At 33.1% G+C, this 71646-nt stretch overlaps 8 protein-coding genes across 9 annotated transcripts; 5 read left to right on the forward strand and 3 right to left on the reverse strand.

Moving 5' to 3' along the window:
* The first annotated feature begins 4108 nt into the window (after positions 1-4108).
* LOC100779710 (ankyrin repeat-containing protein ITN1) lies at positions 4109-7531 on the forward strand. The gene is made up of 3 exons (XM_003553482.4): positions 4109-4697; positions 5646-6055; positions 6517-7531. Exons 1-3 carry the CDS (start codon positions 4193-4195, stop codon positions 7345-7347), a joined length of 1746 nt encoding a protein of 581 aa, XP_003553530.1. The 5' UTR covers positions 4109-4192; the 3' UTR covers positions 7348-7531.
* Positions 7532-9888: 2357 nt separating this feature from the next.
* LOC100787392 (ankyrin repeat-containing protein At5g02620) lies at positions 9889-13696 on the forward strand. Its single transcript, XM_003554290.4, has 4 exons — positions 9889-10366; positions 10588-11132; positions 11536-11945; positions 12577-13696. The coding sequence occupies exons 2-4, from the start codon at positions 10838-10840 to the stop codon at positions 13435-13437; spliced, it is 1566 nt and encodes a 521-aa protein (XP_003554338.1). The 5' UTR covers positions 9889-10366; positions 10588-10837; the 3' UTR covers positions 13438-13696.
* A 7102-nt stretch (positions 13697-20798) lies between these two features.
* Positions 20799-22194, reverse strand: LOC100780248 (probable membrane-associated kinase regulator 3). Its single transcript, XM_003553483.4, has one exon. The coding sequence runs from the start codon at positions 21935-21937 to the stop codon at positions 20858-20860; it is 1080 nt and encodes a 359-aa protein (XP_003553531.1). The 5' UTR covers positions 21938-22194; the 3' UTR covers positions 20799-20857.
* An 11203-nt stretch (positions 22195-33397) lies between these two features.
* Positions 33398-40573, reverse strand: LOC100780784 (phosphatidate phosphatase PAH1). Of its 2 annotated transcripts, none has more exons than XM_006604476.3 (11): positions 40360-40573; positions 38477-40208; positions 37782-38368; positions 37611-37684; positions 36929-37013; positions 35854-35940; positions 35090-35162; positions 34265-34308; positions 34049-34177; positions 33869-33967; positions 33398-33778 (listed from the first exon to the last, which is right to left on the reverse strand). In XM_006604476.3, the coding sequence occupies exons 2-11, from the start codon at positions 39993-39995 to the stop codon at positions 33725-33727; spliced, it is 2751 nt and encodes a 916-aa protein (XP_006604539.1). In that variant the 5' UTR covers positions 39996-40208; positions 40360-40573; the 3' UTR covers positions 33398-33724. The 2 variants fall into 2 exon arrangements, with proteins under 2 accessions (XP_006604539.1, XP_014627511.1); XM_014772025.2 differs by having other exon boundaries at positions 38477-40218.
* Positions 40574-41422: 849 nt separating this feature from the next.
* Positions 41423-43484, forward strand: LOC100787919 (protein CANDIDATE G-PROTEIN COUPLED RECEPTOR 7). Its single transcript, XM_003554292.5, has 2 exons — positions 41423-42936; positions 43235-43484. The coding sequence occupies exon 1, from the start codon at positions 41465-41467 to the stop codon at positions 42791-42793; it is 1329 nt and encodes a 442-aa protein (XP_003554340.1). The 5' UTR covers positions 41423-41464; the 3' UTR covers positions 42794-42936; positions 43235-43484.
* Positions 43485-48962: 5478 nt separating this feature from the next.
* On the reverse strand, positions 48963-49765 carry LOC100527315 (uncharacterized). Its single transcript, NM_001251125.3, has one exon. The coding sequence runs from the start codon at positions 49557-49559 to the stop codon at positions 49110-49112; it is 450 nt and encodes a 149-aa protein (NP_001238054.2). The 5' UTR covers positions 49560-49765; the 3' UTR covers positions 48963-49109.
* A 9149-nt stretch (positions 49766-58914) lies between these two features.
* LOC100788807 (calcium-transporting ATPase 4, endoplasmic reticulum-type) lies at positions 58915-65443 on the forward strand. The gene is made up of 8 exons (XM_003554293.5): positions 58915-60745; positions 60979-61051; positions 61444-61565; positions 62269-62550; positions 62652-63029; positions 63299-63408; positions 64125-64353; positions 64494-65443. Exons 1-8 carry the CDS (start codon positions 59333-59335, stop codon positions 65067-65069), a joined length of 3183 nt encoding a protein of 1060 aa, XP_003554341.1. The 5' UTR covers positions 58915-59332; the 3' UTR covers positions 65070-65443.
* Positions 65444-68639: 3196 nt separating this feature from the next.
* LOC100781319 (ABC transporter G family member 20) lies at positions 68640-71566 on the forward strand. Its single transcript, XM_003553485.5, has one exon. It carries the CDS (start codon positions 68817-68819, stop codon positions 71025-71027), a length of 2211 nt encoding a protein of 736 aa, XP_003553533.1. The 5' UTR covers positions 68640-68816; the 3' UTR covers positions 71028-71566.
* Positions 71567-71646: the final 80 nt, after the last annotated feature.

Raw genomic sequence — 71646 nt, forward strand, 5'->3', positions numbered from 1 at the left:
ATTGCGATTGCCATTTAAAGAGGAAAAAAAAAAAAGACGTAGTGATTTGAAATAAAGGACAAACAGAATGGGCATTCTGTGAACGGGCCAGTGAAGTTCATATGTAATTTTTTAAAAATAAAATAAAATAAGAGAATAAAAAGGCCAGTGAAGTTCATATGTAATTTTTTAAAAATTTTATTTTATATATTTTCATTCATTTTTTATCTTTATTTTTAAAGAACTTTGAGCGATGATAAGTTGAGCGCTTGTCTCTTATTTAAGAGATTACAAATAAATAAAAATAAAATCATTTTAATTTTCACCTAATTTCAATTAACAACAAGTTCTTTAGTGTTATATGGTATATTCAGAATCGCATCCCACTAAAATTATATGAACATATTGGTAGAATTATACATACATTTTAAAAGAGTAAAAAATAAAATATTTGTGGACCCAATCAATGGAGTGTCCTAGAACTTAGTCTCAAAATAACAACTACATGGGATATTGCACCCCACTGGACGTAGGCCGATCGAGCCTTGGATTAATGTCAGAGGGTATATTATGTAACTTCCCACAATGCACACCCTAAAATCTCGAGTGAGTCTACCCAATCAATGCAATTAAAGGTATATAATCTGACAATTAATCCTAGATTGAGCAAATTACACTTCTCGAGTAAGTCTCCTATTCCATTAGGCATGATTCAGCTACAATAACAATTCGTTTTATTTTTATAATAACCACTATACGTGTAAAATTATAGGTGTTGAAATAATTTGTTCAAACTTATACTTCTTAAAGATATTTCGTCCACATCTAGATATCTGTATAATAAATGCATATTGTGGGACAAACGATCAAAAGGGTATTTTTTTTTCCTTCAAATTTAGCAAATGAGGGTAAAATTTAAATTAATATCGATACGTCATAAAAAGTCATAAACTGTTTTACGATCTTTTTTTATTAAAGTTATAAAAAAATTTATATTTTTTATTTTTTATTTTTTAAACAAAACTTTAAAGTTATAAGAGTTTTTTTTTCCGCATGACTTTTATTTTATTTTCTTTTATTGAAGTTGTAAATTATTTTATAACTTCATTTTTTTGCGCATAAGGTATTTTTTTTAAAATCATAAGTAGTTTTTTATTTTAATTATTTAATGAATTAATATATGTTTTATTTTTTAGTTTTATTTAATATTTTTTATATTTTTCTAGTATTAAAAATTATTATTTGTCTTGTAAATTAGAAAAAATAATGTAAAAGACTTAAATTTAAATAAAAATATTAAAATGTTTTGTTATTAATATTAACAAATAATATTAACTTATAATTTATCAAATAATATTAATTTTTGATGTATATAACTAGTACTTGGGATTCCCGTTATCTCTCATGGCTTCAAATGATTAAACATAAAATATGAACTAAATATTGAGGTTATTTATCTTCGCTTTTAAGAAAATGAAACAGACATGAATATACTTTATAAATATTTTTCAACTTGTATATAGGATCAACAAAGTCATTTCAATTTAAACTACAAGAAACACATGTTGCAATTGCATGCGAGTAAGAATCTGAAGTGCTTAAAATTCTCTACAATGCATTTGTTAAATTTGATAGTTCATGTTATTGCTCGTTGCCCAAGTTACATATTTGCAATTTCTTGAATCTCAAATATTAATTTTTTTATAAAAATTAATATTATTTGATAAACTATAAGTTACTATTATTTGTTAATATTAATAACAAAATATTTTAATATTTTTGTTAGAAAAAATACATTTTAGTATTTTTATTTAAATTTAAGCTTTTTATTTTTATTTTTTATTTATAAAATAAATAATAATCCTTAACATTAATAAAAAATATAGAAAATATATTAAATAAAAAATATAGAAAATATTAAATAAAAATAAAAAATATACATTAATTTATTAAATAATTAAAATAAAAAACTTTATATGATTTTAAAAAAAACATCTTACGTGCCAAAAAAATTGAAGTCGTAAGACTTCAATGAAAAAAATTCAATACAGTTTTAAAGTCATGTGGAAAAAAAATTCTTATTACTTTAAAGTCTTCTTTAAAAATAAATAAAAATTGAAGTCCTAAATTTTTTATGACTTGAATAGAAAAAATCCTAAAATAACTTTAAACTAAGAAGTAGTAAAGTAGTAAATTATCCTTTCACTTATCCATCCGGAATATTAATTTAGTAGATTTGAAAGAAGAAAAAAACGCTCGTTTGGGCGCATATTGTCCGCACAATCGGGAAGAGTATTTCCCTTGAAACTAATGACTTGATAATTTTATATTTAGAATGTTGATCTATCTCAAATTCTCAGCACCGGGTCGTTTCCAATTACAATTTCAGCCTTTCGGGGTGCAATTATTCCTGCCGTCATATCTTGTGCTTAATTCTTAAGCTTGCTTTTAAACTTCTACAATCGCCGACCGCCGAAGTAGTAATTAGTTTTGGAATTTCGAATGTGCCCCATATTGAAATTAATTCACATGATTGTTACATGATAAAAACATGCTTCTAAATTTTCAGTTTGCTTGAATATCACATATAGTTGAATTATTTTTTATTTTATTATAAGAGATATTCCATTCAATTTTTTTGAGCCGTCAAACTTATTTTTCAACTATGCACCTAAATTCAAACTTCAAAATCATTGTACCCAAATATAAGGGGTTTAAATAATAAGATATTTCTAGATGAATTAGGCTTGATAGTTCAACATGATTAGTATAAATACTACGTATAAAATAGAAAAAAAATTTATACAAGGTTGGAAACTTTTGTTGCCTTCCTACATTTTAAGGAAGTACTTTTCACACGTGTGTAAAACAAAACGATAAAAAATAAAATAGAGATCATGTGATAGAGTAAAAAAATCATATAATTGAACTGTGTAAAATATAAGATTTTTCAATATCTTTTGAGGGTATACTTTTGCAGGAAAGAGAGGCATAAAAAAATCAGAAAAAGAAAGATGATATAAAAAAAGAAAAAGATTAAAAAAAGAAAAAATAGTTTATATACAAAATGTAAATATAAATAATTATCCAATCACAAGTTATCATACAGTGAGTTAACTTGTTGCTTTTTATACCAACTATCTTAAACAACAATAATTTTTTATTGATTAATAGTATAAAAGTTTTTGAGTTCAATAGTTATATACTGATTTGCATGTAAAAAAGTTTTAGATTATCCATTAATCACAAATTATTATTGGTATCTTTTAAAGTAATTATTATAAAACTCTTAATAAAATTATTATATATAATAAATTGAAATTATTATATATAATAAATTGTGATTGTATGATAAGTAGAAAATTATTTTAAACTGTGAATAACTTATTTTTTTAAAGAGAATTATACTATTATTAGTATATATAATCATTAAGCTCTTTAAAAAAATTATAAAGTATAAAATTTATGCTTTAAAATTAAGATTGTTTTGATGTTTTAGGCCCTTGAAATTTAGTTGCCCGTGTATGGGCTTTCTTATTACTCTGGGCCAGTCTGTGGATTAAAATGTTCTTTTTTTTTCCCTTATACATAACTGAGCGTAATAGGTTAAATCCAAATCCATCAAATGCTGACTTATGCCCCGTCCACACCACTCTCCCATTTGATGTAACGTTGAATTTGAATCCATAGTGACCCTAGAGAGTCCAGTGTCCAGTAACATTGGAAGGGGAGGATAAAATTTTATGTGTAACTTACACTAATTATTAACAATTCAATAACTTTTAATTAAATCATTTATCCTCAAAACACATTGCTGGATTGGAAACTCTTTTAATCAGATCATATATACAGTAAATTATATTAATATAAAATTATTTAATATTTCATATACTTCAAAATTGAAGTAATATACTTTTAAAATTTATACAGATATGAATTTAATTAACCAAAACACGATTATTATTGAAAATAAAATAATGAGTATATTTGTTCACAAAATTACTAGCATTAAAAAGAATAATGTGATTCTCATTTAAAATTTTGACAATAAATTACAGGATTAATATTAGAAAGTGAAATATTGGATAGATTTGTTAGGGGGTGTGGAAAGAGAGGAAGGAGGGGCAAGGCAAGGATATTAGTGAAGGGAGTCTCCGCTTATGGTGCAACGACGACGCGGTGTTGAGAAGATTGTGCAATGGGGTAGGCGATCATGGATCATAACCACCATCATCGTCATCACAATCACAATCATGCTCTTCACACCACCCCTCTCTCCGAGCCCACCACCCCCACCACCCCTCGCCCCACCCTCTTCCTCTCCACCTCCGGCAAGGCCCTCCTCCTCTCCAACTCCAACAAGCGCCTCGACACCCCCAGGAAGAAATATGTCAAGCAGGTCACCGGCCGCCACAACGACACCGAGCTCCACCTCGCCTCGCAGCGCGGCGACGTGGACTCTGTCCGCCACGTCCTCGCCGAGATCGACTCCATCATGATGGGGAGCTTGGAGTTCGATGCGGAGTTGGCGGACATCAGGTCCGCCATCTTCAACGAGGTGAATGATCTGGGAGAAACCGCCCTCTTCACCGCCGCGGAAAAGGGCCACCTCGACGTCGTCCGGGAGCTCCTCCCTTACACCACCGATGATGCGCTTTCCTCCAAAAACCGCTCCGGCTTTGACACCTTGCACATCGCCGCTAGCAATGGTCATCTTGGTACGTACAATTAACGTAACTCTAAAATAACATGCATTTTCCAACATGCTCTAACTCTCGCACCACCCCTTTATTTCAAGGTTTTTGGTATCCTTTTTACTTAACATATGAAATTGTGAAATGCATTACCTCCTCGTTACCCAAATAATAATGATAGGAGAGTTATTATTATGGTACCCTTTTACAAATATAAGAGTTTTGGTATTGGCTCAATAGTTCAATGAATTTTACATCCAGGCCGGAGACGTACAAGAAGAAATTATTGCATGATTGAGGATTACCATGTCCTCATTATCTCAATCAATTTTTAGGTGTAATTAAGATTTTCAATTTGCAAGAAATAGTTAATATGATTTAGTTATGTAAATTGATCAAAAAGACCTAAGTGACTATAGATTATGTAATATGTACTTTTCAGGAGATTTTTTTTCCCAATAACTGTACTAAAATTCTTAAATTTTTAGAAGGTACTATAGAATTCTCTCACCACGGTATAACTTTCAAGCACTTTAACTAGAGTGTGATGTTATATATATATATATATATATATATATATATATATATATATATATATATATATATATATATATATATATGCGAATTTTATATTACAAAATTCTATTCTTAGTTGAACAAAGATGAAGCAATGTCATGTAAAAGAAAACTATGCAAACAATTAGACTTTGGTACTGAAGTACAAGTTTTTTTAAAGAAAATATTAAGACGACTCAATGGACTAGATATGATGTAAAGCATACTGATTACAATTTCATCAAGTGTAAAAGTGCACCAAAATCTTATGAAACTAGGAGGTATAAGAGAAATCACCTTTATTTATAGTATTAATTAAAGTTTATTTAAGAGTGATGAATAATGAAATGTGTCGCTGCTAGTATTTGAGGGGAATGTCTACGCAACATTACAAGTGTGTATATTTTATTGTGGCAGCCATTGTGCAGGCGCTACTAGACCATGACCCCGGTTTGATTAAGACGTTTGCGCAGTCAAATGCAACTCCTCTAATCTCTGCAGCTACACGAGGGCATGCAGATGTTGTTGAAGAGTTGTTGTCTCGAGATCCTACTCAGTTGGAGATGACTAGGTCCAACGGAAAAAATGCTCTCCATTTAGCTGCACGCCAGGGACATGTAAGTGTTGTAAAGATACTGCTGCGGAAGGATCCACAACTTGCTCGAAGGACTGATAAGAAAGGACAAACTGCACTACACATGGCTGTCAAAGGCGTTAGTTGTGAAGTGGTGAAGCTGATTCTTGCTGCGGATACAGCCATTGTCATGCTTCCTGACAAGTTTGGTAATACTGCATTGCATGTAGCCACAAGGAAAAAGAGGACAGAGGTACCATAATGGCTGAACTTTAAATAATGATAAGTTTGATAATAGCAAAATCATGAGGTGTGTTATTTTCATGTCCTATGGTTTTGAGGAATGCTAACAACATTTTTTTTCTTCAATATTTTTCAATTCATATTATTTTTTGGGCTATTATCCTATTCTATTCTAATTAGGATCTTTGATTCTAGTCGGATCCGGACGTATCTCTATAAACTTCATATCCTCACAAATTTTAGTCTTTTGGACTAGCTGAAATTAATCTTCGATTTGGAGTTTAGACATACTTAAACTCTTTCAAGACTTATGCACAATTAACATTTTTTTCCTTATTGTTTAGTAAGACTTAATAAATTAATTAATTGAGGAAAATATGTTTGAAAGAGTTATGGTTTTCTATATTTTTTATTTTTGTTTGTGAACAAGAGATATATGTTTGTGGTTATGACTTGCAAAAATTCATGCAGATAGTGCATGAGCTGTTGCTTCTACCTGACACCAATGTGAATACATTGACAAGAGATCACAAGACAGCTCTTGACCTTGCGGAGGGGCTTCCGATATCTGAGGAAATTCTTGAGATCAAAGAGTGTCTGATTCGTTATGGTGCAGTTAAAGCCAATGATCTCAACCAACCAAGGGACGAGCTAAGGAAAACCATGACACAAATCAAGAAAGATGTGTATTTTCAGCTGGAACAGGCTCGAAAAACAAACAAGAACGTGAGTGGGATTGCTAATGAGCTACGCAAGCTGCACAGAGCTGGAATCAACAATGCCGCAAACTCAGTAACGGTGGTTGCTGTGTTATTTGCAGCGGTTGCATTTGCAGCAATGTTCACAGTTCCTGGTGGGGACAATGATCATGGGGTGGCAGTGATGGTACAAACTGCGTCTTTCAAGGCCTTCTTCATATCCAATGCCATTGCACTCTTCACATCATTAAGTGTGGTGGTGGTTCAAATCACAATTGTTAGAGGGGAGATAAAGGCTGAAAGAAGGGTTGTGGAGGTGATCAACAAGATGATGTGGTTAGCCTCTGTCTGCACCTCTGTTTCGTTCATTTCAGCATCTTATATAGTAGTTGGTCGACGCAGCCAGTGGGCTGCAATACTTGTTACCATTGTAGGGGCCATTGTAATGGGTGGTGTTCTTGGTACCATGACATACTATGTGGTGAAATCCAAACGCTCCCGAAGGATGAGGAGGAAGAAAGGGAAGTTCTCTAAGACAGGAACACACTCGTGGCGCCTTTCGAGTTCGGATGATTCGGAAATAAATCCAATCTATGCCATTTGATGTTACTTAATTTGGGACTTCAATGTAAGTTTGATGCTTCTGTTCAATGCTTTTGTATTTATTTATTTGTCAAGCATTGAGAAGGACTCTTAGCTTAATTTGGAGGTTTCATTTGTTCATAGAGAGTGGCTTTTATGTAAGTAAAATGGTTCCTTGTTACTGAGTGTTTCAAAGGGAACAATATAAGGAAGCCGAAGTGGTTAGTTACTCTGTTTTCTTATAATGGTTGATTTCACACCACACACCATTTGTGAACATTATTATTGCTGCTTTTGTAAAAGTAATTTTGGCTTAGTTTGAAGTATCGATTGCAATTTTTAAAAAAAGAGATTCAAAAGGCCCATAATCTAACCTCCGAGTAACATTCATGATAAAGGGGATAAAATATATAGTTTGGTTGTTAATAAAATAATTTGTTTTGGGTCTGGTTTTGTAAACAAACGAATTTTTAAAAAAGTCAGCCGTAAGGCTCAAAGTCACTTCACTAACAATAAAGATATGGAGTTTGATTCAAATGAGACAAAAAGTGATAATGAAGAACAATTTAAATTTGATGAAAGAAAGGATGAGAGCAGTGTAACTGGTTATGGGTAACACAAATAATGTGACTTGCTTGGAATCAAGAATTTGAGTTTGCTATCAGGGAAAAAGTTGGATTTTTCTCAAATAAGGTTCATGAGCTGTTGTGTAAGCCCCCGACCATTACTGTGGCCATTAGGCCCCAAAATAGGGCTTCAAGCATGCTTGTATTTGAATAACATTTGTCCTAAAGCCATGATTCCTATAACTTGGATTAACCACAATTTCGAATTGGTACTCCCAGAAAGGTAACCCATCTCCACCATCTTTAATTTATTGACTCTAATATATTTTTTTTCTTTTTGTTTGTTGGGTTTTTTTCTTCTTTTCTTGCGTATGATATTATTGTGGTCCACTAGAATGAATCTACACCGTAATCCTTATCTTTGTGGGCTATGTCAGAAATAGGGCAAGCCCTTGGGCAGTGATTGAAGTTATGACTCTTCACGGTGTCCCATTTGCTGATCACTTCCCCGTATGCCGAACTGAAAACTCAATTTTTTTGTGTGATAAATCATAAATTAATTTAGTTCATCTTTGTTGGGAATCAAATATTCTCTGTCTGCAAATTCATTTTAAGTACGAAGTTAAAAAATCCTCTCTTGAAGACTGCTTACGTTTAAGCTTAACAATTCTAAGTACAAATGTAATTAACAATTCTAACGTAAGCAGTCTTCAAGAGACGATTTTTATACATTTGTAATTAAATAATCGTGTAACGTCTCTTTATACAATTAGTACATAGACTGTTTACTCATAAATTACAAATGTATTCCGCTAGGAATGTTTGACAAATGTTGGTGGGTGACAACTGGGATTGAGATTGAAGCAATGGCGTGGTGGTCTCAAACACTCATACAGCCATACGTGTCTGTGTCACGTAGCACACCAAACCAAAGGACCATAAACCCCTCTAATCAAAATACTTTCTCATCCACATTCTTAACCGCTCCTACTTTAATCATTTCCCTTTCCGTTTCTTTTTTTAACCTTAATTAGAGGCAAAGAATTCAATTAATGCATTTTTAACAATTGAAAAACCTAACTTAAACATTTTAAAATTTAGCAATTAAATTGACATTTTTTAAATAATTTAGGAAATAAATTAATAATTAAATCTTTTTTTAACATCGAATTTTTAATTTGCAACAGGTCCACGGGCAAGTGGGCCAAATTTTTGTACGAAAATCGTATTCACTTACACTCGCAGACAATAAATAGAAAAGTAATACATATTTTAGATTGTCATATATATTTTTGTTAATCCAGTTCTATACTTCTAATGCCATGCACCTTTTTATACATACATAAAAACATGTATTAAAAAATTTAGGAAAATAACAACCAAATTTCTAAGCTTATTGATTAAGAAATTAGAAGAAATATTTTTATTAAAATACTTAAAATTATATTGTTTATAATTTTTTTCCTATAATTTTTACATTAATTTTTTTATTTTCTTAATTAATATCTTAAAGACACTAATTAGTAACACATAAAAATTATCCTGAATAATGTTTTTGACACTCTATCTATATAAATATTTTATTAATACCATATTTATTTATCTTGTTACATTATTATTCTTATTATTTACATTTTTTTCTCTTTTATTAATTTTTTCATGCAATTGTAAATTTTTTGTCTTTATAAATAATTTATCTTACATCACCTCAATTTTAAATAACTCATTCAATTTTTTTAACCAGAGTTTCTATTAACAAATTGCTTAACTCTAAGATATTTTTATCTCTTCACTATTTAATACAAATGTTATATAGTTACTTATATAACTCTAAATTTTAAACAATTGAAAATTATATGTATGATACTAAAATAATATTTATTTAATAAACAACTCTGATTGTAGATACTCCCGGCTATCACGAAACATTTCTGTTTAATTAATTGTGAAAGTTAATGTTATTTTGTATAAACAAACAAGTACGAGCTCAGAGAGAATGGCATATTAGGAAGAAGAAAGAAATGGAAACGTCATGGTGTCCCTGTCGAGTGGAAAATGGCAGTCAACGATTGAACACCATACTGCATGGGACCATTGTATATGCAAAGTTGAAACCAGCAATCTCGACCTAACTCGTGTCGTGCATTTTTTTTTTCGCGTTTGCTCCATTCATTCTTCTTTTTCACCTCTTATCTTAGTTTCTATCTCTTTTTGACGCGCACTTGAAGATTTGAAGTACTTCCACAAAGGGGGTAACCTTTTTCCTCCGTTGAAAACGAGGGGAAGAAGGTTTCTCAACTGCCCTTTTCACACCTCAACTTCCCGCCTTCTTCACTTGCTTCTCGAACTTCTTCCCTTTTGAAGCTATTAATACTAGTTCCTTATTCAGTTTCTAGATATCTTAGGAAGAGGAGCACAGAAAACCACCCCTCTCTCTCTAAGCACAGCCTAAGATGTCTTACTCATGATTTCCTGGTTAGTTGTTGTTTTTCTTTTCCACTTCAATTAATTATTGCTTACCCATTTTTTGAATTGATTTCCATTTTTTGTTTCAAAAGATCAACAACTTCAATTCCCCAATATTCTTGTAGATTTGTTGAATCAATACTGCCTTCCCCTTTTTTTAAAAAAAAAGTTGTTGCTTTGAATTAAATTTTGGTTCCTATTGCTTACCCTTGATTTTTTTTTTTATGTAGCTATCTCAAATTGCTGCTACAAGCAAGAAGAAGTGGAGTCTGATTGAACTCTGAAGTGGGCAGAATGCGTTTTGAAATCAAGTGGACCTTGAGTGCTTACCGTAGTGTACAATTTTGAATTGCTTTGCCAATATTGCTGGGTGAATTGATACAGTGGGAGGCAATCAATAGTTGTAACTTGGATATTCTTAAGGAAATGTAAACTTGATAAGTTGGAGCTCCACCAAAGTAGTAAAGATACATTCCAAAGATGATGAAGAAACAATTGACAGGCATACGGGGTGATTCTCCCCTACAATCGGCAATCCGAGTTGGAAATTTAGAATTGGTTCTGGAAATCATCTCTCAGAGTCCAGAGGACGAATTAAAGGAGTTGCTTTCAAAACAAAACAACTCTTTTGAAACTGCCTTATATGTTGCTGCTGAAAATGGTCATCTTGATATACTGAAGGAATTGATTAGATACCATGATATTGGGTTGGCCAGCTTCAAAGCTAGAAATGGATTCGATCCATTCCATATTGCTGCTAAAAATGGACACTTGGGTAAGTCCCTTAAATGTCCTCAAATGGGTAGGTGTAGGATCCTTGCTAGGTTACTACGTATTGTATATTGGTCCACATGACTTTGCTATACCATGTCATCAGGGTGTTTTGCTAAAGCCATTTGAGCATACCTGTACTTTTGCACTAATTTAGCTTCATCTAGATGAATGTTATGCTACATATCTTAAGAAACTTGGTTATGTTGATTTGATACCCTAAAATATGTATTGTTTCTCTATGATTTAAGTTCTTTTTTTTGTTTTGAATTTGCCAGAATCTTTATGTCTGTTAGTTTTTTAGGTTTCCAATAGACTCTTATTTATTGATAATCTAAATTATAATTTTATTATCAATTTAAATTTTGGAATTTGTCTGAGTGATTTTCACTTTTATTGGTTTGCAGAGATAGTGAAGGTCCTCATGGAGGCCTTTCCTGAAATTTCAATGACTGTTGATCTGTCGAACACTACTGGGTTGCATACTGCTGCAGCACAAGGACACATTGAGGTAGTAAATTTTCTCTTGGAAAAAGGTAGTAGCCTGATAACTATTGCTAAAAGCAATGGGAAAACTGTATTGCATTCTGCTGCAAGAAATGGCTACGTGGAGGTCGTCAAGGCCCTTCTGAGCAAAGAACCTGAAATTGCAATGAGAATTGATAAGAAGGGGCAGACAGCACTCCATATGGCGGTTAAAGGACAGAATCTTGAGTTGGTGGATGAACTCGTGAAACTGAATCCATCTTTGGCAAATATGGTGGATGCCAAGGGAAACACTGCACTGCATATAGCAACCCGGAAAGGTCGTCTACAGGTAAAAGATGCTTTCTTTTTTGTTTTCTTTCTTAAGAAAGTACTGATGATGTATCGTTCTACGTCAACTGAACTTGTTCTTTTCTTGACATTAGATTCTAGAGTTCTTCATCATCCAAGACCATGAACAACAAACTAAGTTTTTTTATTAGCTCAAGAATACTATGTGTCTGTGATAATTCAGAAAGGGTCTGGTTTTACTAACATTGATTAACAGATAGTGTATTTCTATCAGAACTTTATAGTAATTAAACTTTAAATTGGAGATTATTTCAAAGGTAGATGTTTGCTTGTGTTGTGTCCTGGTTAATATAAGAGAAATGAACTTCAAAGTTTAAACCTGCTTATTCAGTGCTTGTGGTGGCTGTGCATTGTGTGACTAGTGTCATAAATGTGAGCATAATTATTGTGATATGGTAAATTGAGTGGGTGAAAATGTAATAACTTGTATAAACTGCTTTTTTTTTTTTGGGGGGGGGGGGGGGGGGGTGTACGTTGTTTGTAAATTTTAATACTCTCAACAATTTGCATTAGTCCTAACTTAGTTTCTTCTGAATTGATTACCTTCAGCAGTTTGATTACATTCTGCAACCATAGTAAGTAAACTTAATACTTTTGCGCTAATCTTGCAGGTTGTTCAGAAGTTACTAGATTGCAGAGAAATAGACACAGATGTTATTAACAAATCTGGAGAAACTGCTTTGGATACTGCTGAGAAAAATGGTCGCCTGGAAATTGCCAACTTTCTGCAACATCGTGGAGCTCAAAGTGCCAAGTCCATCAAGTCACCGACTACAAACACGGCCCTTGAGCTCAAACGAACAGTGAGTGACATAAAAAGTGGGGTTCATAACCAACTGGAACACACAATTAAAACACAAAGACGTATGCAAGGTATAGCGAAGCGAATCAACAAAATGCACACCGAGGGGCTTAACAATGCGATCAACTCCAACACTGTAGTTGCTGTCCTTATTGCAACAGTTGCTTTTGCTGCCATATTTAATGTCCCGGGCCAGTATCCTGAGAAACAAAATGAACTCTCTCCTGGAATGTCTCCTGGGGAAGCATATATTGCTCCGGATATCGGATTCAAGATATTCATAATCTTTGATTCTACTGCTCTCTTCATATCATTGGCTGTTGTGATTGTCCAAACATCAGTGGTTGTTATTGAGAGGAAAGCAAAGAGACAAATGATGGCAGTTATAAATAAGTTGATGTGGGTAGCATGTGTGCTGATTTCTGTGGCATTTATTGCAATGTCATACATAATTGTTGGGGATCATAAAGAGTTGGCTATAGCAGCCACAGTTCTAGGAACAGTGATTATGGCAGCTACGTTGGGAACACTCTGTTATTGGGTGATTACTCACCACCTTGAGGCCTCAAGATTGCGAAGTCTTAGGACAACAATGAGCAGTAGGCAGTCAATGTCTATGTCAATGATGTCAGGATCGGAGAATGAGTATAAGACAGTGTATGCAATCTAACTTTGATTTCTACCATTTCAGAGTTCTCCCTCCTTTTTTGGCCAGTTACACTAACATTGATGTAGGGTTTGTTTCTTAGGAAAACAAACATTAACTAACATGCCTTTGCAGAACACAGGCTAAAGATGTAATCATAGTTTCCTTGATAAGTGAATGTGTCATTCTAAATTGTAAGTATTGGATCATACCTATTTTGAGTATTTTCAAGTTAGCTTCATCAGAAAATAAATAATATACATACTTACTGCCGTTCCCTCTATGTCCTATATTGCAGAATTTTTTTAGATGAATTATCATGGCTTGCAATAACTTTGCTATTAATGAGTAAATAGTATTTCTTATGTAAAGTGATTTTATGAATTTCTGGAATCCACTTCTGTAATAAAGTAGATCCCCCGATATTTTGAGCAGCGGTATAGTAGCAAATCCCAAAGAATTTTTTTAGATGAATTATTATGGCTTGCAATAACTTTGCTATTAATGAGTAACTAGTATTTCCATAACATCAAATAAGAGATCATGACGCCTACCAAAAAAGAAAAAGGAAGAGAGTGAAGTCGATCAATTTCAGATTTTTAGTCCTATCAAATGATATTTTTACTATTATTATTATTATTATTATTATTATTATTATTATTAAGATTACTTACTTTGGAGTTTGGACACCTGGTTTGTGTATATATAATAAACCAAAGAATAAAAAGGAAAAAGCAAACAGAAAGTTTTGCTTGAGTATTACTGGAAAGTACCAACGACTGCCATGTATTCCACTTTACTAAGTTAATGTGTGCTAACTTTGTATGATTTAGGAAATAAAATAATACTGTGACAAGACTTACAATTTTCTAAACCTATTTATGTTAAGTTTTCTTTGCTTCTAAGAATCTTAGGTGAAAATGAGGGAAAACAATTCCAAAACGACCTTCTGGCACATGGTCCATGCAGAAACCAGTGTCATTTCTTGTCGAAAGCTCTGGTCATGCTCTTAAGGCTCTTGATTTATTTATCTAATTTGTTGGAATCTACTATGTGTCAGTTGTAATTAGCAAAGCAATAATGAGAAGGAAAGAGAGGAATAATCCGAAGTTCAAAGTTCGAACATTCGAATGTAAGAACCAAATTATATTTTTGTTCTATTTAACGTCTCCATCGAAGTAAAATCTATGACGACCTTTTGCATTGCGTTGTGTTAAGGAAAAAAGAGACAGCATTCACTATTTCATAGATCAGTGGGCTAAAAACTTAAAAGGATAGAAGCTGATGTGAAGTGTGTTAGCGTCAACTTAATATATGTTGGGGAACAGGTCGTGAAAAGTTACATGGTAAAAAGAAACGTAATTGCTTACTAATTTTTCAACTTGTAAACATTCAAAAGAATAAAGGGAAAAAATATATGACAATATACTAGCAGATTTGAAACCTTGAATATCTGCTGACAGTACTCACGTGTTCCACTTTATCACTGCACCCAACAGTGCCACCTTCCTATTTTTCTTTTGAAAGGGTCAAAAGGATAAGATCAATATTTACTTATTATAGGTGTGTTTATAATATTCTTTATATATATATATATAGTATTATTATTGAACTATACTTGTTGTCGTGTTATGCATACACATTTGACTCCAAATACAATGTTTCCTGTTTTCTATCAATATTTTCATGTTCAAACCATTAAAAATGAGAGCCTATAACAGTGCCGTTTGCTAGCTAGTTGGACACGACATGATCGAAAAATGCAAATGAAAGTGTTAATAATGCATTGCTATTGTCGTGTACGAGGAGCATAACAACTAGAGCATGGGAAGGTTTATATTTGTTAGTTCAAAATTCTCTTGAGTCGGGATTTGTTTAGGGAGAAGCAATATTTTCGAAGGAGCTAGCTAGGGAAACCAATCAACACTAGCAAATGGCTTGACAAATGAAGTGACTAACGCAAGTTGCAACTCTTCGATGATATCAATGAAACCCACAAAGATCTTTTCGGTTAGTGTCTTCTTATTCTAGTTCGTAAGCTGCCGGGAGCGGGACCCCTTGGAATAGAAATGTACAAGATGAAAAGAAAACAACAAATCAATTCTCAGAATATATGTAAATGTCTCTACCAGTTAAGTTACAAAATATCTTTAATGTTTATATATAAAAAAAAATCTAAGGTTGCATGCTTTCTTTGTATGATTATATTTGTTGTTTCTTTTTTTCAGAAAAAAATAATTTTAAGAGGGGAGAAGATATAGAGGAACTTATAAACTTTTTATTATTGGGTTCTGTGTATAAAGTGTAACAGAAAATTCAAATACTAATAACATCTTAATCTTAAAAACAAATTGAAACTATCTTTTGGGTTTAGACGAAAAGAACTGGATTATTATCCATCTTCAAGCTATGTGTACAAATATTTAGACACATTTTTAACAGTCATTCTTGTCTTAATATGTGTTGACACCTAATTTGAATTTTAAGTTCCAAATCTTTCTTTTCATTTTGTTTATAATTATTATCATTATCTTTCTTGGATAGGACTATTTCCAAGTTCCACTTCAGCTTCTCTTTCGTATACAAAATCATTTTCATGAGGTCCATCAAATCTCATGTCTGACCTTTTCAACATCTTGAGCTTTTTCGTCATTGCATTTATTCATTTTTTTGGTCAATTTAAGCTTCTTCATTTCCTATAGGCTCCATGATTGTGACATTGCACCTTTGATAAAGATGTTAGAAAGTGGTCTAATTCCTTTAACCAGTTCTTCAGTCTCCATCTAAACGTCAATTAGTTTTTTCAAAATGTGTGCTTATCTGTGCTCTTCTTTTAATTATGATCTTACTTCTGTCTTCATTTCTAATCTACTTCTCCCTCATAAATCTAAAACAAAACTATTTCCTTTCATATGAACTTTGAATACTTCTATCTTGTATGTATCTTTAAAACATAATTTTTATGTTTGAACAATACCTTATAATATTAGAGATTATTTTCAAACATGCGTGCTTTTAACTGCAATTGTTCTTTTGTCTTTCACTGAAATATGTGTCTCATTTTCAATTCTAACTTTCGACATAGCATTTTTGTTGAGTTCTTTAAGAAATCTCAATCATAAGTCTGGTTTGTACAATCACAATTAATATTTATTAGTTGTATATCAGTACATCATGTGGAAAGAAAAAAAAAAAAGTTAATATTTAGTTCAAATTAAATGATTTGTCTGTGTCCGAATTAGATGAGACGGCGAATCCAAATTCTAATATTGATATGTTTGAACTTTGAACTAATGAGTGGCTTGACTGAAGCAATATGAGTTTTCTTCGAATTCCTTGAATCTGAGGCTCCCCTCCAATGGTGGAGGCGAAGACACTAACATTCAAGTAAGTAAAAACTCCACACAAAGGCTGTGTAGTAAATGCTTATCTTTTGTAATGACATTGGATATATATATATATATATATTTTATTCTTCGTACCCCATTGCCCAGAGGCTCTTCGCTATGCGAAGGTATGGGGGAGGGATATTGTACGCAGCCTTACCCTTGCATATGCAAAGAGGCTGTTTCCGGATTCGAACCCATGACTAACAAGTCACCAAGGCACAACTTTACCGCTGCACCCGGTTATATATATATATATATATATATATATATATATATATAAAAGTGTCAGATTTGGATTGAAATCCTTGGCATGGAATCCAACCCATTATGAACCATTATACATTATTTTGGTGTGTATTTATATGACTTTTAGCATAAATAATCATTTTGATCACTTGTAAATTGATGACACATTTATGAAAGAATGAAAATTTTGATTTAATACTTATGAATCTATAAAGAAATGTGACAATTAAATCTTGATGTACAACCAAATGAAATTGATTCATAAACTATACAACTTCATATCAAATTGTTCTTAAACATTACAATTATGATCAAATTGTTCAATGAAAATTTAATAATTAGATTTAATTGTCACATTTTTTACACATTTAAAAACTAAATCAAAATTTTGGCTCTTTTAAAAAATTACATAGTCATTAGTTTACACATGGACCAAAATTATTATTTATTCTTTTAGCATTGGAATTCCACTTTGGTCAACTTTCCTAGATGCATTTGGGCTCAACAAAGGATTTAGAGTGAATTGGGCTCAAGCCCAATCCGTAACAATATTTGTTAGACATAAGACAGAGTTGAGGGGTTTTACCTTCAACATCGAACACAAAATTATTCACTTGCATTTCTACCGAAGTAATTAATTTAGTTGAATATCTGAGGCTATGTAATATAAGAATGGTTTTTTGTTATGCATACAAACTTTTTACTCATAAGAACGTTTGGTAGGGAGGAAAATATTTTCATGGAATAACCTAATATAATGTTTCCTGTCTTCTATCAATAGTTCCCTGTTCAAATTACGGCCACTAAATGAAAGCTTAAATTGCTATTTGCTAGCTAGTTTGACGCAACAGGATCGATATATAAATGCAAATGAAGGGCTAATAATGCATTCCTATTGTCGTGTGCGAGGAACATAATAACCACCAGAGCAAGGAAACGTTCATTTCTTTGTTCAAAATTCTCAACGCAGGATTTGGTTTATGAGAAGCAATATTTTCCATAGGAGGGACAGCAATGGCTTGAGAATTTGATGTGACTATTGCAAGTTGCAAACTCTTGGATGATATTGATGCCCATGAGACCATGACACCCACGAAGATCTGTTGGGTTGGTGCTTTCTTCTTCTTCTTAAACTGCCGGGACCCTTGGAATATACAACTGTACAAGATGAAAAGAAAACAACAAATCAGTTCTCAGAATATGTAAATGTCTCTAGTACTACTCAATCAAGTTGCAAAACATCTCAATGTTAACCTCTATCTACTGGTTGCATGCTTCCTTATGATTAGTTGATTACATCCATCTCCGGATTGGGTGCAGCCAGTTGAGTGACATAATTCATATTTTGATCCTATATAAGCATATGATATTAATTATACATTTGACACAATGAAAATTTAAAAGGTTTTACCTGAATGGTTTTCATAACCAGTGTTCTCAATTGACACCCTAGGAGTTAAAAGAAAAAATATCTTACTAAAAATCATATGAAAACACATTTAAAAATTAAAAAATGTGCATTTTTACACATCCCTGATAAAAGTTTTTTCCAATTAACATTCTTAATCACAGATTAACATTTATCTTATTGGCACAAAAGTAATGCATATTTGGGGGTACAGTAAGAATCCACTCAGAAGTAGTACGTTAAGTTATTTCTCCAACTCAAAAAATACGTTTGGAATCCTCCTAATCCAAACATAGCTTTATTCATTTGCATTTTTCTTCTGAAGTACACATGAATTTAGTTGAACATCGATGCTGTACAATGTTTAATGTACTTCTGCTTTCTACATTTAATTTAGTAACCATTTACCTTTTGAGACAGTTCCACGTTAACTTATCTTGTCTGGAATCCAAACTAGAATATTGAGTGGCTTTATGTTCGAGTCAGAGATATTAATTCAAATAGTTTAGCATGTTAGAGCTTTAAACAGTTTTAACTTTTCTCTAAGATTCTTTAAATATTAAGTATCATGAAAAAAAAAGAGTACATCAACTTGCACAAGGGAGCAAGAGAGAAAAATACTTAATTTTATCCATTGACCACTAGGACTATGAACAATCAACTCATTGGTGGGGGGAAAATAATTGGTTGTTCTATGCGTTTTGTTCTATGTGTTTGTCTAATCGGTACACTACATTACAACATTCACGCATAGGTGCAACTTCGAATTCTCCGCATGTGATTCAGTTTCATGTTTGCTTAGTTTAATGCTTTAGTCAAAACCAAAGGAAACGAAGAACGGAAGAAGTGCACGCGTAAAGGTTTAATTGTCTGCAGAATAATTGTACACTACGTTATTTATTTTATTAATTTTTTCAATGTGACATCTGCAGAGTACATGCCCCGCAATGGCAACAAGCTGTGATGTGTGTGGTGGGGACTTCATTACCCTTTACAGAATGAAATTGCGAATTCTTTTCTTTTCTTTTGGTCCTAAAATTGAACAAGGTAGACACATCTTGTGATCACAATTTGTCAGTTACTTACTATTATACTTCGGTAATTGCATAAAGGTTATACAATTGCACCATTTTAGCTGTACTCTTCAGTCAACTATGGCTATGCTGCTTGGCTGGGGATTCGTTGTTAGTAATGATGATTTATTTTTTAAAAAGGGATAAGTCGGCGAAGAAAAGGTTTCAGGCACCAAATGTACCATGATTTTCACATCTCACAGATGAGACTACTCTTTGCCACTTTTTATGCTTTTTCTTCGTCCAAAAAGGTGAATGGCTGTTAATAACCTTTTTTGGGTCACTGTTAGGTTATTCTAAATGACCTTCAACTTTTCCCTCCCTTCTTTTCACGTAAAAGCTCAAAACAATTTTAACAAAGTAGGAAAAAGGGATAAAGATATACCCAAAGCCTTTGGCCTAGTTGAAGCTGTAAGGCCTGAGAGTGTGTATAGCATATTTCACAAGGAAGTATCTGATACATGCCCTGAATAAGTGGTTTACCCATGTTATTCTAACTCCCAGAAGTGTGAATTTCTCCTCCACTGTTTTGAGAATAAAAAAAGAAAGATAAAAATATGGCACTCATCATTTTTATACACTACCACACCTATCTGTTATCTCTGTGGACTCTGAAAGAATAATTGCTGGGGAAAGCCTGAAGCAGTCATTGAGAATCTAGTTCTGGGGAAAAGAGTCAAGATTCAGAACATAGACTTTGCAGTAGGTAAAAAATTTATATTTTACAGTGAACCAAACTTAAAAATATGGTTAAAAAAAATTCTGGGGAATTATCTGCATTAGAGTGCAGTTAACTTATCATATGTACAATGTTTAGAGGGGCAGCCTTACTATTTCAAAGGGGTTAATGTTAATATGTTATGTCACAGCATAGGATATTAGGGACAAAAGAACTACAATTAAGTGAGATTTGAAAGTGGGGGCAGTGTTTTAGTGTTAATTGTTGAACAATCAAATCTAAAAAATTCGTGGGGTGGCACAGGAGGGTTAATTGGTGTGGACCAATTTCAAATTTAAAAAGACAACAACACAGTATCATCCTATCATGGCGCTTTGTCATAGAGAAAATCTCATGACGACTTATCATTAGTATGCATTATTTAAAAAAACAAAAGTCACTTTCGCTTGAGTGAATTGCATTCCCCTGGACTAATCATAACAATGGTTACTGCTAAAAGGTTCAATTTTATTCAGTATGCAACATGTACAAGAATTGACAGAGAGAAAGAGAGAATCAAGAGCAAGAGTATCAATTCTAACAAATTAATGTTGCAAAACCAAGCTGTTAACTCTAGCATCATCAAACTCCCTTAACATACAATTGCATTTCAAATGAGAAACTCATCCTTTCTGACCAGGGTCTTCTCCATTATTCCCTTTTTTCCACAAACTGCAGATTGTGAACAAACCTTGTCTGAACCACCCTTTTGTTGGGACTTTTTACAATGAGCAATGGCACTCTCAATTGAATTCTCCAGCTCCGCACTGATACTCCTGTTGAACAATTGCAACTCATAAGACCCAGCTGAACTGAGTGAAAAAGACGAAGACGAAGAAGATGACCCAGAAGAAGATGTAGACAAAGATGAAGCCTTGGAAGCATAATGTCGCTGAATCACCCCAGAGAAAGACCTTCTGCTGCTACTGTCAAAGAAACCATTTTCATGCATGTCACTGTTCTTCACCGCACAGGATCTCTGACTCCTGTGCTTGTTGTCACAAAACAACTCAAATGGGCTTTTGTTTTTGTTTTTGCTTTTCGTAGCATCATCCTTGCATTTTGGTTTCTTCACTTCCCCCACTTTGCTTGCTGCAGCATCACTGGCACAGCTCTTATCAGAGCAACCAGATTTGCTGAACAAGGATTTCAAGTAAATTTTTGAAGCCTTGAACCTTTGAGCCAGCCAGAATTGCTTCTGCTTGGTATGTTTATTTGGAACATGTTGGTGATGATGATGATCACTAACCAACCCTTCTATCTCAGAGGACCAATCAAACTGATACTCAGAAGGGAGTGATTCACAGGAACTAACCCTGCGTGATTCCGAGGGGGAGATGTTGCAGGACTCAAGAGGTGAGGTGGCATTTGTTGAATGCAACCTAAATCTACTGTCTTCCAATGATGACTGTGATCTTGAGAAGCCAAAGGTGGCATCAGCGTTCTCAAGAAGCTTTTCCACCATTTCTAAGCGAGGAGGGAGGTGAAGAGGAAGGAGTTTTCCTTTGTAAAAGAGTTCATCAGCTGGGGAAGTTGTGGACTCTTCCTTGTTTTGGAACTCGAATTCTCTGTTGTTGTTCTGTTGTGGGGTGTCAAGGGAATAAGAGAAGCTGTTGGGGGAAGAAGATCTTAGTTCAATGTCAATGTAGTCTTCGTCTACATGAACCGATGAAACCTTTTTTGTGGCCATTTCATGTGACTCTTTCTGCTGTGGTGATTCCTCTGTTTGTGTGTCACAGAATGGAGATGCCTATGGGAAATTGAGCTTTCTAAAAGGAAAGAGGCAAGGCAAGGTATTTTTTAAGTGAAGAAGGAAGATAGTACCAAAGTTTGTTATATATAAGAAACGTTTTTTTTTTAAAAAAATTATTTATTTATAAAATATAAAAGCAAACTTGTAAGTTGTAAGTATATGTATGGACTAAATTTTCTAAAAAGTTTGAATTAACTTTACATTAAATTATTTTATTGGTCTCTTATTTTTCTTTTAGATTTCATTTGGTATCTTATTTTTTAAAAGTTAATCCTTTATTCATTAAAAGTTATAAAGCGGTCTCTAAAATAAAAATTTTATGACATGTTTATCTAAAAAAAACTGAAATTTTTAAAAAATATGAATCATTTTACAACTTTTAAAAAATAAGGAATCAAAATAAAAATATAAAATAAAGATAAGAGAACAACGAAATAATTTAGCCTTTATTTTATAAATTGAGTTTGAAAAATAAATTTTATTTTTCTTCTATCTCAACCTAACTTTTACTAATAAAAAAATTAATTTTTAAGGAAAAATTGAGACGAAATTTAGTTTATAATCAAACTCTGCTCAAAACAAAACAAAAAGCTTTTTCAATTTTACTTTTTAATATATTTGGAGGTTTCTCAATTAAGAACCAAACATGCTCTAATTTTATAATCTCTCCAATAACATTAATCCTATTTTATCATTTGAATTGCACGTGCATATAGCGTGAGACTACCAGGCCAGTGAATATTGGTCGTATAATCATACATAAATGTCAAAATTATTTTAATTACTTTTAAATTTAACAGTTCATTTAAATTATAGGGCCAAGATTTGTTTTTCTTGCACTCTCACTTTCTTAAATTATATTTACATTTTATAGTCTTGTAAACATCGAAAACAAGTGTTTTCAAAATGCAGTTACTATAAATGTTGATTTTGTTGACTAACAGTTATTGTCTTTTGGATTTTTTATTCCTTATTTTATTCTGTATTTATTGTTCTATTTATTTTATTAATAAATTTTTTGCAGCGTTGACATAAAATTTATAGTTCATATTAATTTTAGTATATATTTTAATAATATTTTTAAGCGTGTATTTGTTTTCTCAACAAAAAATAAAAGTTTGAAAAAGGCAAAAACGTATTCCCATAATAGCATATAAAAAAAATCTGACACGTGAAAAAGATATTCCCATAACAAGAATTATGCAAATAAGAAGAAGAAAAAAAAGGAAGGGGATGCTCTCTTACGAATCTTAGTCTCAAGAGAGTTATAAGGAAATATGCCTTCGCAAAATTCAGTTTGCAAAGTAGTGATGGTGCCACTTTGTTGTAATTCCTTCACTAAATATATTCATACATAAAATGTCAATATTGTTTTAGTTATTTTTTAATTTAAATTATATGGTCAAGAATCAAGATTCGTTTTTTGAACTCTCACTCTCTTAAATTAACATTTACATTTTATAATCTCGTCTGCTAAAAAATCTAAAAAAGTGTTTTCATAATATAGTTATTATAAATTTTTTTCTTCTAATTATGATATTGATATGAAATTACTTCTTACTGCAAGCAGTGACAAATTTGTGAACCTAAATGAATATTTTTCTCCTTATGCTATATTTTATGGTTTCAACTATAAATTCTATTTTATTGACTAGTAGTTGTTGCCTTTGGATTTTGTATTGCTCATTTTTTTGTATTTATTGTTCCGTTTATTAATAATAATTTTTTTTGTCGTGTTAGCGTGAAATTTATATTTGTATTAATTTTAGTATATATTTTAATAATATTTTTAAGCGTGTATTTGTTTTCTCAACAAAAATAAATGTTGAAAAAGGGAAAAAACATATTCCGGCCCACAACGAGAACTTTGCAAATAAGCAAGGGGATGTTCTTTTACTAATCTTAGTTTCAACGGAGTTGTAGGGAAAATTTCCTTTGTATAATTTAGGTTGCAAATTAGTGGTGGCATCACTTTGTTGTAATTCCTTCACTAAATATTGAGTTTTTTTTTTTTTTACTAACATTTATTGCCTCCCCAATATTTTCCCATTTTTCTGTGCATTTATTTTTCCTTCTTATTTTAATATTAACATCAATTTCTCACCGCATTGACGTAAAATTTATAGTTAATATTAATTTTGGTATATATTTGAATAATATTTAATAGTTTGAAATCAATTTTATTAAAAGAAATTCTTTTAATTTTATTTGTATATTTGTTTTCTCAATAATAAAGGTTGGAAAAAGAATAAAACATACTCCCACAATGAAAATTAAGCGAATAAGTGAGAGAATGTTCCCTTACTAATGTTAGTTGTGAGAAAGCCGCAAGAAAACATTTCTTCTTAAAATTCAGGTGATAAATTAGCAACGACATCACTTTGTCAACATTCATTCACTAAATATTACTCAATTCATTCCAAAATAATAGATATTATAGGTTATTTTACAATAATAAATAGATAAAAATAATAATAATTTTATAGAATGAATCTTATATCATCCTTAATTTATTTATAGATTTCATTATTCACCTTTACTATTATAAGTGATATAAGTAAAAAAATATAATTAATGATATATTAGAAAATTAAAATGACAAATAAGTTGGGATAAATTTTTTCTCTTACACGATAATTGTGGATTTTTATCAATTATTGTCTTCCCAATATTTTATTTCTCACTTTTTATGCATTTATTGTCCTGTTTATTTTAACGTCAAAATTTATTGCTCACTGTGTTGGCGTAAAATTTATAATTGATATTAATTTTACTATATATTTTAATACAATAATATTAATAGCTTGAAATTAGCTATATTAAAAGAAACTGCATCACTTTATCGTTATTCCCACACAAAAAGAAATATGTCGACATTCTATTCCAAATCCCTCTATCATAGCATGTAAATATTCTATACAATTCTTCGCTAATAACCGAACCAATCTTTGTTGTGAATTCGTTACTTGATTTTGGTCACTTTCCTCATCAATGACCAATACTATCCTTTTGCTAATCACTTGCAATATTATCACTAAATTTTCTCACTGATCCCCAACAATATGTTGCATTTACCCTTTGGCAATTTGTCACAAATGACCAATGCTGTCACTACATTGCCTCTTTGACATACAATATTTCAATTCGTTTCAAATGAGAAACTTATTCTTTTTGACCAAGCTCTTCTCAACTCTCTCACTCCCCCTCTCAGTGGGTCAACCTAGTTGTTTCTTTATTTCCACAAACCAGAGATTGTGAACAAACGTTGTTTGAACTACCCTGTAGTTGTGACTTTTTACAATGAGAGATGGCACTGTTGATTGAATTTTCTTGCTCTGCCCTGGTACTCTTGTTGAACAATTGCAACTCGTATGACCTAGTTGAATTGGGTGAAAAAGATGAAGATAAAGAAGAGAACCTAGAAGAATTGCTTTAGACCTTTGAGCCAGCCAGAATTGCTTGTTCTGTTTCATTGGAACATGTGATGATCACTAATCAACCCTTCTATTTCAATTGATACTCAAAAGGGAGTGATTCATAAGAACTAACCCTGTGCGAATCTGAGGGAGAGATGTTGCAGGATTCAAGAGGTGTGGTGGCATCGACATTCTCAAGGAGCTTTTCAACTATTTGGACACGAGGAAGAAGGTTAAGAGGAAGGAGTTTTCCTTTGAAAAATAGTTCATCAGTTGGGGATCTTGTTCTCAAGGACACTTTCTTGGTCTGAAACTAAAATTCTTTGTTCTGTGATGGGATGTCAATGTAGTTTTTATCCACATCAAACAAGGAAACCTTTTTTTTTTTTGCCATTTCATGCGACTTTCTTCGTTGTGGTGATCCCTCGATTAGAGTGTTACAAAATGAAGATATATGTATGAGAAATTAAGATTTTTTAATTTATTTATTTTAAAATAAAAAGTAAATTTGTAAGTGCGGTGTTTGAATTAGAATTTATAAATTTATGTTTAAGAAACTACATTTTGCAAATTAAGTTTGTAAAAGTAACTAGCCCTTTTCTTATATTTCATCTATATTTCAAATTGAGTTTTAAGGAAAACCCGAGTCAAAAAAAATTTCATAGTCAAACTCAACTCAAAGCTAAACAATATATTTTTTTTCATTTTACTTTTCCAACGTACCTTGCAAGTCTCCCAACTAAGAACCAAACACGTCCCAAGTTGTAAGCTCACATTGAGCCTCTTTTACCATTTAAATATTGGCATATACAATGAGAATATGAAGGAGATAAATACCGGTCATAAATTAATCATATATGAATGGTCAATAGCATTTTAATTATTTATAATTTTAACCGTTATTTTAAATTATATGGATAAATTTTGTACTTCTTACTCTACTCTCTTAAATTACATTTACATTTTATATTCTCGCAGGCACATAAAAGAAATATATTTAAAATGTAATTACTATAAATATTAAAATTAGTTATAATTTTAACCGTTCTTTATTTTTCTATGCATTTATTGTCTCATTTATTTCAATATTAAAATTAAAATTAATTTCTCGCCGTGTTGATGTAAAATTTCTCGCCGCGTGGACGTAAAGTTTATTATTAATAATAACTCCAATATATATTTTAATAGGTTGAAATTAATTATATTAAAAATAATTCTATTATTTTCAAATGTATTTTTGTTTTCTTAACAAAAAAAGACAAAAACATATTCCCACAACAAAAATTATGTAAATCAATGAGGGAATGTTCCATCACAAATCATAGTTGTCATTGTTGTTCCAATTTTTTATTCCCTAAGTTTCATCGCATTTATCGTCCTATTTATTTTAATGTCAAACTTAATTTCTTGTCCTGGTAACGTAATTGATAATTGATACAGTATATATTTTAATAATATTTAATAGCCTAAAATTAATTATATTAATAGCAACACTATTATTTTTTAAGTGTATATTTGATTTCTCAACAAAATCAGAGGTTGGAAAAAATGCAAAAAATATTTACAGAATTATGTATAACTTTTCACATGTTATTTGAAACTTCCAAAAAGCTCATTTATTTGAAAAATTCTATAAGTAAATTTTTTTTAACTGATGGTTCATCTCGAAATTTTTTTAAGTTAAACACGTTTAATTGTGTATTTGAAATATTATATATTCATCCGCTTTCGTTTAATTTATTCTCAAATCACGAATTATGTATAACTTTTCACATGTTATTTGAAACTTCCCAAAAAGCTCATTTATTTGAAAAATTTTATAAGTCAAAATTTTTTTAACTGATGGTTTATCTTGAAATTTTTTTAAGTCAAACACGTTTAATTGTGTATTTGAAATATTACATATTTACCCGTTTTCATATAGTTCATCTTCAAATTACATCATACTCTAAAAGATGTATTTTACTATTTGTAATGTCCAACTACTTCAACAATTATACATATTTACACATTTAAAAAAAAAAATTAAAATATCACTAATTCTAAAATTGTTTTAAGGCAAACATGTTTAATATTAGATTCTTTTTTAAGTTCCTCGCCACCAAGGTTTACACAATTGCATTTGTGTTAGCCAAAAAAGGCTGACATTTCATAACGTCCAAGTTGATGCTAAAAAAAAAAAAAACAACAAATAATATTGTTTTTTTTGTAATGTTTTGTCCTGGTCATGCCTACCACTTGATGCGCCTAAAATAAATCTGAATGCACTGAGATTGGGTCATCATTGAAGCCATGTCACAACCACTATAACCGTCTTCCTAAAACCAAACCCCCCCTTGTAGCGTGAACACATAAGCAAACAAATCTTATACCAAAGCACGAGCCAAGTCCTTAACTACCATCGCTTCCCATGGATATCCACCATATATGGAACTAAAATATAATCAAAACTTCAGCATTGTCACTTTCTACCTCCCCAATCACTCTCTCCTTTGGTTGTCATCTCTGCCACAAGATGAAGTTCGTTCATCGTGGCCGCCATTGGACTTACAACAAGAGAGATTTAAAAGAGCAACAATCAAGGAATGCCCACCAACAACATGGTCTCAAACCTAATCATAACCTCCCTAACAACGAAGGCAACGAGAAGATGTGTTTGCTGAGGAATACAAAGTTGAACAATGCGCCATGCATCCACCTCGGCAGCGTCATCATAAAATAAAACGACGTTAGTGGTGATGTCAATTGGACAAGGGAGAAACCACGCGTTGAGGACTGTATTTGCTGGGTTAGGATTTTCATTTGGCACTCATAGCGACACTAACAATAATTTACTTTTTGAAAAATACTAATTAGTAGTGTTGGCTTGTCTATTGGTAATATTTTTTTTAAGGACTTAATAATGTGGGTTTGACATCAACTATCGACACTTAAGTAATGTGTGTTCAACTATCATCATTTTATATGAATTTTCCCATTTAATTAATTTTTTTGCACATTTTATTATTATTTTGGTGATTAAACAATGTCATTTCACACAAAATTAATGACAAAACAACATCATTTTTTAGAAACATATCAACACTTTATTACATATTTTAAGAATAGGTTAAAATGCACGAAAATTAAAAAAACATGTAAGTAAAATATAAAAAAAATAAAGTTGAATTATAAAATTCATGAAGTAATAATAAAATATATAATTAAGTCTTCGAAAAAAAAAACTATAATGTCTAGATATATGCAAACATTTTTAAGTATTATTGTTCTTTTGAGTCAAATACTGACTAGATATAAATGTACATGCATCCTGTATCCCCATTCTTCTTTCACATTGGACAGGCACTGCTTTCGTCATTCTTAATTGTTGGTACGGAATCTATGCATCAGAAATCAAGCACAACACCTCTTAACTGCTACTTCTATGATTAATAATAATTCTTCATGTTTTTGAGCGATTTTCTCAGTGAATAAGAGCCACGGTCAACAAATATTTTGTGCAAATTAAGTAAGTTCAACCCAAACTGCATATGGGAGATTCAACCCCGACAAGATATCGTCCGTAATTAGTGGATAACATAATTGACACAATCATGTGTTTCATTCATACATACATACTACCCTTATTTTATTGTCTTGTTCCATTTGAATTTGATATGCGTTAAGTACACACAGGTTGAGAGCCTTCCAACTCAGGACGATGTTGACACTAATGTTGTTTTTTTTATTGAGTTTCAATGAAACTAACACACTCGCCATTCCTGTTCGTACCATGAAAATGATAGTAAGAATGATTCACATATACTAGATCGCAGCCTAGTACCCAAGCTGGTGAATGATACATCTACTTGCGGGAAGGTCTCAATAAGATGAATCTAGTTCCTCTATCTACGCATCCTTATCCACGCGTCTTTGACTAATAATCACTGACGTAATGCCATGCAATAGTAAGGCAGATAGTAGTAGTGTGATGTATGTAAAATAAGCAAGAGTTATAAAATTAAAAGTTAGTGTTAGTTTAAATATTGATAAGGTATCACTAAATATGTGATTAACTGATGTAAGATTGTTTTGATTAGAGATTTTGGTTCATGTATAGTCATATGTTTACTTTGGAGGAGAATATTATTGTCAATAGTTGTTATATTCAACTCAAATTAGGATTATCTTTCATGGAAGATAAATATGATTTATATTAAAAAAATTAAAATATTGACACAGTAAATGAGGTGGGTTTTTTTAATTGTTTGTACACCGACATGCTTCTCTGCCACATCTTGGAAGGGCATCATGAAGACATGTCTCAAGTCAGGAGCTCATTCGGAATGGCGTGTCTGAGCATTAGAAACCCAAACGCAGCAGCTCTCGTGGTGGAAGGTTGTTTTGTCTAGTTTTCCATTTTTCCTTTTGTGCCTACTCTACAACGGACCGATTTTATATAAATTAATGACATGTAGACTCTTTTATATAACAAACACTCTATTGATATTTATTATTATTTTACTTTTCTGCTTTTATCACATCAAATATCATCATTATATATAAATTAGAATAACTATATTAAATGAGAGCATTATTAAAAAAAATAAAATTTACAAGAGTGTTTTTAAGAAATTTTCTTCAGCAAAGGTGTTCTTAAATTTTTTTTTACTTAACTTCTTATCTCTTTTAATCTATTTTTTCTATCTTTATTTTTAAATTTAATTCAATATTTTTATAAAATTATTAATTATTAAAATAACCTTATCACAACATAAATTGTTTATCATAAATCTAAAATATGATTTATATGTTCAAAATATTTATTTATTATGAACTTTAATTATACTATAATTTTATATTCAAAAAATATTTATTTTATATATTTCACAAGTTAAAATATTATTTATCTATTATATTTAATATTTTTTTGTCGTTTTCTCTCTAAATACTCTAAATATTAACTAGCATTCGATGTCAACTAATTTTTCTCCTTCCATATATAATGCATCCTTATGAAGGCTAGATCATAACCCTTTTCATGTATAACAATATATCATGAAAGTACTTTCATTTTATCTTCACATTTTGTCACGATTATTTTACATCCATTAATTATTTTCAAAATTATCTACTAAAATTATCCAAATTAACACTTTTCTCATTTTCTATTTATCTTTCTCTTTTTATTTTATTTTATAAAAAAAAAAGTAGTTTTTCCTTAGCTTTCTAGAAGGGAAATGAAATTTAAAAGAAAGGAAAACGTGTTATGGGAAATCATGCATGGTGAAAATGTCCATTTATTTGACGGAGTCAAATATTGTAACTGTTCTCTTTTTTAGCATTTTGTTTTGTCTGTGTCTTTGGAAATTCTAACTACAGCTTTGACCCCATGAAATGCGAGGCTATAGGGCATTAGAAGCTGATGCAGTTGGTATATGATCACTCGCTCTCCAAAGCCAAGATGGGGTTAGTGTCGGTTTCGAGATTATAAAGAAAGAATGGGGCAACAAACAAAAGCTCGAAAGCAAATGCTTTGTCCTCCTTCACCAAGTTCCTATTCTCCTTTAGATTCCCTATCCAAGTTCAGTAGCGTTAGGAAAGATAAAAGCATGTTTCGTATTTTTAAGGTAAAAATAAAAATTCCGGTTCTAACTTGGCCTGGCTTTAACAATTCCTTAACCCAAAAGTAACATTTGTTATGTTTTTGAGTAAAATCTCATTTGTGTGTATTGTTAATCATATACACCTTTCAAACTTATTATATTATATTTCAATAATATTGAATAATAAAAATCATACTCGGTAATTATACGTTTAAGAATAATTTTTTACTATCAGTAACCAAATAAAATCCAATATGCACAATCACCTTCCAAATAAATATTTCAAGCATAAATATTCAATTCACTCAACTCTATTTTTAACCAAAATTAATTTTTCAAAATTAAATTTATCAAAATCAAGTTTACAAACTCTAATTCAAACACACCCTGTATTGTTTGGAAAATTTCTCTTATATCCTTAGTTGCTCATAGTTTTTCTTTAAACTGGGGTTTTGGGAAAAACAATAATTATCTGTAGCTTATAACAGAAGGTTGTTGAAACTATATTAACATTTTTGGATTTAAATCATCCAAACAAAAATACTGACTTTGTTTGGCCGAGGTGAAAATGAACGCAAAAAAAAAAAAATATGACAATTTAATCTGAGTATAGCCATAAAAGAAAAGAAAGAAAAAAAAAACTCTTTATTTTCTTTCCTCTTATGTTCACTCTATGTTCAATAAAAAAGTTGAGCATTTATAATAGGCATGACAATTAAATCTGAGTTGGCGGGTACTTATCTAACTCCAATTGATTTTGACGAAAAAAAATCTCATTTTATCTAAGGCTGGATTTGAATTTTTCCCAACTTGTAAGAGCAGGATTAAGTTCAGGTTCAGAGATGTAAAAGCTCTGTCCCTCCTCTCTCCCACCTCGCTATATCATATTATTAGAGTTAGCCATGTATCAGAAAAATATTATACGAGTTAGCATTTTACTTCACGTTATTATTTTTTATATTGATTAAAAATATTTATTGATATTTAATAGTTAAATGAATTATGATATAATAATAATTAAAGAATAATGTATTATTTATTAATGTTTGTATATTGTTTGCATTAAAATATAATTCATAATTTGATATTCAATTTATTTAAAAATATATGAGTAAATTATTTTCTTTAAAAAAGTGAGGTGAGCTTTTTTAAACCAAATAAAACCGGATAAGTATGATATTAATTTTAAATTTTTTAAACTCGTCTTTCCTAATTCACCTATAAATCAATCTCACCTCTAATAGGATTGGAAATGAAAAGAGTCAAACTTTCTGAAACTCGTCTCATTGTCATACTTAATATAGACGTAAAACACTCTCATTTTCTTTGATCATCTCTAAAGTACTCGACAAAAAAGTCGATGCCACTTCACATGATACTCTTAATTTGATCAAATTAACAATCACGTGTTCACTTCTAAGGATTGTCCCTCTAAGCTCAATGGATAATTGTGACTTGTAATAGATGTCATGGGTCCATTAACAAGAATGAGTGTACCCGTATTCAACTAAAGTGCACCAGCATTTTCTGTTGAAAGACGAAAGCCAAAAGAATGGGAGGAATTGTAGTACTACATGCTGGAATTCGTTATACTAGTATTATGCATGCTTGAATTTTCGTTTAAAATGTTTCAAGAACATAAATTGATTTGCATTATACTGATATAGTCCTTTATAACATCCATTGGATCCGTTTGAAAGAATAGTGTGCACCCTCTTACTGGTTACTATTGGGATTACAGTACCTCACCGTACAATGTACGAGATATTTCACTCGTGCGGCCAGGTGCAATGAATTGAAGTGAATTTAGATACTACGTTTGATGCTGAAAATACAGCCATACATTGGTTAAGACAGTTTATTATTGAATCAATCGTGTCAGCATTTCAACTATTAATAAAAATAATTTTATTTATTTATTTCAATAACTAAATTATTAGAGAAAGAAGGTTATCCAGAAAGTTTCCATTAGCAAAACTGTTTGGACCCATCATGAGAAAGCCAAGGGCATTTCCAAATGCCAATGCTTTGAACATATCTAAAATCACTGATATGAAATTTGTTATCATATTTCCATAAATTAACAATGATTTGGTTATGCACCAAGAGGAAAATGCCAGATAGTATACTACCAACTCTGAATTTCTGCCAAATTTCTTTGTATTTTACAATTTCTAATCTAAATTTTATGATTGTCCAATAAAATGTTAACACTATTTCCATGCATCATTCGTAGTTTGTTTATCGTACAATTTAACAGTTCTAGCACCAAAAAGGTATTTTTCAAGGGGGGAGGGGGGTATGAAAAGAAAGTAATCAATGATTTGAGTTAACTTTTTTTTTTTTTTGACAATGTAGTATATTGTACAAATGTAGGGCTGGACAAACTTCCACTATTTGGTCAGTAAAAAATTAGTATAATACATGTAACCCAAATGTTATACAATGTGGTTGATTAATGGGTAATCATTAATCAAGATATAATGAAGATCAAAAAGAAGGAAAGCAAAGGCGTGTCATCAGCACATTGAATGAATAACGTTCTATTCTATGAGAGAGCACTTGTATGCCATCATCGAATTCCCGTGTAGTAGGACACTTTCCAATCATGTCACAGTTTTGTGCCAAGTAGAAAGGACATATAGCATATCGATTAACACATCTTGGATGGTCCCATACCAACGGATCCTTGTCAAAATGAACTAAATACCCTAAGCATTGAACTAATCAACGTCTGAAAAAGGCATTCTCCAATAATTCCATGAGTTGAAGTCCTCCTGTCATAATTGTAAATTGCAAATCAAATAACTTGTTAGTTGTAAAGTCCACAAGCAGTAAATCTACACGTTTTGGAGATTCTTTATCACCTGTTCAACCAAAGAAGTAGGAGGGAACATATCATTGACGAGTGTGTGTAATGATGTGTAAGATTTTGCATCAATACGATGACTTATTGCCACCTCACCCTGTTAGTTTACAGGGCATTCTGTTAGTACCCTGTGAGAACTAACAAAAATACTATTGTAAAAAAATAAAAAAATCCACACCTTAGGATTAATAATAAATATCTTGCCCTTCGGGATTCCTATCTTCCTGTAACTGAGTTCATCCGTGTCTCTATTGCCAAACCCCGCATAGAACGGATTATAGTCGGAAGGGAAAAGTCTTCTGATATCCTGCAAAACATTATCAGAACATGTGTCAAGTCAGTATGATAAATGCATTTGATGGCACTTCTAAGTTGCGTGTGTTTTGGAAATTACCTCTAGACAAGCAATCTTGAACTCATGAGGTGCCCTTCTTATTACTTCCATAAGTTAAGGGTCCAAACATAATACAAGTCAGATATGTATATTTAACAAAACAGGACTGGTCATCATAAACACACAAGTGTGACGGCTGATTGTAATGTCTATCAGCACAGATCAGGATCATAGATAATTCAACGTCATAACATAATAAAAATGAAAATGTAAGTTGTCAATATTCTTTTGCAGGTGATAAACCATGTTAAAATTTTGAATAATATCAGAATTCAAAATTAATACATAAGCCCAAGCCCAACATCAACATATAAGCAGCCACTTAAGTCAGCCCAAACACATAATGATGAAACACTAATGCCTCAATCTACAAATGATAAGATCCTCACTCTCTCCTATCCTTCTTCCCATATTTATATCTAATAAAACCCTCTAACTAACTAACTAACTAACCCCTTAACTAACTAATCAATATCCTTACAGTAGTAACTAACTCCCCCTTCCTCATAGTCCTAACAATATCAAGTCTATTAGCCTTATAGTAGTCAGAACTCAGAAAACACTTAATTTTGCTGAAATCCATGCATTAGTAGTATTAATATGACCCGTAATCACCACAGATTTCATGTTAGCCACCTTACTAGCTCACTTTGGTGATATTGACAGTATACAAGTCTTCATAAAGATAGAATCATCAAACATAAGCATGTGTACATCAGCAGAAAGAGAAGTCGTTATCATCATCCATGGCTCACAATTGACTACATAAACTAAAATTGCAATACCAATTCAACCTTAATTACTCTCACATTAAAAGTGTCTCACCTTCTCGGTAAAGAGAGGGAAATAATCCATCAGGTGAAATAACAACAGGTCCATTCGGTAAGGTCTTGCCATCCTGCAAATATATGAACTTTTAGTATCTCCTAAAGTGGTATTTTTACAATGATAACTGAGTTGTCAAGATGCAAGGACATAAAAAAAAGAAATTGAAAAAATAGAATTAAAGAGTTAACAAAATGATGACACTAGGATCCAGTTACAAGGTATGGGACTTTAGTCCCACACTGAAAGTATAGGATTCTGGTGTGAGGTTTATAAAGCCTTGGACTCTCCAGCTAAAAGAACTAACTTTTATGGTGTGGTACTCCCAGTCCCATAGTTCTTATCAATTGGTATCAGAACATTTCACCATGTCTCAGTTGTAAGCGAGTCATGAGTTCCACATTTTAGGTACAGAATTTTGGTGTGAGATGTTTTGCAAGGTCTTACGCTCTCCAACCATAATGGCTAGCTTTTGTGATGTGGTTCTCCCAAGATTCTTATCAAAAGACTTGATAGCCCAGACTTGATAGCAAACAGTTAACAGAAGGAAGTGATGTAACCCGTGCAACTTCACAAGACTAGAAGGACATGAAAGACAATTAAAGTTGATAGCCCAGACCCCTACATACTTAGCTTTATGTCAAACTTTTCAAAAAGAAAATCTCATACATGGGTTCCTGGCTGCAACTACTTTAGAAACAGAATAATCCTACTATATAAAAATAAGTTGTCATTGATTGCAGAAAGCCTAGTTGTTTCAATACCTGTTTCAGGTTAAGCAAAAAGTTCCTGGTTAGATAAGCTTGGACAATAGCACGAGCGCTCAAGAACAGTAGCTGGTATCCATTTTCCTGACATAAAAATAGGATATAGTAGTATAAGACAATAATCTTTTTGACATAAAATTCAATGAAACAATAGGCAATCATGATAACATTAAGCACATTATGTTTCCTTTTACATTATACATATACAAAAAGTTCTATACATAACCATTACATCTATCTGCATATATACTATATTCCAAAGGAAAAGAGAAGGTAAGCAGAAAACTAGTACTGAAGCAAAAAAAATAATGTTGAATGAAACAGTAAAAAAATGTAAATGTTATTTAGTCGTTGAAAGAGGCCTATGGACATTGCCCATTACCATTTCAGTTACATGGAAGCAAAGGAGCCCTGTCTCACTAGCCTTTTTATTAACTGTAAATTACTCATAAAGCAAACTAGATTTGACCACGCTTCAGGCTCACTCTGAGCAAGCTCATAGGAACTTGCTTCAGTTCTTAGCAAACCTGTTTACGTGTGCATATATATTTTTTTTTTACACGTGGGAAACAAAGACAGTGTTTGGGGGTTTACAACAACTCACGCATCTTGTTCAACCAACTGAGCTAGACCCCCTTGACACTTGTGCTTATATATTTGCACAAAATCTCTCCAAGTGTTTGCAAAAACCACGTTTAGTCTACAGTTCATCTCATCCTTAAAATAGAACACTGATCAAGTAAATAGAAGTTACTAGGGAACTGAATTTTCTTTTCCTTTTCCTTTTCTCTACAGTCAAAACTCAAAATCTTGTCACAAATTCAAACCCCTAATATGAGAATCACGTAAAACAGAAAACTGTTGATGCGAGGAGGAAAGTTACATAAACATTCTCCAATGGAAGCAACAACAAAGCAGAAATTTGATTACATGTCCACTACATAAGATGCCTCTTAAAGAAAGACCTTTGGAAGATCTGTTGTCAATTACCTCACTAAATGTTGACATTAACAATCCTACTCCATCGTAATTGACATAAACTTAGATGTGAATATAAAAGAAATATACATACTTTAATAGCTGAGAAAAGCCTTGCCACTCCGGACTGTGACCAATCTTTGCCAACTAAAGGCATGAACTGCCCCAAAACATCAGATCTGAAAGGAAGAAAACAGTAGAGCAGTAAGGTGTTGATAGTGATTTTGAAACCAATACCATAATAATGCAAGTCTGCCTTCTATTCTTGCTGCAATTTTTTGCTTTAGTTTAATTGTAATTAAGTTATGTACTTCTAGCCATAAACTCCACCTATGGCTTCATACCCGGTCCCAAGCCTAGGTAAAGGACCATTGGGCCCTTGGAAGCCAACGTAAAACTCATCAATATACTAAACATGTTCATCTACCCGTAATAACAGCAAATGAATTCATGTAGATCATTTTTTTCTTATCCAACTATTACATTAATGTAAACAAACTACTCAAAGACTAGCCCTATACCATAAACCATAAACCATAAACAGAACTTGCATTCCCTTTAATATATTCCTTCATGCAGTAAGATCCAGGAGTATCAATTACTACCATAATTTGCATAATATAATAGGTCCATACTCAGATTTCGTAAAAAATAATGTCCAATTAAGTGAGGAAGTACGGAACATAGATATTGTAATGAATAACAGTGGTTTAGTAGTATCTATGTCAAGTTAAAAGGACAATAAATAGCCTAAGAAGTATTATGACTAGTCTTACTTGGTAATAGTTCCATCTACATCTGAAATTACAATTCTTGCATTCCACTTCCATAAGTATATATGAGCATCAACCTGTTGCATAATTAAACTTTCATGCTAAAATAAGCAAAACACTTTAACCGTTGTATATATAATCATATGGAACTTAGATTCTCAATGAATATCAAACCTGTTGCGTTCCAAGAACCCTGGAAGAGAAACTGAAGGTTACCAAATTTTGACCATCTTTGAGATTTAAGGATGCTATCATCTCATTAGAGGGAACATTTGTCCTCACAAATTGCTTGCGAGGAGACTCATGCCTAGCAGATGTTGGAGATGGCTCGACAACAGAAGTTTGCCAATCAGACTCAGAATCTACAAATACCTCCTCACTTGATACACTATCAGTGTGATCAATTGTCTTGACTCTTCGAAAAGGCATAGGCCAAAGTCTCCATCTGCGTCCAGACGAAGCTGGTCCAGGAGCATCATTCTTGGCCTTCACTGCATCATCCTGTCCCACTGGAATTGTATCTTTGGGCTCAACAGGTAAGTCTAAACCAAATACAGTCATTCCAAGTACAAGAGGAGCAGCCTTTTCCCACAGCAGATACCTCTCTCTGAACTTCAGAACAAGATTTTCATTCTTAATTATGGATAATGCAGAACTTCTAAATTCTTCTGCAGATATCCGGTGTGCTTCAAAAACCTCGGCAGCAGCAACCAAACCCATACCCGCTTTAAGTTCATGACCACAAAGTGAGGCCTCAAACCCTGCATATTTTAAGAAAAGTAAATAAACGATTTATTAGTGCCAAACAATAATTGCATAGAATAAGCCAAACTAATTTGAAGCACAGTTGTTAGCTCTTAGTCTCTTACTCAAAGCAGAATGACTTTGGTCCTCCTCATTGGAAGTAGCTGTTTGAGGTTCAGTTAGTTCACTTTTCTTACAAGAATCTTCAAGTGCAGAGGTTTGTTGACTATCATCTACCAGGTCATTTGATACTGACTTTCCAACATGTTCATCATTACATTCAATAATATCCTTAGTACCAGAATGACTGCCAGAACCAGTGTCAACTTCTACTGGTGCATATTTATCAACCTCTTGAAGTTCTACTTCTAATTCTAGAGAACTACGTTCATCCAAGGAAGTAGGCCCACTAACGGGAGATAACTCATCAATGTTTCTAGATTGTTTGATGTTTTCCTGTTCATTTTCATCCGTAATTGAACAATTCGCATTAGATTCCTCTGCTGAATTTTGAACCTCCAATGAAGAAACTACATCTTGTGAATCAGCATTTCCAGCCTGGTGGTGAGTAAACTCATTTAATTCCAAACAACTTTTGAAGACACTCTGTCTCTTCATACAAGATACAACCTCTTCTGAATCAGTTTGTAAATGATGATCTTCATGATTTTTAATCACCAAGGCTTCCTCAGTGTGACAAATAGTTACCTCCTTTCTTTGAGCTTCCAAAAGGAGCCCAGAACTATCATCACCAACCTTAGTGTCATAACTATTAGCTGGAACATCAGCTGTTGAAGCATCCACCTGACTAACATAATCAGCAGCCCAAGCATTTTCAGCAGAAATAAATTCCCCATTGCCTTCATAGAAGTCAGTCTCTTCACCTGGGCCTAGATGAAATTGAGGAGTTTTTAACTGCACATTGTCCTCATTCTGCTCAGATTTTGAGATAGGGGCCGTCAGTACATGACCATCAACACTGACCAAGACCACCTCCGGCTGGGAACCCTGTGAGTCCACCAAATTCTCTATATCTAGATTCTCATATCGACTAGACTCATATTCAGAAACATCAAGTGAACCTTCAAAAGAGGATTGATCATCTGGGAATTCATAAAATATCCTATCAACATCAGATTCTTCCCTTTGAAGTTGTGACAAAACTGAGGAACGGCTTTCACCTGAAAGATAAGGCACCCCTGAATCAGATATGCTATGGCCAAGTCTATAACCAGGTGTATCATTCATACTCAGATAACTATTATCTTTTTCATGAATTTCGACACCACCATGTTCTCGTCTGAATTCAGAGTTATCAGCAACTTCAGGAGACCCATTTGACTTTATTCCTTTATCACCACAATCATCATCCACCTCTTTTACAAAATACGCCTCCCCTGAATTGTCAAGATACATGTGGAAGTTTGCCTCAATCCCGTTGACATTTATCCGAACAATCTTCTCAGCACCTTTTAGCACACCTTGAAACTTACCAAAGCGAACATACCACGGCGTGCACCGGAACGTGCCATCTTGCTGCTGAACAACAATGACATCAACAGCCCCACCAAAGGGGTGAAAAGGGGTAGCAACTGAATAGACACCTTGGGTTATCAAGCTTCCAACTTTGCCCACCACATTCATTCTTGTCAGTAACCAATGACCAAAGCTCTAGAATTTTGGGAGGCCCAAAAAACAGGCCTCAAAGTTTCTTCTTTCTGGAGTCTGATCCTGCTTTCAATCACAACATGTTCCAACCATACCCTTAATTAATTATTCTCCAAACCACCTAACCCAATATTATCCTAATTTCTTGGCTTCTTTCTCGTGATTACGAATTCTTGTTCAACAAGAGCACTGCATGGGACTCCATAAAGACAAATTTAACAAACTGAATGATCATAAAGGTGATAAAACTAGAGCAACTCATTTTTTAAGTTACAAAATTCAATGTTTGAAAATAACAAAACTAGTCCAAGAAAGAAGAAGAAAAGGCGGCAAGACTTACAAATTGAGAACACCAATATGAATGCTCAAAAAAATTGAGGGCGACTGCGGTTGTTTTAGCAATAAGGTTTCTTGAGATTCTTGCACTGTTTGGATGCAGTTGCAGTTCAATTTTTCTTGGGGGTTTCCAAGTTTGGACTTTTTTTTATTTGTTTTGGTTTGAAGGAATGGATAAAGAGAAGAAAATCGGGTGTTAGAAGTTAGAACAGTGTCTACGAAGCAGCATTTAATAAATAAAAAGGTATTGACATTTGCCAACCAGATTACGAACCGGGTGAGGGCTGTTCGGCCATTTCATACAATTTAGTTGCCGTTGCGACTTGGGAATGAAATATGTTTTTCGCGAAAATTTTATGTTTATTTCTCAGATATTAGGAAAGTAAGTTCATGTAAAAAATTATGGTAAAAACTAGAAGAAATAAATGATAATTTTGGTTTTTGAATGTGTAAGCCAGTGATATACCAATAGTTGAAAAATAGAAATTCAAATTTAGTGTTTGAATGTATAAATGATAATTATATTTTACATATAATTATATTATAAATTAATTTTTTAATTTTATAATTTAGTGTAAAATTGATCCTAAAAAAATATAATTTAATGTTAAATTGATATTTAAATATTATAGATTAATGACAAAATGATCACATAAATTTAAAAATATGATAAAATTGTCACATTTTTTATGCATTAATAAATTAAATCATAATTTTTATTTTTTTAAATCTAAATTTATTAATAGTTTATATACTGAATGACCAAAATAGTTATTTAAAACGTTAAAGAGTATCAATTTATATTTTTCAAAAATTAAAGAGAGTTAGTAAAAGAGTAGACAAAATCAAAGAAGATTTATGTAATTTCACAAAAAAAAATTGGAGAACAATAATAGTTGGTGTAATTTTTATTCTAAAAGTAAGTTAATAGATGTTTATGTATATCGGGCCGAAAGAGCAAAAGGAGAATGATGGGCTAAAATCACAATAGGAGTTGTAGGCCCAAGAAAAATGTGAGTCCCGCGTAGGTGGCACGTCGTCGTCCTCAGTCAGATCTACGATAATGGTAAGATGGTATCCCCTTAAATTCTGAAAGAAAAAGCGCAACAATGTCCATGGCCAAAATGCGACCAGCATTGCCCCTTCTGCTCCTCCTCCTCCTCTTCCTGTTCTCTCCCTCCGCGGCGGAGATAAAGTCGCTGACGATAAACTCCGACAGCCGCCCCATGATCCTCTTGGAGAAATTCGGGTTCACGCACAAGGGCCACGTGTCCATCGCCGTCTCCTCTGTCTCCGTGGGCGTGCTCTCCTCCTCGGTGCAACCAGAATCCTCTCGCCTGGGTTTCTTCCTCCTGAACGAAGAAGCCCTCCTCCAGGTCCTGATGGAGATCCAGCAGAACCCCTCTTTCTGCGTCTTGGACTCCCACTACATCCTCCTCCTCTTCACCTTCCGCGACCTCTCCCCTCCCCCCTTTGCCTCCTTCAACCGCTCCTACCCCGTCACCTCCCCCAACGAATACTCCCTCTTCTTCGCCAACTGCGCACCGGAAACCTCCGTCTCCATGTCCCTCCACACTGAGTCCTACAACCTCGACTCCGACTCCTCCCGCGACTACCTCTCCGCCGGCCAAACTCACCTCCCCTCTCTCTACTTCCTCTTCTTCCTCACCTACCTCTCCTTCTTCTCCCTCTGGCTCTACATCTACTTCTCCAACAAACTCTCCGTTCACCCCATTCACCTCTTAATGTCTCTCCTTCTTCTCGTGAAGGCTCTTAACCTAATCTGCGCCGCCGAGGATAAGCATTACGTCAAGGTCTCGGGTCTTCCCCATGGATGGGATGTTCTGTTCTACATCTTCCAGTTTATCCGCGTCGTTTTGCTCTTTACTGTAATCGTTTTGATAGGTACAGGATGGTCTTTTCTGAAACCCTTTTTGCAGGACAGGGAGAAGAAGGTGCTGATGATTGTCATCCCGCTTCAGGTTCTGGCCAATTTGGCTTCCGTTGTGATCGGGGAAACAGGACCTTTCATCAAAGACTGGGTTACTTGGAATCAGATTTTCTTGCTTGTGGATATTATCTGCTGTTGTGCCATTATTTTCCCTATTGTATGGTCCATTAGATCGCTGAGAGAGACTTCCAAAACCGATGGGAAGGCTTCGAGGAATTTGGCCAAGTTGACTCTGTTTAGACAGTTCTACATTGTTGTTATTGGGTACTTGTATTTCACCAGAATAGTGGTGTTCGCCTTGAGGACGATTGCGGCTTATAAGTACCAATGGGTGAGCAATGCTGCAGAGGAGACCGCGAGTCTTGCGTTTTATGTTGTCATGTTCTACATGTTCAGACCTGTGGAGAAGAACGAGTACTTTGTGCTTGATGAGGAGGAAGAGGAGGCCGCGGAAATGGCGCTCAAGGATGAAGAGTTTGAGCTTTGATTTTGAAGACTCCCACTACGCTACTTAATTACATTACACCCCCCCTTTATACCCTTCTGCTGTTAGAGAAGAAAAGTGTGTTCACAAGGGAATACTGCCTCTATGTTTAGCTACTGCTGCTTCTTTTGCGGGATAGGAAAAAGGTTTTCTACTTCTCTTTCTTTGTTCATTTTTTGAATTTGAGAAGATTTACTAGTGAAATGTTCTTTTATTGATCGATCATTCATTCTTCTTTGGATTTTCTCTGCTTGAGATTATTATGGTGGGGACAGGGTGCTGTACATTTCTCAATTCATTCATTATTTTCTTACTTGATCCAAAATTATCAGTCTTATAATGTTGTTGCTGTTGTTGTTGCTTTGCTTGACATTATTATACATTTTGTGTGCAATTGTATCATGTTATGTTGTTAACATAGTGTCCTGCTGTTTTTTCTTTCAGAAACACTTAAAAGGAGAAGAAAATAGGAAGGAAAAATGCATTGAATTTTTCCCACAAGCTAAAATTAACTTGTATGATAATGGAATGTTGGTAGACACAATAACTAGAAATATTGTCACCACTCTAAACTGTTTTGGGTACAATATATTGGTGAAGGTTGTGAAATGTTAGAAAACCAACCCATGTGTAGGAAATAAGGAAACTTTTAGTGAGTGGTGACACATTTGAACTAGAATTTGGGTATTTTGTATCCGGTCCAGAAAATCGTTTTGTTTAAAGACAATAACAACACATTAACTTCGTGGGATTGCAAGGAAAAAAATGTTGGGAGAAATTGTAGTTGTATTGGATTGGTAAAATTGTAAATTTGGTCAACTTATTTGTTTCAGAATTTGATTTTAGTCCCCCTATAATTTAATTCACGAATTTAATCTTTTAATTTTTTGCAATCCCGTTATTTCAAAATTCACATCCAATAAATGCACCACATATGACATTCAACATTGACAAGTAATTGTTAATGTTCAAGCTTCAATTTCGAAGTTGAAAATTGTAATAATTCAATTTCGAAGCTGAAAACTGAAATAATGAGATTGTAAGAAATTAGGAAACTAAATTTATGAATTAAATTATAAGAGAACTAAATTTATAATTCTCAAATAAATAGGGGTCAAATTTATAATTTTGTTTGTTGGATTCATAACCTACTTTGACAATGGCACTCCATGTATTGATTTTTATTTATTAGGATGGATTCCTACCTTGGGGAGAATTATAACACGAGGCTCATTCTTAAAAAAAATAAAAACATCAAGATTACAAAATATGGCTCTGTCTAATTCATTTATATATTTGTCAAATACAATGTTTATCAAATATGTAAAATCTTAATAAGTATAACTCATCAGGAAGATTTTCGTTGGTTACAATATACTTTTAGTCTTCCACCAAAAAACAATATACTCTTAGTTTTCTACTACATAAAATACTATAGCATTGATAACAGTGGGATAAAATTAAAACCCACACTCTAAACTCACTCACGCAGCGGAAGAATTTTCTTTTTACTCCACACTACACTCACACACGGAGGGAGGAAGAGAATCCACAAAATTTCAATGTACTGATCACGGGTTGGTTTGGATCTGTTTGGTTTTAGATGATTTTTTAATCAAACCAATTAATTTTATTCGGTTTGGTTTCACTCGATTTTGTTTAATTTTTTTTCATAATCTGAATTAAATGAATTCGGTTTGGTATTGGGTTTAATCATAAAAACATATTATTAGAAAAAAGAAACATGTACATACAATTATAATATCAGTAATTTTTTAACAAAAAACAATTACAGTCTACAATAGTAACTATCTAATAGTAGGAGCCAATAACTAGCACTAGCAACAACAATAATATGTTTTTCAGTATCATTAAGTTTTTTCAGAAAACAATTAATGTCTTAAGTTATGTAACAACTAACAAAACAAAAATAATACGGTTTTTACTAGAGTGGAAGTGTAAAACTGAACCTTAAATAATATGACAGTAAATAAAAATAATAATTGTAATTTGTAAAATGTAAATCATGTGACTATAAATTATAAAACTAAAACTAAAATTAAAAAAAATAAAACATTATGTTCAGATCAATTGATTTGGTTTAGTTTTGATAGATTTCAAATTCTTCAATCCGAAGATTGAACCAAATTAATCTATTTTAAAAAAATGTAATCTAAATCCAACCAAACTAATTTATTGGATTAGTTTGATTTGGATTGTTTGGATTTGTGGGTTGGACCAAACCCATGGCCACCACAAGTAATGGTTCTCTAAATTCATTCACTCAATCTGATGTCTGATACAGTACAATACATTGCTTTTTATAGGCAAGTAAATATAAATATGATACATTGTACCGTGTGAAAGAATTTTCAAATTGTTAGATTTTTTAAATTTAAAATAGATGGCTGTGATTCTTTCTCCTTTTTATTTTCTTTTTCTTTTCTTTGTGAGATAATCATCTTCTCGATTTGCCCTTGACACTCTCAGCAACCCTTCACCTTTCCTTCTACTGTGACGGCCCACTACCGCCTGCAAATCCTCTTCTTTCGACCTCCACGACTACCTCTGTCTTTGTGTGGTTTGCAACTACTTGTTGCCCTTCTTGAGTCTGTTTAAGCAATCTTTAATAACATCACATTTTTCATTCTCATAAATATAAAAATATTTAAAATTTATTTGTGTATAATTTTTAATATATTTTTTGTCTTTATAAAATTGAAATATGTCATTTTTATATCTAAAACAAGAATTAAATATCCAAACTCATATATATTAATTTTTTAGATCAGTTATATATATGTATGATGTAAAAAATGTTACCAAAGATCCAAATTTACCCGAATATGTATCTTGACCAAAAAGTAACACAATTTAATTTTGTCAGGATAACAAATATATAAAAAAATTTACAAAGATAAATTTTAAATGTTTTTATATTTATGCGGACAAAAGTTATATTTTAGGACCAATCTTTAATTATTGATCCAATTTTCAATAATTTATTTCATCTCTGTGGATTTTGGTGGGCAAATTTATTATAGGAGGTTAGTTTTAAAAATTATTTATCAATGGGGTTAGTTTTAAAAACTATTTACCAATGGGGTCTGTTTTTATGGATGCCGCCAGAAAAACTGGCGACATAGTTGTTCCGCCATTGCAGATAGCGAGAACGATGCTGAGTTGGAGGGTGTACGTTGGTGCCGCCACTGAAAATGGCGAGATGCATGATCCGCTAATGCAGTTGGCTAGAAGCGTTGAACGTATTTCCTTTTTTTTTACATTATTATTATTGTTATTTTAGTGCATAGATGGTACAGAATAAATATTTTTTATATAACTAAATATAAAAAATAAAATCAACATTGTGTATGAAATAAATGGACTGAAATAAAAACATTTATCTTATATATTTTCATGATTTTCGATAAACATTAATTACTGTTTTTATAAAATTACTTTATACTAATATCATATTTAAAAAAATATCATTTGAAATGTTCCGATTAATTTACTTGTTTTTTAAACATTTTTTACGATTTAATAGAAAGATAAAAAGCTAGCTTGCACATCCCTGTATATTCTATTTACTCATCCTCCTTCAATTGGATTCGCATGGTATAGCTGGCATGTGGTGTAGCTGGTTTTGGTTGCAGTCTCAAACCTCTCAGTGTTCTCAAATAACAAATAACTACTAATTTATTTGCTGATAATATATATATATATATATATATATATATATATATATATATATATATATATATATTTGAGTCTTACATGTGTGCGGGAGTTAATGGCACACTTTATTTATTTTTCTTTTGATGTTTTTTTTAAATCAGCAAAAACATGTATTAAAATGAGTACAGGGGGTATCACAAACCCATAAACATAAAGTATCAGAAACATATCCCTGCGCAATTGAGCTATTGGTTACATTATATTTAAACCTTGAATAACAAGTTTAAATAGCTAATAACAAGTTTAAATAACAAGTAATTTTATAAAATCTGTCTCGCCATTCAGAATTGCGGAACATTTCAAATGATATTTTTTTAATATGATATTAGTATAAAGTAATTTTATAAAAACAGTAATTAATGTTTATCGAAAATCATGAAAATATATAAGATAAATGTTTTTTATTTCAGTCCATTTATTTCATACACAATGTTGATTTTATTTTTTATATTTAGTTATATAAAAAAATATTTATTCTGTATCATCCATACACTAAAATAACAATAATAATAATGTAAAAAAAAAAGGAAATACATTCAGCGCTTCGCCAACTGCATTGGCGGATCATGCATCAGCATCGTTCTCGTCATTTACAATGGCGGAACAGTTATGTTATCAGTTTTTCTGGCGGCATCCATACAGGAACAAATCCCTCTTTTAAAAGTTTAAAAACAGACTTCATTGATAAATAGTTTTTAAAACTAACCCCTACATTAAATTTGTCATTTTGGTGATCATAAGAGTTAAAAGGAGTAAAAATAGAATACACTTGACATTTGACATAAAAAGTTTGATTGGCCCATTTTTTGAATTTAAAAATATTTTTTTATTCATGCAATATATTTATTTTTAATTTAATTTTTATAAAACTATTTTTTATGATAATTATTATAGTTTATAATTTTAGTCCTTTGTTATTTTGTTTTATTCCTTGTATATATTTTTTTCATTTCTATCCTTATAATATGTGAATAAAATGGATAAAATATTATTGGAATTTAAAAATTATATATAAATTACAAGAACTAAAATAAAATGATAAAGATCAAAATGTACAAAAAGCACTATGACCATTTTAAAAAGATAATTTTACAAATAACAAAAAAGACAGTATATTATAGAGACAAAAACATATTTAAACATTGTTTTAAAATCTAAACTAGTCTTTAAATTAAAAAAAATTCTAATGATGTATAAATTCAATTAAAAATATGTTTAAGATACAATTCTTAAGAGTAGAGATATTTAATAAACAAAAATAGTTGTTTTATTTAAATTTCAAAACATAAGTGAATAACTAAATTAATTTTAATACATGAATGATAAAAATATTACAGTTAAACAACCGAAGCCTTCACTAATTAATGCCACATAGAAGAGGTCGTCGATTAGCGCACATCTAGCAATGTTAATGAAGAGGGAGATAGAACAGGGTGGTAAAGTGAAGAAGGAGAAAATTAAATTAAAATGTCAATAAAAAATCCTACACAAGATTTGCTATGCTTGAAGAGACAAAACTGTCATGAACGCCACTAGGCGCGTGGGAGGCAACGAAGATTTCTAACCTGTCTTGTTCTTGATTTCATTTAGAATATAATGATTTGTGCTGCTAGTCTACACCATGAAAAAGAAATACACAGACAATAGATGAAGTAGTAATAATCTAGTTAATATAATGTCACAAGGAAATAAATAAATTACAATAATTTATTCTGAGTTATTACCTATAATTTTTTGCTTTTTTAATGCTTATGGCAACTCTTTTATAAGAGTACATTGTGTAATATATTTTAAATAATTAAGAGGAATTAGTATAACAATATACAGGGAGTGTTAGTATAATTGTTTTTAACAATGCATAAAGATTAGTGTAGAGATAAAAAAGAAAAAAAATATCTATAAAAAAATCGATAAAATTTCATGAGAGATTAATGTAATTTACTATAAAAGAAATAAAAAAATAAAAAGAGAGAAGTGTTTGAATGGTATTTATGCTAATAAGTCATGTGATTTGTTTGCAGTTTTTTTCCAAACCCAAAGTGCCTTCTAGGCTTCAGGTTGCCAAATCCTAAACCACTTGAACTCATATTTACTTTGAAAATCCAGGATCAACTAGCTAGGATAAAAAATCATGTTTTCTCATGTACTCCCTCCACAGGGTATATATGTAAGGAGATTCAAAGATTGAACAGAGATAAAAAAACTAAAAGCTATGATTCTCATGTTAGCTTATATAAATCAAAAACCTACATTTTCCCTCCTATATATAAACCCACAAACTATAAGTTGACTTCTACAACCTACTCCTGAAATAATGCAAAGGCAGCACGTTACACTCACATGCATATAATTGCTAGCACAAATCCACTTAAACCTTTTCTCTGTTCACAAAATTTTTACATCTAGCGTGCGAGAATTAACATCCTCCGCAGGAGAAATTACATTCACATTTCACACACCCTTATACAAAAGTGAATAAAAGAAACCAAAGTGATATACTCTTCTCTCTGGATCATAAATAGGAAGGAAATATATATAATAAACAAAACAAATTAAAAAAGTTCAAACCTTTGATTAAAAATCAATATTTTTCGTCGACAACATCTACACTAGCGGAACAGGACAAGACCCTTCGGAGAATCCTAGACAAAGCAGAACACGAGACCTCCTTAGCCTTACTCCAAACCAAGCACTTGGTTTTCTTAGCCTCATCAGGCTTTGTCTCGCTCCCATGTTTTTTCTTCTTCTTCATCTTTGCCCTACCAAAACACTTGTGGGTTTTCTCGAGCTCGTTCTCTTCTTCCCTAGAAAACGTGTAGCTTCTGAGGTACATTTGCCTGCAGGAGATGCTGTCCACCACCCTAGGGTGACCGTACAATATATGAGAACCCTTCTCTCTGTTGCAACTTCTTGACCTCACAAACTCAGCATCCGATTCCGGCCACTTGTAGAGGTTCACGTAGGAAGCCCTCACGGGAACACGTGGGTCACGTGCGTCGTTGATGCAGTTCGATATGCAAATTGAGCTCATCTTTTTTCCCCTCAGTTTCTGAGGTGATACTGGGATAGTGCGAGTTTGCGTAGAGCAAGGGTTATAAATTGAGAAAATTTTAAAAAAAGAAAAAAGAAAAGAGAAAGGAAGCAAAAACTTAGATTGCAAGAAAAGGGTGTGGGAAAGGAAAGAAGGAATAATTGAATGGATTTATAGTGGGCATTATTTGTGAAGTAATCATGTGTGATGATTTGCAATGACTGCGTTATTTTTATTTTCATTTTCTTTGTTAATTAGTTGTGTGTATGAGAGTTTGTGATGTCGAAGGGTAGTATTAGAGGCAATGTGCTGCAAATAAAGTGTGTTTTGATGCATCTAGACGGTGCCAAAACAGAGGCCAAGTGGGGGGAATCATGTTGTCTTTTTTTTTATTTTCTCTATTGATGGTGAAACTCGATTGCTGTTTTTGTTATTATTAAAACCGGTAGCCTTTTCTGCACGGAAATGCTGAGAGAAAAATAAAATAGTAAATGTTAGGTACACGACGAACATTTGGATTACAGGTTCGACACAGAAAGCAGAAAGACCCGAACTGTATAATCTATAAATTTTGCTTTAAAATTTATTAACAACGAAGAAGGACGAATTTTGATACTTCAGTGGAATAATATAGAACCAAACAATTTAGGGCATCTTGAGTTCTTAATTGGGTTCTTAATTTATTTTTGTGAACTTTCAATGTCACCTTAGATTTGACAATTTCAACCAAAACCCAGTCTAATGTTAAAGTTGTTAACAGGTTAACACAATTTTTAACTTATTTTTGTCGGTTCTACCATTTTTTATTGTCTATTTCAATTACCGAACATTTGATCGGAGATAAGTTTTTGGTAAGTTAGAAAATTTAATTTCATGTAATTTAAATAATAAAATATACGAGGGGAAATATTTTTCGGAAATGTTTTTTTATCAGATTCTTATGAAAACTAACTTTCCTATAGTGAGGTGAAAATCTTATTTTTTTTAGTTTAATTTTTTTTATTATAGTAAAATCATCATGTTATTTTTTATTAAATTATTTAACTCTTTGTTTTCTAGAAAATTATCTGAAAAAATTTAATGGTTGTTATTCATAAAAAAAAATGATTTTTAGGATTCAAAATTCTCCCCTACTCAAAGCTTCCTTAATTCGTTTGTATGATTTGTATTTATTTCAACTAATTTCTTTTTACATTCTTTCTAACTCCTATCTTTGTTCTTTATTTGCTAGCTTATATCTTATATATTGTTTTGTTTTTTTGCCATCGTTGCCATAGATATGTTGTCGATTAGTCAACACTCCCTCCCTCAATCGTTGCATGCTCTGGTTATGTGAGTCTTTCGGGATTTATTTTCTAGTTTTGAGGATTTTACAAGTATTGATTTCTATTTAATTGTGGTTTTGTAGATTTTTTGGGTTTGATTTTTTTTGAATTTGGATTTGAGCACGACTCAACCAGCTCATAGGAAAGAATTGTCTCTCACCCGTCAAGATGAGATTTGAGTTTTTCCTTTAAACCCATCATATTATCTTGAAAAATATTTTGATACACATCTAATATGTTATCCAATAGAGAAAAAGTAAAAAGAAAATATGTATATAAGTATGAAAAAGTTTAAGATAGGATACAAAGAAAAAAATTAAAGATGTTGATGAGATATTTAAAATAAATGATGAATTTATATATCATTATTATATAATTTTAGAGTTTGAGTTTAAAAAATTAAAAATTATCTTTCACTTATATGCATTTTAAAATCTTAAAATCATCTATAATCAATGTAATACTTTTGAAAAAAAATTAATAATTATGGATTGCATCTTCATGTCTCTTCTATTCCAAGTTGTTAAATGTTAATTTCATGCTCTCTCTCCTCCACTCATCACTTTATTCATTAAGGACTTGTTGCTTATTTAGGCATCAATACTCACACGTGGAAACAAATTAAGCCAGCAAACTCCAGTCCTATTTTAGAAAGATTATCGCTTAACATTTAAGAACCAATATAAACAACTACGTTAAAGATCCTCTTAGAAATAAAATAAAATAGTTATTATATTGTTTGTATATTTTTTATAGACTTAAATATAATGAAACAAAAAAGGTCATTCTAGCTATCTCATACCTCAACTTAATGACAAAATACTTTTCAATAATTTATATTGTGAAACAATATTAGTTTTGATTGTTATTTTCTTATGAAAATAATATTTCGTTTTCAATTTATTTTTATAAGATAGACGAAATTAAATAAAATCGTCTTACTCAAATGAAAGCAAAGCGCAATATTTTAGTTTTCTTTTGAGAGGACGCAACATATAGCAGAAAACTATGAAATATTAAAAAATTAAGAAAACATTTTATATATATATATATATATATATATATATATATATATATATATATATAATCAAATTATATCGATACACTGTTCATAACTATTATACTATTATATAACTTTCAACCGAATGATGTTTTTATTAAAATTTTTTGTTGGATTAAAAGTTCATTTTACATAAATTTTATATATAAAATTTTATATTAATCTAAAATAATTTATTACCTCATTTATATAGATTAAAATTGAAGTAACATAAATATTTTAAAATATATTAAAATGTAGATAATTTGATTATCTTTTTAGTATTATTTAATTTTGATAAAATTTGATATAAACAATCTTAATAACATGTAAATATAATTCAACGATTTGATCAATAAAATTATATTATATCAAATTATTAAAATAATATAATAATTATCAAAATTACTCCCCTATAATTTTATCATCTCTAATTAAAATGTTTAAGTATAGATGTTTGCTTGGTCTGTTGTATTCACAAGAACCAAAAATTGAATCTCATCGTCTTTTAAGCTCGTAAATGTATTGAAGAAGCTTGATGGGAAGTCAGCACTCACAAACTCACCTATTATTATTGGAAAACAATACAACTATTCTTTTATCATAAAAACAAAATAATTAATGTTAAATAAAAGGAATTATTTCTGTCCATTAGCGTCATATAATGAAACAAATTATGGTTGCATAATGCTTTAAAATTACCCTTTTGAATCTAAGCCACAGAATTATAGTACAATGCAGGCACATTTTTTTAATATATTTTTTATTATTAAATAAATTTTGTGTGAGTCAAACTAAAACATATGGGCCTGCTCCTCTCTTCTTCTATTTTAAATTAGATCTACGTATGTTCATCCAATAAATAAAGGGCGTGTCAAAAAAGATTTAAGTATGTATTTCCCCTAATGTGTCACCGACTATTTTATTCGAAACATCATTCCTTCTTTGATAATAATGGAAATTGGAGGGCAACACCATTTCATAATATTACCACTCCTTAGACAATAATTAAAAAGAAGAGGAAAATCATAAGACCACCTTTTTTTTTTTTACGGAAAGCAACCTGAATGTGAACATTAGAAGAGGCAAAATAACAATATTAATTCATATGCAAGCAGCTAGACAAAATAATAGTAGCAAAACTTAGAAAGGAGGAAACAATTAATACCGATCAAGTGGCTTACCTATACATAATAATTATCACAATCAAACACGTAAATCGACTGATTTAACCAAAGATCTTAAATAATTCTTAGACATATAATTGTGTTAAATATTAAAAAAAATATTCTTACCATATGATTTGATTTGAATAAGATTATTTCCGGTAAAAGATAATATGATGTGGACACAAAAAAAAGTAAGTTGAGCAAAATCAGCAAGAAAATAAAAAATAAAAACTGTTATCCCCAGAGTCATGTGCGGATAGATATAGCCATTACTGGTCACCCCGCAACCTAGGGCGTCATCTGTTTGGACTTTGGACTATTTCCAAGTCGTGTGGTATAACAACCATAAAACCAATCAAATGATCCAAATAAGTGGTGGTACACGATTATAGTCTCCCATAATAGATTGTCACCTATTGAGACTCGTTCAGTAGTTTAGTTCCAACTTCCAAGTGTTCAATACGGTGTCTTCAAGGCAATTTGCCTTTTCCTCCTTCATAATGGGCTTTTGCGGCCACTATTATGAGTTCTTTGTACTTCTTTCGTTTCAGGATAGGGAAAGAAGTGTCACCACATGTTTGGATCAGTATTTTGAAGTAATTGATTCGCGTATGGACAAAAACTACGATAACTAATGTATTTTTTCTTATTAATATTTGACATGAAAGTATCTGTCAATTTGATTTCATAATGTTTGTCTAAACACGCTGTACATGTGATCCTGCATGACATAAGATACCACAATTAATCTGGCCAGTCGTGTGACTTCTTACATAAGGAGGAAGTTAGAAAATAAATTGTTTTATCCATATTCTATACTCAATGACCTATGCTTACACAGGGTCCCCGGAAAGCTGTTCTCTTTATTAATAGTGTGTTTGTAACATAGAAATTGAGATAGAAAGAGGAAAATTGAGATTATTTGTTTTAGCATGTTTGAACATAACAAATTATTTGTCAACAATGAATTTTTCCTATTAATCATATTTTTTCAATTCACAAAATTTAAATATGGAGTATTACTCATCAAAATTCAATATCACTTAAACTAACAATTTAATAATATATTTTAAATATTTTGATTCAGTTTTAATGACTCCTAAAAACAAGCATCCTTGTTGTACAAAATTATTATGGCGACCGCCAGCGCATACAAACCAAATAGGCACTTGCACGTTAAAATGCAAGACAACTTCAAAGCAATAAATTGTCAAATTTTAACATCAAGAGAAAATGTTGGGTGCATGTTGATATTTCTGTGATTTCATCAATATGAAAAAATGCAATAGAGTTACGGATCTGCTAATTAACTTTCAAACTGAAAATAAAATAGAACCGTATCAACGAGTTGCTAACTAATAAGAATTATACCTCCGTCAAAAAACTAATCAGAATTATACAAACTCTGGCACTTGCACGTTAAAATCCAAGACAATTTCTAACCAAAAGCTTTATATACAGTAAATTGTTGCACCTAAAGAAAACATAGTGCAATTGAAGAGTCGTCCTTGGTCGGATAATGATCGTCCTGTTTGAACAGTCAAATTCAAGAAGAAAACCATAATGTACATCACACTTGCCCCCAAAGTCTTATGCTTTCTTATTCGTCCTTTTCCACGACTACAACTTTTCAGTTGATTTTTCAAGAGAAATAAATTTCGCAAGGCAACAACTTTAACTTTTGACATTTCAATTCTGTGACTAAATATGACTTTAAAGTGCACCAAAAAAATTATGACTTTAAAGTTTGCGCAAATTACCCTCGTTCTTCTTGAGTTTAATGTTTATTACAATCAATCTCACTTCTTATTTTAACCATACACAAATTTTCCTAATTGTTTCATACTATCACATTGATTACCCATACCATTGTAACGCTGTTTGATTCATTAATAGAATTAGACACATGATTGACATGTGATAGTTGTATGTTTTTTCCTTCCAATATTACCCTCGCCCCTTCCTTCATCAATTCCAACACATAATAGAGAGAACAAAAGTCATGCAATTTGCAAAATCTAAACACAGAACCTTCAAACAACAAAAACAAAAATCCAATAAATAGAAAACAAAATAACAAAAATCAATAAAACACATTTTCATCACGTGAGTGAGGACAAAACATGCTACAAAGTCTTGTGTTGGTTTGTGAGATCAACCATTAATCTTAAAAGCAAGCAAAGATGATTTTCAAGGTCTTGAAAAAGGTTACCTATAGAAGATTCTAATAGGTGGAGGATTCCAATCAATAAGAATGTTGAGTGAAGTGTCACCGCGTGAAGTGCTATAATGTGAGCTACTGAGAAGTCAAAAAATCAGGAATGTTACATAGAAGCCGGTGACGGGAGGCCTCTCATGCCTGTTCTTATTGGCGACAAGTTTGTGAGGAATAGGTTGGAGCCTTTGGCTGGGCGGGATTTCCAGATGGAGTTTCGAAGGGGGTGGTGCATCTGGTGGTGAAGGAGTGAAATTAGGAATTTAGATTGGGATAAGGATTGTGAAGAATGAAAAGGATTGTTTTTTACATTTCACCTAAAGTTAATACTTTTCCTTAATGGTGTTAGCTTAAAGGGTGCAAAAGTAATGCATTTTAATGGAAGATATGAATGTAATAAGTTCTAAATGCATGAGACAAGTACCATTTGCTCTTAAAGTTTAAATCCTCATTCACTTTATTATTATTTATTTTAATTTTTTTTTATCTAACTACTTCCTTTTTTTTTGTCACACACATTTATCGTGAAGCTCGTGCTTATGTTAACAAGCTGAGTTCCTTTGGTGTACAAAATACTTGTTTTACTTGGTGAAATAAACTACTTTTTCTTTTTCTTAGGAATTTCTTAGGTACATGGAAGGACTCTCTTGTTATAGATTCTCACAGTTGTATTCTTTGGGCATGATTTGATTTTTCCAAGTGTTTTGCTATCCTCTTTTAATTAATATATTTTAGGTTGAGTGAAGAATAATTGAAATTGAGGTGCCAACATAGTTTGCATGGAAGAACTCATACCTTTTTTTTGCTTAAAAAATCCTTTTAAATTCAATAAAACAGTTAAAGGTAATCATTGTTTTTTTTAACAAGTATGTTACTACTTATATAAGATATTTATTGACTTTCACAAATATTTATTGAAAATCTTGACCAATTATTACCAGTTATTTTTTTCAAACACATTTTTTCTATTCATAATATTTAAAATTAAAACCTAACTTAAGATATTCGACCCAGTTTTTTTTACTAACAATAACAATATGTTGCCATATTTTTTTCATGGAAACAATATGTTGGCATATAATCATTGTTAATTGTATACTTTCTGTATTTGAACCAAGAAAGGATCAATTGTTTGGATACATTTATTTATTTTATATTCTCTATGGCTGTCATGGAAGCATATGCCTAGAATTTGGAATCCGGGTCAAACCATGTACTCAACTGCCTTGACAGTGACATTTGGTTGGGCCCGCATCGCTTCGTGACACCACTAAAACTAAAAGGAATATAGAAACCCAAAGCGTAGTAGCTAGTAGCACTCCAAGAAAAGAAGTTACGTGACTTATCCACCAAATGAAAATTACTTACATATAAAAAATTGCAATTTTAGTTTTTTATAATTTTTAATCTGGAATTTTCATTTTCTTATTTTTATTTCTAACAATTTTGGTTCCCTAATTTATTCCATTTCTTAATTTTACATATATTTTTTTTCTTTTATCATGGTTTAATTAAATCTTAAACCTAATGAATTTAAATATATGGTCTCATTTTGGTGTTTCATTTTGTGTTCATTAATCATATTTTCACATGTCATTAAAATTCACACGTGTATTTTATATTAATTTCTTAAATTGCCTCTAAGAATAACCCTAAGGTAGTAACCTGTTTGTGATTTTGTTCTTGAGTTTTTAACTCAATTTTAAAATAATTTTATATTTAATTTTAAAATCAAGAAAAATAATTTGTGATTTTGATTTTTTAGTTAAAAAAATACATTCTCATTATCATCACTATTTTATCACCAATATTATCATCATTATCATCATTATTATTATCACGGTCATTATTATTATTGTGCCTTCAACTCATCTTAATTGTCACTATTATTATCACTAGTATTATAATATTTATTATTATTATTGTCATGGTATATTATTTTTTAATATATTTATTTTTGTTGCAACTTTTTATTATTTTTATGTGTCAATTTTTTTAATTGAATTTATTTAAATTTTATTTGAGGTAAAATATAATACAACAAAATAAAATAATACAAGATATTAGAGTAAAAGAAAGTATGATAAGATAAGAATAAGATAAATTATAATTCTATCTAATATTTAATGTACATCAAATAAAATTATCATCATGTTGTCATTTTCTATATTTGACATGGATTAAATAATGATTTGATAAGATATCAAACAAATTCAAACGACGAAAATAGTATTTTATATTGAAAATATTATTTTAAAATTGATGAAAGAATAATCTTGACTCAAATTGAAAAGTTAAAAATACTAAAATAAATATTAAGTTAAAAATACTAAAATAAATATTCTAAAAGATAAAAAATTAAATTTTAAAAATTATAATAAAATAAAAAGATAAGAAAAAATATTTTAAAATAAATGATTTTATAAAAAATTCGAATCGTATACGAGCAAAATTAACTAATTTTAACTCATCTCAATAATATCTCTACCTAATAATGAACATAAAAAGTTCAGTCAATTAAATTTAAAAATATTTTTGTTTACCCTTTTTCTATCATGTTGTAGAAAAAACTCAAAAAGTAATGGTATAAACAGAATACGTGGTTTTTTACCCAACCCATTCTTTTGATCAATAAATTCTACCAATCCTGTACCACTGCAATTTTGACTTGGTGGGCCATTCATTGATTTGTGTGGCAATGAACATTCCACGAAAGCCACCATCAAAACTGCGCCCTAGGATTCTGAATTATTTTCATTACTAAATAAATCAAAGCAAACGGCTTTTCGACACTTCGACCTACGTTTAAATCTTTGTTTGATAATTTGGATCTAAATTCGATCCTAAATAAATAAAATTTATAGATTACTATATTGTTATCAAAGTTTGATTATGGTATAATTACTTGAGAAATCAGCTTCTTAACAATTAACTAATTTAAATGACACTACGCCACTTAAATCTAAACGAACCTAACACCGGAACAAATTATATCGGTACGAATTTCAAAGGAAATTTAATAATCCATAAATTCACTTTTGAGAAAGAAAGTGTATAAATATTCTTACAAATTTAATTTTATTCTAAACATTTGTTTGTAACTGAAAAATAAACATACACTTGATAATTGGTAATTACCCTTTCACAAATTTGGTGTATGAGAAATGAGAAAAATACATATGAGGGGTCAAAAAGGATTTATTTATTGCTAAAAAAGGTGAAAAGGATTTATTGACGAAGGTTTCAGAACAACCCACAGCTTTAGGGGTGTAGATCAAAGCAGTAGATTATTTTGTGATAACAACCACAAAACCCAACTGCTGAGTGGACAGCATACGTGGCAACAGAAAACAACACTCGGCCAATCACAGATCGCCAACTCATCGTGGAACTTTTCAATTTCCAATCTTCCGTCAATATGACGCGATCTTATAGATTTGCGTATATTTTAAATCTATGGTAAAATCCCGCAGGATCGTACCACGAAATTTCGTGGACATACCCTAATTAACATTAGGCATAAGCCACGCACTAAACTAGAGTGAGAAGAAGTGGGGCCACAAATTCCATTCCATGAATACTAGTACCCCTAGCTTAGCTTACTGGGCAAGCACATTCTACGATGCGTGAGGCGTTCCAATAGTTTAAAACCTTTCCCTTTCTCACATTTTCTTTTTTTTCTCACTTTCAGTTCTCACGAGAAACCAAACCAACGCCCCTTCCGCTCATACTAGAGCGCCCCCAACAAACCCCGAGTTTTCTCCACACACACAGTCTCACCCAACAACCCACGCGCCCTTTTCGTTTTTCTTTTTCACGATCTCGCAGTCGCTTCTCCCTTTTCCTTTTCATTAAACGCCGTCGTTTGCTTCCCCCGCGTAGTAGTTAGGGTTTCTGATTACATCAATTTACTGGGTCGCTGCATCGAAAGTTCGATAGATTCTATTCTACCGATTTTTGACGGGAGAAACAATTCTTTTTAATCGAGAAATTGATTTCTCCGTGTTTGTTTTCAGCGGATCTGAATGGGGAAGGGAGGCCAAGATTATGGGAAACGAGAGAACACGAGTTCTGATGCTTCGGACCGTGAAATCTTCAAGGCGTGGGCGAAGGACGTCCGGGAGTGCGAGGAGCAATTCAAGGTTAATGTGAAGGTTGGTTTGAATCACGATGAGGTCGAGAATCGGCGCAAGATCTATGGATTGAACGAGTTGGAGAAGCACGAGGGGCAATCGATATGGAGTTTGATTCTGGAGCAGTTCAACGACACGCTCGTTCGGATTCTCCTCGCCGCTGCCATCATTTCCTTCGTGCTCGCTTGGTACGACGGCGACGAGGGCGGCGAGATGGAGATAACGGCGTTCGTGGAGCCTCTGGTGATTTTCCTGATACTAATCGTGAACGCAATTGTTGGCGTGTGGCAGGAGAGCAATGCGGAGAAGGCGCTTGATGCGCTGAAAGAGATTCAATCTGAGCACGCGGTCGTGATTCGAGAGGGCGCGAAAATTTCTAATTTGCCGGCGAAGGAACTTGTTCCCGGCGACATCGTTGAGCTTAAGGTTGGGGATAAGGTGCCTGCGGATATGCGTGTTGTGGAATTGATCAGTTCCACTTTGCGATCGGAGCAGGGTTCTTTGACTGGAGAGAGTGAAGCTGTGAATAAGACTAACAAGCGTGTGGATGAGGATGCTGATATTCAGGGGAAGAGGTGTATGGTTTTCGCGGGGACCACTGTTGTTAACGGGAATTGCATTTGCTTGGTCACTCAGACCGGCATGGACACCGAAATTGGGAAGGTGCATATGCAGATACACGTTGCCTCACAGAGCGAGGAGGATACCCCGTTGAAGAAGAAGCTCAATGAGTTTGGGGAGAAGCTAACCATGATAATTGGACTGATATGTATTTTGGTTTGGCTCATCAATGTTAAGTACTTCCTCTCTTGGGAGTATGTGGATGGATGGCCCAGGAACTTCAAGTTTTCCTTCGAGAAGTGTACCTATTACTTTGAGATTGCTGTGGCACTGGCTGTGGCCGCTATTCCGGAAGGTTTGCCTGCGGTCATCACGACTTGCCTGGCTCTTGGTACTCGAAAGATGGCCCAGAAGAATGCCCTGGTCCGGAAGTTGCCGAGCGTGGAGACTCTGGGTTGTACCACTGTTATTTGTTCGGATAAAACTGGAACATTGACTACTAACCAAATGGCTGTGGCAAAATTAGTTGCAATTGGCCATAATGTGGACACACTAAGGGCTTTCAAGGTGGAAGGAACTACATACAATCCAGCCGATGGCCAAATAGAGAACTGGCCAACTAGTGGATTGGATGCTAATCTTCAAATGATAGCAAAAATAGCTGCGGTCTGTAATGATGCTGGAGTCGCACAGTCAGAGCATAAGTTTGTCGCTCATGGAATGCCTACTGAAGCAGCCTTGAAGGCAAGGCCCCCTTTTTATTTTATTTGGCATATTTCTCATTTACTGTTTGCAATTTAATTTTACCTCTGCATGAAGCATCTTTTTGAATGGTTACTTTTAGTGCTAGCTTAGCACTATGAAATTAGCTATGCTTTTCTTGTTCTGGGTTATTTCATGCTAATTCATCTGTTGTGTGAGCACATTGACTTAAGACGGTGTTTGACAGTTTTTTGTACTCTTTCTTTGGACTCCAGGTTTTGGTAGAGAAGATGGGCCTTCCTGAAGGATCCAAGGTTGCACAGTCAGCAAGCACACGTACCTTGCTGCGTAAGTTGATTTTGTTTATGTGTGACAGAATAATTTGTGGTGATATGCCAAGGCAATAGTTTGACGACTCATCTGACTATACATACCTGAGCCACTTTCAAAAGGACTTTTATTTTTTTATTTTTTTTTGTTTTTATAATGGGAAAGTAAGATTGATATTCTTCATTTAAAGACTTAGTGATATTTGTAAGCATTTCTTAGATCAACATGCTACTTCATTTTATGTACTCAAATCTTTTTTCTTAAAAAAATGTTTGTTTGAACTAATGGATTAAAAACATGGCAGAAAGACCACATATCCAACAAGTGTGGCTGCATTGTAATATGAGTTAGTATTGTAAACTTATTCAATAAATGTAATTAAATTTCTTTACCTTCAAATTTCTATTTAGGTTGCTGTGAATGGTGGAGTGAGCATGACCAACGACTTGCTACTCTTGAGTTTGACCGTGATAGGAAGTCAATGGGTGTTATTGTGGACTCTGGTTTAGGCAAAAGGTCGCTTCTAGTTAAGGTATTATCTTTGTCTGTCACCTTTTGTCCTACTTGGACAGTTCATTTAGATTCTTTTTCAGTTTTTCATACTTCTGTAATCACATAGATAATTAATATTATCTGAGTGGCATTACTGGTTAATTTGGAAGCTTATAGGATTTTTTTTCACGTGGTTTCGTCATTATTTAATATTTATTTGAGTAAGGTCTTTTTATTCTTCCCCTGAAATAAGGTTCTGAGACTAAAGCTCAATTATTCACGGTGTCACCATTTACTAATAGATTGAAAGAATAAATAAAATTATAGTGTATTTACTAATAGATTGAAAGAATAAATAAAATTATAGTGTTTAAGTGAATAAGTAATATCTCAACTTCTGAAAATGCAAACCTGTTTTAGAAGTCTAGTCTAAAGAACAGTAACTACACTTGTTTTGGCAAAACTGGTCTAATAGTATTACTACCAGTTCTGTACAACAGAGAGCTGTTGATTGGACCAATGATGTTTTCCAAATTAAATTCCATGACAAGGGTGTTTATATATATGACCTGATCATTCTTCTCATTTTGTCTCATCATATTTGTAGGAGTTAGGACAGTGTCTGTTGCTCAATCCATACATGAGCCTAGGCTATGCATCCTTTTGTTTTTTCTAATTCTGGTTTCCTTTTTCTCACCACTGGGAAATATTTTTAACTGGCATTTGTACCTAATATTTGATAGGGTGCTGTGGAAAATGTGTTGGACAGAAGCTCTAAAATTCAGTTGCGTGATGGTTCTATAGTGAACCTAGATGATAATGCAAGGAACCTTGTATTGCAAGCTCTCCATGAAATGTCGACTAGCGCATTGCGCTGTTTGGGATTTGCATACAAGGATGAACTCCCCAAATTTGAAAACTACAGTGGTAATGAAGATCATCCAGCTCACCAGCTTTTGCTTAATCCTTCCAACTATTCATCAATTGAAAGTGAACTTATTTTTGTTGGCTTGGTTGGATTGAGGGTAAGTTTTGAACTTTATATTTTATAATTCATGATTTCTCACTTTCATCATATCTGTTTAATGTGGTAACTTTGTGAAATTGAATATTGAATTGTTCTTAGGATCCTCCTAGGGAGGAAGTATACCAAGCAATTGAAGACTGCAGAGAAGCTGGAATTCGTGTTATGGTTATTACTGGAGACAACAAGAACACCGCTGAAGCTATATGCCGTGAAATAGGTGTATTTTCTCCAGATGAAGACATTAGTTCTAAAAGTTTAACTGGTAGAGATTTTATGGAACTGCGTGATAAAAAGACCTATCTGAGACAGCCTGGTGGGCTTTTGTTTTCAAGGGCTGAACCTAGGCACAAGCAAGAAATTGTGAGGCTGCTGAAAGAGGAAGGGGAAGTGGTAGCCATGACTGGGGATGGTGTTAATGATGCTCCTGCCTTGAAGCTTGCAGACATTGGTATTGCAATGGGCATTGCAGGGACAGAGGTATTTTGTTTTCACTGTAATCATATTGTGGTTTCTGGTACAACTAACAAGTGGTGAACATTAGTGATTGATTTGGGCTTTCTAATTGGAAGATGGTAATCTTTAAAGTGCTTGCGGTTTGAGTTTGATGTGTTTTAACACAAATCTGAAGTGTTGGATGTTGTCTTGGTGACTGATTATTGTAATTAGTTAGATTAAAGGACACTAATTAATATTGTTATTTTGTTTTTGGCAACTCATCTCTTTTATCTTATGCTATTCCAATGTAGGTGGCAAAGGAAGCTTCAGATATGGTGTTGGCAGATGATAATTTTAGTTCAATTGTTGCTGCTGTTGGTGAGGGTAGATCTATCTACAATAATATGAAGGCCTTTATCAGGTGATTCTTATTGTCGTTAAATAACTTATCCACAATTCCACATAAGTCACTATTGCAAATAAAGGATAATTTGCTATATCACTTTCTCTCTCAATCTTTGCTTAGTTTATGGCTAAAAACAAGGGGGAAATGCCTATAATAATAATGAACTATATACATGCTGGCTGTAGTTATCTATCAGTGCACAATATGGCCTTGAGTTTTTTCCCTATGAATATCAAGTAAACAAAATTAAAAAAAAATAAGGAACATAGAACTGTGGATTCTACATGACATTCCATCTCTCAAAATTGTTTGAAACATGGAAGGCAGTAGTTTTTGACTGTTGTTTGATTTGATCTAGATTTTGTAGCAGTGTTGATTTATTTTCATATTCATAACTGAGATGTTACGATGGGTTTGGTTGATTTGCTAGATTTCTTTTTAACAATCCTAAAGTGCATAGTTCAGAATTTGCTGTCTAAAACCTTTGATGTTTAGAACCTTTAAAAGAGGTTTAAACTTCTTTTTAACTATGCTAAAATGCATATTTCAGAATTTTCTCTAATGTAAAGCACTCAAAATCTCGAGTGGCATTGCATGGCTTCCTTTGTAATTGATATCTAGTACTCTAGTTATCTACTTTTGTTAGTTACCTATATGTGCTGGTATTTTAAGAACCTTCCCAAATGATAAAATTTATTATCATTTAAGTTGTAACTGAAATTAATTTGCAGGTATATGATCTCTTCCAATATTGGCGAGGTTGCTTCTATATTTTTAACAGCTGCATTAGGTATTCCTGAAGGATTGATACCTGTCCAGCTTCTGTGGGTCAATCTTGTCACTGATGGACCCCCTGCAACAGCTTTGGGATTTAATCCTCCAGATAAGGATATAATGAAAAAGCCTCCTCGTCACAGTGATGACTCATTAATTAATTTGTGGATTTTATTCCGCTATCTGGTAAGTTGCCCTTTTTTGTTTTTAATTTCCTTTCGGTTGCACACTCATACCTTTTGTTGGGCTCCTATTATGTTTCAAATGTTGATAATTTTATGTGGATTACTTACCTCTAATCTTCTCCCTGATGTTATACTTCTCAGGTTATTGGGATTTATGTTGGATTAGCTACAGTTGGTATCTTCATCATATGGTATACACATGGTTCCTTCTTTGGTATTGACCTTAGTGGGGATGGACATAGTCTTGTGACTTACACCCAACTTGCCAACTGGGGTCAATGCTCCTCATGGCAGAACTTCACTGCTTCTCCATTCACTGCTGGTGCTAAAACTATCACGTTTGATAACCCCTGTGATTACTTTTCAACTGGTAAAGTGAAAGCTATGACACTGTCACTTTCTGTGTTGGTAGCCATTGAAATGTTCAACTCTCTCAATGCCCTATCTGAAGATGGAAGCCTTTTGACAATGCCCCCTTGGGTCAACCCTTGGCTTCTTTTGGCAATGTCAGTATCATTTGGTCTGCACTTTTTGATCTTGTACGTGCCATTCTTAGCCCAAGTATTTGGTATCGTGCCTCTGAGCTTCAACGAGTGGCTTTTGGTTTTGGTTGTTGCACTTCCGGTCATTCTAATTGACGAGATTCTGAAATTTGTGGGGAGGTGTACAAGTTCTCGAGCATCAAGTGCAAGAAAATCAAAGCAAAAATCAGAGTAGACGGTTTACTGTAGTCATTAGAAAAGTTGCTCAATCCTTCAGCGACATGAACGATATTATATTAGAGACTGAAGAGGTGGCATCAACGCCAATTAATCTTAAGTTAGTGCTATTTTAGGCCTTTCTGTAGTCTTCCATCCCATTTTATAATTAGGGATGGCCGGGCTTGCATTGGGTGCACTATATGTTGCTTTTTTTTAATCTCTTATTATCCTTTTGCCCCTGTTCTTTGAACAATTTTAAGATTTTCACAAAAAAAAGGGAAAAACCTTCAAATTTGTCTTCCTGAAAACCAACCAGCTTCTATATTCTTGTTTGTGTTTGCTCAGACACAGAAGGTGGGAATTTTATTAATCCTAATTGAAATTTCATTCTTTTTGTTCTTGTCATAGTGGTTATGCAACTTAAGGAAAACGTTGTTTGTGGGAAAATTAGGAGTAAATAGTTAGAGAGTACTGGCAATTTGTCCTTGCGTTATACTTTGATGATAGGACCCCTCACGCACAAATGGGAGGGGGAATGATATCCAATGACCAATGTCTCTGCGGTGTCTGCCTGCAGCTGCAAGGATACTCCCTGAATGTACTAGCACTGTTTATTCCCAATGGGTATAAGAATAAAATTTTCACGGTAAAAATTTAAAATGGGACTTAACCTTTGATTTTCGGTTCTTGTTTTTATAGTACATAAAGTCCCCACCTAGAATCTGTTAAAAGAATTCTGGGGTCATTGAGATAGGCAACTAATAATATTAAAAGTGTCCAACGATAAGGGTGACATATGGGTAGTTCGATCAATCGTGACCCTCGTGCTGCATGCTAACGTTTTCTACTAATGGATTCTTTATGATATTTCTTATAATAGAATCCCCGTTCAGATTGGCTCATTTTGGAACTAGCTGGATTAAGAATTGGAAAACGCTAAAATACAATTATCTTGTATGTCAGCTAATCAAGAGGTTATCTGTTTCGATCCGACATCAGATATTTTAATATTAATCAGTTCAATTGTAAGTACTCATCTGTTTTTTCAACGCCACGTGATCTTTTTTTTTATCTTCGCCTTATTATATATGCAGTGTAAAGTTATTCTAAATAGTCATGGGAATTTAATTGATTAATCAGAGGGTGTGTGAATATGTATCGTAAATCTCTTGGATATTCTCCTTAATTTTTACGAATAAAAAATTTATTCTAAATATAAGAAAAAATTTAAACATGTATAAGAACAAATGTCAAATTATAAAAAGTATTCATAATTGTTTCACTTAAAACCTTCAAATTATATTTAAAAATATAAACAGAATATTTTGTAACTTTTGCAACGAAGAAAGTTTCAGTTGAATGTCTATTGATAAAAATATTTTATAGTTTAACAGTAACAATATTAACGTACCCATAATTACATATCTGAAAATGTTCTTTGAAAGTGATTTTGACCAATACTATATATTATTTTTTGATACTGATTTTCCATACCATATTAATTAGGGGAAAAGGCACTCAGTGCTTTTTAAATTTTTGAAAAAAAAAATATTGGATAGTTTCTAGGATGTGATGGGGTGTGGGTTGATTGAAAAGAATAGTTATAGGAATAAAAAAAGAAATTTGAAAATATTATTTTAGGAATAATATGAAAAAATAAATATGTACACCAAAATAATAAGTATATTTCCTTTATTAGTAATATAGATTATTAATAGATCGATGGAAAATAATATTAATTATTAATAGTGCTACCAAAACAAAATTTTGACTGGACAAATTAAAAAATTAAAAGAAACAAATAAAGCTCTTTCCACAAGTGTTTTTCTCTACCCAAGTAGATAGTAGATACAGCGCTTTCACTCTAATACGTTAGATATAACATCCACACCTAAACTATGATATACATTAGGAATGTGTGTTGCTTTAAAATATTGAGAAAAAAATCTGAAAATTATCATCCAACAAGGGCCAGCCACGTATCAACTTCGTGGGGCTATTAGCACCGTGGGCTATTGGTTTCGTATAGAATCGAATGCGTGCCTAAGGAGAATATGGATTAGGATGTGTTTGGTGACCTTTTTTTTAGCTGAGTCCGAAACTTACGTTTAACAAATAATAAACCAAATTTAAGCAATCCACTGCACGCAGTTTATGTTTGAGAACTTGACTACGATATTACAATTTGCTGTAACCAACATATCAAACGATCTTTTTAAGAATATATATGTAAATGATTGGTCATCTCCCTCTTGGAGTTGGATCTTATTAACTTTTTGGTTGAGACTTTGATCACCCCACTACGTTTCCCAAAATAAAACTAAAATGCAAAAACCCTAGTATCCAATTAGTGATTTTCTTAACAAGAACAAGAAAAAGTAGTTTTGGATGCATTGTGGATTTTTTACCCGACGATAACACATTATCAAGCTCCTTCTGGTGGGGCTACTACTACACGTCAATTGTCGCAGGTTAGAGAAGAATGCTATTTGCGGAACCAAGTTTGATACAAAATAAAAACGATACTATGCTAAAAATTTCAACCCAAATCACATTCACTTTGTTTTAAATTGAAAACTATCAAAGTTATTTTAGATTTATATTAATTAGGCACAATATAAATATAAATATGACGATACAGAAAATTTGTGTTCTTTAATATTTTAGCATTATATGCGTGATCTATGTCCATAAAGTGTTCGTTTTTCACTGTTGGTGATATTCGAAATATTAAAACTAAGGATAAAATAAGTTTTTTTTTATAAGGAAAATCAGAATTTTATTAAAATACCAGTTTTGACACTATGAATGTCAGAACTGCTCAAAATCAAAACACAATGTTGCAGCACCCTCAGTTACAAGAATAACATTGAGCCTCCACATAATTAACAACGTGTTATTCACCCAAGAGTACTACATATAAAACCATTCCTAACCCAAATTTAAAACCTTTGTCCCATCCACCTAAGCTTCATAACGTTGCCATATATATATATATATATATATGGCAGCAATTAGCCTTTGACGATATTCCCTTTGCTGTGTAAATATATGTATGTTTTCCATCCACACTTCCTAACATAATAGCCACCGTAGTAAAATCAGCATCATTACCAAATTCTCTCATGAAAATTATCTGCATGATTTAGCTCTACGCAAACCAACACATATCTCACGTTGCTGATATAAACCAGTTAAAACAATAAAACTAAAGATAAAACAAGTTAATGCGGACATGAATTAATTATGTGAATTATATATATCATTTAAGTCATTCCACTATTGGACACAAAGTACAAAAGCGTCTAATTGACGCAATAATAAACTTGTTAATGACATACAGATTTGGTGAAGCAGACGAGTCAAAAGATAAAAACATGAAAGTGATAATTTAAGGTGACAATAATTACGTGCTAAATATATCAGTTATGATTACATGTTGAGGCTTGTTAGTAAGTAGTAAGATATAGTAGAGTCACAGATGGAGCTTAGCTAGCAATATATGGTCACAACCACCTCACCTGCATTGCACCCGCTGATCCTATCGAGAGCTGAATTAACTAAGCACGTAACGTAACGTTTGGAGTTGAAATTGCATACGTCAAAGTTGAATTAATTACTATACCATTCTCTCTTAAGTCTTACCTTGCCTGTTATGGAAAATATCATTACTCTTGATGAATAAATAACCCATGCAATGCACTTATAGAATCGCCAAACTCAATCTCTCCCAAGGTCTGAGTTAAGTTTCCCACACGAATATATGTCTCGTCTAACACCATCACCAACCAACCCTGTCCACGAAGACAGGCTTCCTTTCTTCAACCAATCCATGGAACTAGTCCAACCCCCAACCCGAACCAGATCCAGAACCCTCGGCGACCTCCTTAAACGCGTCGAGGATGCTCAAAACGACACTCCTCTTGCACCACCCCACCATGTTCTCGATCTCTCCTCTTCCTCCGCCACCCACCCCTTTGTCCTCTCCTTCACCAACTTAACCTACAACGTCAACCTCCGCCGCAAGTTCACTTTTTTTCCCGCCACCACCGCTTCCGCGCCCGACCACGAAACCAAACCCAACGGCACCAAGACTCTCCTCAACGACATCTCCGGCGAGGCCAGGGACGGCGAGATCATGGCCGTTCTCGGCGCCAGCGGCTCCGGAAAGTCCACCTTAATCGACGCCCTCGCCGATAGAATCTCAAAAGAAAGCCTCAGAGGCACGGTGAAATTAAACGGCGACGTTCTGGAATCGAGTCTTTTGAAGGTTATATCCGCTTACGTCATGCAAGACGACCTCCTCTTTCCCATGCTCACCGTCGAAGAAACCCTAATGTTCGCCGCGGAGTTCAGACTCCCTCGCTCTTTCTCAAAGTCCAAGAAAAAGGCTCGTGTACAAGCCCTCATCGACCAGCTCGGCCTCCGCTCCGCCGCCTCCACCGTCATCGGCGACGAGGGCCACCGCGGAGTCTCCGGCGGCGAACGCCGCCGAGTCTCCATCGGCACCGACATCATCCACGACCCCATCGTGCTCTTCCTCGACGAACCAACCTCCGGCCTCGACTCCACCAGCGCCTTCATGGTCGTCAAAGTCTTACAGCGAATCGCTCAGAGCGGAAGCATCGTCATCATGTCCATTCACCAACCTAGCTACAGAATCTTGAGCCTCTTAGACCACTTGATCTTCCTCTCCCACGGAAACACCGTCTTCAGCGGCTCTCCGGCGAACCTTCCCGCCTTCTTCTCCGAGTTCGGCCACCCCATCCCGGAGAACGAAAACCGAACCGAATTCGCACTCGACCTAATCCGCGAACTCGAACAAGAAGCTACTGGTACCAAGAGTTTAGTAGACTTCAACAAATCCTGGCAGCTGAAAAACAAAAACCAGGCCCAGGCCCAGAACGAGTATGATTCCAAACTATCTCTCAAGGACGCTATCAGCGCTAGCATTTCTAGAGGCAAACTCGTGTCCGGCACTAACGGTAACGGCAGGAACAACTCAACGGCACTGGTTTCAGTTCCCGCCTTCGCGAATTCGTTTTGGATGGAGATGTTGGTGATAGGAAAACGGTCGCTAACTAACTCAAGGAGGATGCCGGAGTTATTCGGGATTCGTTTGGGTGCAGTTCTGGTCACGGGGGCAATCTTGGCAACAATCTTTTGGCACCTGGACGATTCCCCGAAAGGAGTCCAAGAGCGCGTGGGGTTCTTCGCGTTCGCCATGTCCACCACGTTCTACACGTGCGCCGAAGCCATGCCGGTGTTCCTCCAAGAGCGCTACATCTTCATGAGAGAAACCGCACACAACGCGTACCGTCGCTCGTCCTACGTGCTCGCGCACGCAATCATTTCCCTCCCTTCCTTGCTTTTTCTCTCCCTCGCATTTGCGGCCACAACGTTTTGGGCCGTGGGCATGACCGGCGGCACTTCGGGCTTCCTCTTTTATTTTATCACAATTTTGGCCTCGTTTTGGGCCGGGAACTCGTTCGTGACGTTCCTCTCCGGCGTGGTGTCGCACGTGATGATAGGGTTCACCGTGGTGGTTGCAATTCTGGCTTACTTCCTCCTCTTCAGCGGGTTCTTCATCAGCAGGGACAGGATCCCTCCGTACTGGATATGGTTCCACTACCTTTCGCTGGTGAAGTACCCGTACGAGGGAGTGCTGCAGAATGAGTTCGATGTGAGGTCTCCGAGGTGTTTTGTGAGAGGGATTCAGATGTTCGAGAACACGCCGCTGGGGATGGTGCCGGAAGCCCTGAAGGTGGAGCTGCTCAAGAGCATGAGCCAGACTCTAGGAATGAACATCACGAGGTCCACCTGCGTGGTCACCGGAGAGGATGTGCTGAAGCAGCAGGGGATCACGCAGCTGACCAAGTGGAACTGCTTGTGGATCACGCTGGCTTGGGGGTTCTTCTTTCGCTTCCTCTTTTATTTGGCGCTGCTCTTTGGGAGCAGGAACAAGAGGAGGTAGTTAGTCAAGGAACCAATCTTCTTTTGCTTCCCCAATCACATCAAGACCTTAATTGTGGTTATATCAGCCGCATTTTTTCACAATTACTCATACATAAAGTAAAAAAAAAATTCTCACCGCAATCACAATTTTAAACCATGCAACCAATATTAACACTCCTCCTAAGCCCTACCCTCCATTGTACTCATATTTTTATTCATCTCAATAAAAAGTGAATCAAGAGTGCACCCAAGAAAAGGAAGAAAAAAAAAAACCCGTATGTAATGTAGAGTAATTTATCTTTCACAGTCTGTTAATTGAGATCACTACTGTTTCGTACAAACCACACAGCATCTTGTGTTTTTCATCGAGACAATGGTACTCCTTTCTTCTGCGGCATTTTTTTTTCGGGAGGGGAGGTTTTTTGGTTTTATATTTTATCCTTAATTTATTTACGTACGTACTACGTACTCTTTTGATGCCAATTCTCATTTTCGTTAGTTTTTGCATTTCAATTATTTAATAGATAAATTTATTGTGAATTGTGATGCTCCATACACCTACATCGTATTATATATGAGTCATTCTGTATAATTTCTTGACTGTTGAGACTTGAGATATACCTGAATTGATTATGATG

The sequence above is a fragment of the Glycine max genome, chromosome 19 (genome assembly GCF_000004515.6).
Source record: "Glycine max cultivar Williams 82 chromosome 19, Glycine_max_v4.0, whole genome shotgun sequence".
NCBI lineage: Eukaryota > Viridiplantae > Streptophyta > Magnoliopsida > Fabales > Fabaceae > Glycine > Glycine max.

Excerpts from the sequence above, each read along its gene's own strand:
- LOC100779710 (XM_003553482.4), top strand. The coding sequence starts at position 4,193 with ATGGATCATAACCACCATCATCGTCATCACAATCACAATCATGCTCTT. Across the intron at positions 4,698-5,645 it reads CGCTAGCAATGGTCATCTTG|CCATTGTGCAGGCGCTACTA; the intron begins GTACGTACAATT and ends TTATTGTGGCAG. Across the intron at positions 6,056-6,516 it reads CAAGGAAAAAGAGGACAGAG|ATAGTGCATGAGCTGTTGCT; the intron begins GTACCATAATGG and ends AAATTCATGCAG.
- LOC100787392 (XM_003554290.4), top strand. The coding sequence starts at position 10,838 with ATGATGAAGAAACAATTGACAGGCATACGGGGTGATTCTCCCCTACAA. Across the intron at positions 11,133-11,535 it reads TGCTAAAAATGGACACTTGG|AGATAGTGAAGGTCCTCATG; the intron begins GTAAGTCCCTTA and ends ATTGGTTTGCAG. Across the intron at positions 11,946-12,576 it reads CCCGGAAAGGTCGTCTACAG|GTTGTTCAGAAGTTACTAGA; the intron begins GTAAAAGATGCT and ends CTAATCTTGCAG.
- LOC100780248 (XM_003553483.4), bottom strand. The coding sequence starts at position 21,937 with ATGGCCACAAAAAAGGTTTCATCGGTTCATGTAGACGAAGACTACATT.
- LOC100780784 (XM_006604476.3), bottom strand. The coding sequence starts at position 39,995 with ATGAATGTGGTGGGCAAAGTTGGAAGCTTGATAACCCAAGGTGTCTAT. Across the intron at positions 34,309-35,089 it reads TCCCTCTCTTTACCGAGAAG|TAATAAGAAGGGCACCTCAT; the intron begins GTGAGACACTTT and ends AACTTATGGAAG. Across the intron at positions 33,779-33,868 it reads CTACTTCTTTGGTTGAACAG|GAGGACTTCAACTCATGGAA; the intron begins GTGATAAAGAAT and ends CAATTATGACAG.
- LOC100787919 (XM_003554292.5), top strand. The coding sequence starts at position 41,465 with ATGTCCATGGCCAAAATGCGACCAGCATTGCCCCTTCTGCTCCTCCTC.
- LOC100527315 (NM_001251125.3), bottom strand. The coding sequence starts at position 49,559 with ATGAGCTCAATTTGCATATCGAACTGCATCAACGACGCACGTGACCCA.
- LOC100788807 (XM_003554293.5), top strand. The coding sequence starts at position 59,333 with ATGGGGAAGGGAGGCCAAGATTATGGGAAACGAGAGAACACGAGTTCT. Across the intron at positions 61,566-62,268 it reads AAAGGTCGCTTCTAGTTAAG|GGTGCTGTGGAAAATGTGTT; the intron begins GTATTATCTTTG and ends AATATTTGATAG. Across the intron at positions 62,551-62,651 it reads TTGGCTTGGTTGGATTGAGG|GATCCTCCTAGGGAGGAAGT; the intron begins GTAAGTTTTGAA and ends AATTGTTCTTAG.
- LOC100781319 (XM_003553485.5), top strand. The coding sequence starts at position 68,817 with ATGTCTCGTCTAACACCATCACCAACCAACCCTGTCCACGAAGACAGG.